Source organism: Hippoglossus stenolepis, chromosome 6, assembly GCF_022539355.2.
Source record: "Hippoglossus stenolepis isolate QCI-W04-F060 chromosome 6, HSTE1.2, whole genome shotgun sequence".
Taxonomy (NCBI): Eukaryota; Metazoa; Chordata; class Actinopteri; order Pleuronectiformes; family Pleuronectidae; genus Hippoglossus; species Hippoglossus stenolepis.
Window position 1 is genome coordinate 26,692,320 of NC_061488.1, and position 52,087 is coordinate 26,744,406.

Sequence of the window (52,087 nt, forward strand, 5' to 3'; positions counted from 1 at the left end):
AGGTTGGGCAGAGTTCCTGTCTCAGATCTCCGTCTCAGACCCCTGGTGTGCCTTTCTGGTGTGAGACAATCTGTCTCGAGATCCCCTATCTAGATCTACAACATCAAAGGACTCCAGTCCTGTATACAATGCAGAGTTCCCTCACCCATCTCTATCAGACACACTAAGTAACCCCTGCAGTGAAGCATTTGCTAAGACACACATGTGGGGGCCATAAACACTTATAGTCCCCTCTGCAACTTTTGTAAGTCACAGAAACACATTTGTTATCTACTTCTTCTAAATACATATCTGTTCTTCTATTAAACATTACACAAATGCAAATCTGCCATTACAGTACCATTTTAGAACATAGGACAAGATGGAGAATATTCCTTGTACGTTCAACTGCAGCAATTAATGCCTATTGCCAGTTGATGTTAGCGGATGTTAGTGACCACCAGCGGATGTTAGGGACATATCTTCAGTTGTGTACCTTAGCGTCATCAGGTGTTTAGGCCTTTTAATCACAAGACATCCTCTTTTAAGGCAGGCCCACCACAGGTTGATCAGACCTGGGTGCATGTCCCTAGCATATTGGGGCCCAGTTGGGATCTTTCCTCCTGATCCAGAGCCATTGGCTGCAGCGTTCTGCAGTGTGTGATGTTTCTTTTATGGTCCGGCGCAGGGCTTGTCGATGGATCTCCAGATCTTTGTGCAACCTAATGGTGCAGCCAACCTCCACAGGGCAAGCTATTGCTTTCCAGCCACATTGCTGTGCCTCAAATGCAAGGTCTGCATACCACAGCCTTTTCCTCTCATTTGCTTCATCAACATTATCCACCTAGGGTACTGTCAATTCTAAAAAGTAGACGATGCACAGGGTATTAGACCAGATTATCAGGTCAGGTCTTAGGGTGGTAGTGACAATATGTGATGGGACTGTAAGTCGCTGGCCCACATCCACCAGCATCTCCCAGTCTCGGACTTGCTCCAACTGACCACTACCGGCCAGTGGAGGAGGCCCTCTCTTCCCTGTTCCCTCTCGCGGATAAATGTTGTCTTTTAAACTGCATTCGATGTTTTGGATGGCAAGGCATTGGTAGCAGTTCACTTAGTTTCTAGTGTTGCTGCAAGGCATTATCTGGTTGTGTATCAACGTATACCTACCTTAGGAGATACTTATTTTACAACCAGTGAGGAGGTGCCTGACCCTAGCGTAATAATGTTAGTTAGTTGTCTCTATATGAATCCATTCATGACACAAAATGACTCGAGTGAAACTGATCTGACTTAAATGATCTGATTATTTTAAAACCGTAGACCATACAACAATTGACAGTCTGAAATAAAAGATATCAAACTGAACAAATTTAACGTTTAACATTCTTTAGTTTTCAACATGATTCTAAGCTGACTTCATGTTATCATTTGATGCAGTGTTAACCTTTAAACTCTGATGTTGGACAACATACTGCAAATGTGAAGAGGAAAAATCGGACATTAGCTTTAGAGAACAAACAAATTCAGATTAAATCCTGTAATTCCACAGGCAGACGCTGGTTATTTCGTTGATTTACATTCACGAAAAGAGCCAATGAAATACATCGTTTATTTACATGGAAACATAACATTTTATAATTTTTTGATCTTTTTCAGAAAGGCACTTGATCAAATTCTTGTTGCAATTTATCAACAAGATTAAGGAAAATTCTATTTGGTAAAAGGCACATAAAAAAAAAACACACGAGGAAAAGACATGGAGGGTGTAAACAAACACGAACAGACCATTTTCAAACTTTGAATCACAGACAAAATGGCAATCACGACTCTATCCCAACAGTGATGAAAAGTTGTATTTCTGATGATGGTTTAAGAACTTCAATGTAAAGTTAAAGGTGCGAGGAGTATTAAAGGGCCCTCGCTCCTTGGATAGATCAGCACATGTAGGTGAAACAATGGATTCTACTTCTAATCTACAAAACTTCTGCTTTGTAAATGCATTTTTACTTTGACGAACTTGTCCCAGGGCTTTCATCTGATCAACTTCAAATTGAGATGAGTGTCATCACAACAAGATGGAGATAAAAACTAACTCAAAGATCGATTTTTCATCACACGGTGTGACCGTGGCGTGGCATCAAAGTTTGATTACACGCCATCAAAACACGAGGTTCTGTACTTCGGACGTACAAGGTCCAATCGACTCCAAACTAGACATGTAAAACAAAAGTCCCGGCCTGATGACATCTACACAGAAATCTTGACTTAAAATCACAGCGCCCCCTGGTGGAAACAAGAAATGTCTTGTTTTTGGAACGTCTTACACTTGGAGGTATTCCTCCTCACCCACTGCTCGCAGCCATGTCAAACTGTATCAAATGGGTCTCAAGACATTGATAATGAAGGCATAACATTACTGTGACTTTTCGTCAAACGCCATAATAGTGGCGTGGCGTCAAAGTTCATCAACTCACCATGACACACGAAATTACTATAACTTCGGTGTTGGAGGTTCAACCTCCCTCAAACTACATTTGTGTAACAACAGCCCCCTGCAGACGTTCAGATGGTTTTAAGGAATGGGCGTGGCAAAATAACTGACTAGCGCCCCCTCGGTGCTTGCGAGGTTGCATTTAGGCCATGAATTGTCCTTTTTCCATTTTCCATTTTGCCGTGGAATATGGGCTGGAGTGGTGTATGCTGGAAGCCTGTCCACATCCTCCGCTGCAACAAGGTCGGAGTCTGGATAGAGGTTAGGGACGGCTGGAGCTGCTGCCTGCGCCCTCTGCAGCGGTAGCAGCTGAGTGTCCGACTGGTCATCAGGCTGCACCACTGCTGGCTGTGGTTGTTCTCTTGGTGGAGCTGAGTCCAGATCAGGGTGTAGTCGGAGACACTGAGACTTGGAGATTAGTTCAGTCCCTGATATTCACTTCAGTTAAACAACATTCATACGCTCCCCAATCCAGCACATTGCAGTTTAGTTTTGAGTTGCTATAACTGATTTAAACTCAGACTTCCCATGCTCGGAAAAACCACAGTCATCCTCTCTATTCTTAAACCTATTTTCTCAAATAAGTTGTCTCAGCAGTTGTGAACCCGACTCTTATTTTTTATCAATTTAAACTCTGGTAATGTAATTATTTTTCCATCTTTAAATCTAAATGTGGATGCTTAGGATACTGAATACCTGGCCAATAGAATATAGTAGAAAACCTTAAAGGTTTAGTGTGTAGAATGTACAGGCAGCATAATGTTCCCCATGTGTTCAGTGTGAACCTGCTCTTCAGCTTTTAGTTAGTTACTGGTTGGTACATATGCCACTACTGATATTTCTGTGAAGAGCTCGTATTGTTCAGGTTTTAACTTCTTGGCTTGTGCGATGCTGCGCTAAATCAACTTGCAACACAATCAGAATCAGATTTAGTGTCACTTCTATAATATTCACTCAGCATAAACAGGAATGATGAAGAAGAAAATGCCTTTCTCCACAGATCAGTCATACATAGTAAAAACTGACATTTTGAAAAAAGCAATAGAAAACAGGACTCAGAAGTCATTTGTATTTGGAGTTGACAAAGTGCTTTGTTAAATATATGCTTAATACAAACCATAAAACAAAATCGCAGATCTCAACTTTGGTGCTGACACAGATCAGACAGTGACATTCATCACTTCTCCAAATGAAAAATATGTGAATTTTATTCACAATTTATCTTAAGTCATTTGTTTTTCAACTGCAGAACAAATCCCTGACAATGCACAAAGTATTATACAATGGACATGAAGGGTAACATATTGCATAAGGAACTAAGTGAAGCAGTTTATTAGGTACACCAAGCTAAAACTAATACAATCCAACACCAACAGCCCTAAAACATGTCCTACCTTCATGAAATGTACAATATTTATATAATATATGGCATTTTGTATGGGACTGCATTAGTTCCACTCAGTGTACCTAGGCATTGGTTATTAAATTAGGCATTGCTGTATTTCAAATAAACACATTTTCAAGGTACAACTGGAATTGAAGATCTCTCACCTAAGATGGAGCACAAAAATAAGGGAGCATCAAAATTCTATGATTATATTTATATACATTTCCAAAGTTGGAGGGCCTTAAAATATGTTGGGAAAGGGACTTTGATCATGTGATCCCAGAAGATAACTGTAAAAAAACTTCTTTGTGTCATGGTATTGTCATAGATTAAACAGAGTATTTTGGACTGATTACCGCCATCTACTGAGTTGGTGCACCGTTCCTAGAGGTACTGCAATACAAGGTCGATCCAAGTGGATTCAAGATTCAAGAGTTTATTGTCAAATGCACAACAATTACATTAAGCAGTCGCTGGCAATGAAATGCTTGGGTCACAGGCTCTCTTATAGCAATGCTCCGAATATTACAAGCAAAAAAATATTGAATAAAACAGAATATCAAAAATTTAAAATAGAAAATAAAATATATATATCTAAATATATATATACACCTAAAGAAAAAAAACAATAGTGCAATTATGTGCAATAGTGCAAATATGCTAAGGTGCTGGTTTAGTGGAGTTATTGCAGATTGGAGGAGTTTAAAAGTCTTATGGCCTGGGGGATGAAACTGTCTCTGAGCCTGGTGGTGCGGGCCCGGATGCTGCGGTACCGTCGGCCAGACGGCAGCAGGCAAAACAGTTTATGGTTTCCTTTGATCTATTAGTCACATCATAGTCCTTTAACCCCCTTTGTTTGAATTTCTTAAACCTCCTTTGCTTCAATTCCTTTAACCCCCTTTGCTTCAATTCCTTTAAACTCCTTTGCTTCAATTCCCTTTCTATTCTTTAAAGATGCTCTTTATCTCAGAAAAATAAGAAGTGAAGAATCAGTCTGCACTAACCAGCGAATTGGTAGAACAAAGAAGATAAGAGATTTTTCATGAGAATTTGGAAAACACATCTTGAACAGCGAAAATAACAATTCGTAACACACATTGAAACAAACAACAGTCGCAATGGAGATCACTCGGAGAGTGAAACAAATGGATATAAAGGTAGAGACTGTCCGCCCGTACTTCGAGTCCTTTTTTACGAAGATCACTGCAGAGCAGTGGGAGCTGTTGAAGTCATGCAAACCGGATGAAGCTACAACATTTATGTTGGCAGATCTTCTGCTGAAGTTAATGACGACCGTTTCAAATGCCATTGCAAAGCGATGTCCCGATGCACCCTTGTCTGAGGAAGAAGTTCGGTCCATTCTGGGCGACACTCTCAACGACAGTCTTTCACCAGGCACAACAAAGTCTAAGAGTTTGGATAAGCTCACAGACTTGGTTGTAGAGGAGGTGACGAAGACTGTCAACTCCACCTTGTCTGCAAGCTCCACCTGTGTGAGCTCTGAGAAGCCTATACCAACCCGCCTCATTAACCCCGCTAAAGTCCAGAAGATGATCTGTTATGCCTGCGAGGCGTGACGTTAAAGGCAGATGCAAAAATCGAACTCTTGCTCAGTGTCAATCACACAGGCGAAGTCGGGCCATTTCCTCAGAGGAACAGGACGCTTCAGATGATCCCATTCGGATGTGTAGGACCTCTTCAAGCTCCCACTCTTCAGGAGTCAGCTCCAAGTCAGGTAGTTCCTCAGAGGGAGGTTCAACAACAAGCAGTATGGACAGTGGGAAGATGCTTGTCCAGGAAACAATCAACAATAGTTTGACTGACATCACAGACTTCTTTAATGAGTTCAATGACAGCCTCTTTCTCAATTCATCGTTTTCTCCAGAGATTGATATGGCTTTAGATGAAATTATTGAGTCAATCAATAAGGAAAGCAAAAATGGAAAGGAATCTCCACAGCCAAACCTCTCAATCAGTAAAGGAATGAGGACGATCAATAGTCTTTTCATAAAGACTTTTGCCACAGCAGGGACGCTTCAAATACTGACAGGGGTCGCGAAAAAATTCAAGGAGGAGACCAAAGTCAATAGGAGGCTGACGATACAGTCATTGATGGCTAGTATTGACGCTGTGCTTCTGGAGAAGGAGAAGCCGGGAGGTGGAAATGAAAGTTCTGCATTCCAAACACTGAAAAAGCCTCCATCTGAAAAGGTTCTTGTATTCACAGAACAGCTTTCAGATCTCATCTATGCGCACATCGCACCTGGAAGGAATTCAGACATTAGTTCAGGTCCAGTGAAAAAGGTGGCTGTTCCTGATGCACACAGGGGCATATATGCAGACATTCAGACCAGGGTGTTTTGTTTTCTGTCCTTGATAAGCTGGTGGCTGAACAACCAAGTTAACTGCCACACAAAAAGGGTGTCAGAGGCTTTCATGGCCATCGACTCACTGGAAACAAACAAGCAGTCATCATCATCAGAGGTCAGCAGCATTGAGGAGAAAACATCGAAGCAGTCAACATCATCAGAGGTCAGCAGCGGAGGGAAGAAAAGACCGAAGCAGTCAACATCATCAGAGTTCAACAGCATTGAGGAGAAAACATCGAAGCAGTCATCATCATCAGTGGTCAGCAGCAGTGGGAATAAAAGATCGAAGCAGTCAACACCAGCAGTGGTCAGCAGCATTGAGGAGAAAAGATCGAAGCAGACAACATCATCAGAGGTCAGCAAAGAAAAGGAGAACTCAGCATCATCAGACAGGAACTCCAGGGAGAAGATTGCAAAGATGCTGGCAGCAGACAGATGTAAAATGTATGTCAGTGTTCTCTTGGACCAGCTCATCACACGAAGCTATAATAAGGCAAAGGTGACCCGGACTGATGTCGACATAACAGACACAAGTCATCATCTGCTGGAGAGAATATGGGCCGAGGTCAAAGACATTGACTCAACTTTCAACCCCAACACAATCCTTGACGAGGTCATTTTCAAGGAGTTGTGTAAGAAGTGGCCTTGTCCAGAGATGCTATTGGTTTCCTTTCTTTTAAGAGATCCAGAACTTGAGATATCAATTAGCTCCTCTTTGAAAAGACGCCTGTGCAAAAAGCCTGGCGTCTTCTCCTCTTTCAGAGCAAGGTTCTCTTCCTTCTTCCGGAGATAAAAGGTGGATGATGTTATTCCGATAGCTTCACTTTCAAATTTAAATATGTTTTCTCCAGGTGCTCCTGTTATCCCCACATTTATAAGAATGAATAAAATGTATAAAATGGAATTATTTGCTCTCAGTATTTATTCCACTCAGACTTAAGTCTTGTTGTGGCTTTTCTCCAGGTGCTCCGGTTCCCTCCCATATTTAAAACAATTATTAAAAGATTCAAAATGGAATAATTTGTTCTCAGGATTTATTCCACTGAGACTAAAGTTTTGCTGTTTTACAAGCTGAAAATTCACTGTTTCACAGGTGCAAGTTTAGTTTCTTCCTTTAATTCATCAGCCATCAGCACCTTCACCTGAACTTAGCTCCAACAAGCTGTATAAGGCAGAGTAGAGTGACCTCATTATGGCTGGTGATCAAATAGCGATAGTAAGCATCTAACTGTCAGATATTTTCAGAATAAGACACAGTTGCTGCTGACTATCACCGTAAATCGATACAGTGTTACTTGATTGTGTTTGTCTTAATTTTGAAGGAAATTTGAGATCTCAACTAATTCAATTTTGGAGTTCAATTTCTGCAGGAAGATGGAAATATTACAACTGCAACATATTTTTTATATCTCACTTATGTAAAAAGCAACAAGAGTTTATATGATTTAATATATAGGATAAGATGTAGAATATCCCTTGTAAACAAACATGAACAGACCATTTTCAAACTTTGAATCACAGACAAAATGGCAATCACGACTCTATCCCAACACAGTGATGAAAAGTTGTATTTCTGATGATGGTTTAAGAACTTCAATGTAAAGTTAAAGGTGCGAGGAGTATTAAAGGGCCCTCGCTCCTTGGATAGATCAGCACATGTAGGTGAAACAATGGATTCTACTTCTAATCTACAAAACCTCTGCTTTGTAAATGCATTTTTACTTTGACGAACTTGTCCCAGGGCTTTCATCTGATCAACTTCAAATTGAGATGAGTGTCATCACAACAAGATGGAGATAAAAACTAACTCAAAGATCGATTTTTCATCACACGGTGTGACCGTGGCGTGGCCTCAAAGTATGATGACACACCATCAAAACATGAGGTTCTGTACTTCGGACGTACAAGGTCCAATCAAGTCCAAACTACACATCTAAGACAAGAATCCCGGCCTGATGACATCTACACAGAAATCATTTCTTAAAATCACAGCGCCACCTGCTGGCTACAGGAAGTGACATGTTTTATACTTTGATGCACTGCTCCTGGCTGCTTAACAATATACAGCTCAAATGAGCTGAGACAAGTCATTGGACCATGGTCAGAATTGTGACATTTCCTCAAACCGTGTAAACATTGAGGTGTGGCGAAGGATCATCCTTCGCCAAAGGAGACGATGTTGTCATAACTCCAGTGTGCATAGTCCTATCACTACCAAACTTCTGTCACATGATTAGAGTCCAAGCCTGAACAGCTCTGTGTCAATATTTCCTCAGTGTCATAGCGCCACCTACTGGCAACAGGAAGTAAGCTTTGTTTTACAACTATCATTCGATTTACATAAAATTTTCACAGTGTGATGTGCAATTGATAGCGTGGACCGTAATGAGCAATTAGCAGGCAAGGATCGACATCGCTCGACGGACGCAGGAAGTGAAGCGTTTGTCCTTGCCGCAGTGCGCAAAACACATGCAACGCGGAGACGTGCGCTTGGTCATTGATCGCTCTCTCCACTAACCGCAACAGGCTTCAAAATGCCTGTGCTCAGGCCCGTTAGTGCTACAACGTAGCCCTAGTTTTTATTGTCATTTTACCGCTTTTTCATTTCAAGTTTTAATTTACTTGTCTTGTTTTGTTTTCAAAGCACTTTGCAAACTCTTTTTTAAAAAATGCTATATAAATAAAGTTTATTATTATTATTATTAGAACAATACAGTGTTATGAGCTCTTTGGTATATGAAGGGACTTGATTGTTAAGGGCTTCGTGTGTGAGGAGCAGGATCTCTATTCTGAATTGTATAGGGAGCCAATGCAGAGAAGCTGCAGGAGTAATATGATCTGTCCTTCTAGGTCCTGTCAGCACTCGGGCTTCAGCATTTAGACTAAAAAAAGTAAAAAATAACTCAGGTCACAAGTAAGTTGGGAATCACTGATCTGGATGAATATCTGACTAGATAAACTTTAATGTCTGCCAGTGTATCTAATTTAAATAGAATCAAGTTTTTAAGAATCAAGAATTTAAAGTTTAAATGTCGTCTTTACATTTTATCCAAATGTATGTGGATGTGTTTGAAAATCCCATATTAGAACTCTTATTAACTTCATGATTCAAAGTCACAAACTATTTCTTATGGTGTAGAATTGAGTTAGATGATGGATCCTAGTGTCACCAAGCTTCAGCAGTTCATTCCCATAACAACTCATAAACTTCAGAAACCGTTCTGCAGTTAAAATTCTCTTGCTGTGGTCCTGACAGTTCTCATCTGTGAACTGAACATGCATAGACCAAGATAAAACCAACCATATAGCTACTTAACATTTGTTCAACACATTATTTCTCTGTATGAAGACAACTGCATGCATCAGCCACCCAGATCCACAGACGTACACACACACACACACACACACACACACACACACACACACACACACACACACACACACACACACACACACACACACACACACACACACACACACACACACACACACACACACACACACACACAAAAGACTTGAAAAGAAAAAAGTCACAAGATACATCAACATCTGTTTCAAAAAAAGTTAAGATACACGATATGCATAATCATTTTTAATTATTTTGAATACACCCTCAACATCTTTTGCATTTTGCATTTAGTATTTCATGAGAAAAATGGGATCTGATTGGTTTGGTTCAGGTTTCACCGAAGTATCATCATAGGTGGGCACAATTTTACCTCCTCTACTGGATACGTTCAGTTCTCTCAAAACGCACACACATATCTCTATGTTTTAGTGGGCGGCAAAGTCAGTTGTTCAGCTCAGTACTTTGGTACACACTGAAATGTCTCAACAACTATTGGATGAAGTGTCACAGAGTTTGATACAGACAATCATGGTTCCCAGAGGGGCAATCCTGCTCCATGACCTTTCCACTTGGACCACCAGAAATAGTAATTTTTACAGTTTTTATGAAATCTCACCCTGACTTAACCCTCACATACACTTTATGCATTAACCATCAGACAGGACTTAAAGTGTCTACTCATTATTTTCTGTACTTTTCTTTAATTGTATGCAGGATAAATGACACATTTACCTGAGAGTTGTTGTTAGTCCCAGCACACATACTTGTTAAATACAACTAATAGGACATCTATAAGTAAGTGTTATTGGTATGAGAAGGGCAATTTGTCTGTAAGTGATCTATTGGATTGCATGGGTAACCTTTGGGACCATATGGACTTTTTTAAATATAACTTAAATTGTACCCAAAGAGAGAAGAATAAGCTTTGTAAAGATATCCCCTTATCTTTATTCAGTTAATCCAAAACCATTTAATGCAATCTAATGTGAATTCTGGATTGCCAAATTTAGTGACTGATAAGTGTAACCTAAATGTTAAAAATGTAACAACACATTTACAAGGGCTGTCTTGAAATGCATCCTTTGTCATGATTTTAATCAAATTTGTCAAATGGGCGATTTACCCAAAGGTCAAGGAGACCCACTTTACACACAATACACAAGGTTTCTACCCTGCGGCAGAATTTCTTTAAAACATGTTTAATTTTGAGGTGGAGCCTTGCAATTGAGGTGGAGCCTTGCAATTAGACAGACGAAACATTAGAACACATGTTTTTTTAATCCCCTGTTTCTAACAAATTTCGGCCAAAGATTATCACTTAAGTCAATGACATTTCGACCTGTTAACATTTCCCTCTGACCGTCTACGTAAAGTGCCTTGAGATAATGTATATTATGATATATCGCTATACAAATAAAATTGAATTGATGTGAACCAAAGGTGGCCTGAAGTTGTTTTGTGCTATTTGGGCCATATTCACCATTTACCACATGGGCCATTTTAGGTTCACATCCAGATTACACCTGGACTAGAGCACGGCATGTTTGCCAAAAAGGCCCAGTTTAGTTTTGGAATGTTGGGGCCACATTTGCTATTTTACAAGTGGGCAACTTTAGGCTAACATCCAGAAGTGCATCATCATTGCCTGACGTGGCACATCTGTAGGCCATTTTTGGGTAAATATCATATTCATTGTAGTTTAAATAAATGATTAAAAATGTATTTATTTGTTATTCAAGAGTCCCTGTGTCTCCCTGGAACCGTAAGGTGTGTGTGTGTGTGTGTGTGTGTGTGTGTGTGTGTGTGTGTGTGTGTGCGTGTGTGTGTGTGCGCGTTGCTGTGTGTGTTTTCTTATATTTGTCCAAATATCCCCCTTTCATATACCTGTCATCTAGTCTACACCATGGGCTCTTTGTGATTGTTTGTGTGTATTTGAAGAAAAAGGGAAAAACATGTCCTCATTTCCGTATACAAGCCGCGGTGATCACGTGGCCAGGTCACAGGAAGTTGGCTTTTATGAACCAATGAGCGACGAGTTGATGAACAGGCCGTCAGGTATTGGTCAGTTTATATTTAAAAGCTAACGTTACATTCCTCCGCGCAGCTTCCAAGTCCGAGAACGCTCAGAGAAAGAAAACAGTGTCGGTAAGTTCCAACGCTTCTTCCATATTGAGTGAAACGTCACAAACTGAGGATTCAAGCTGAACTCTGATCAAATGACTGAATCGATACTGAACGTGTGAGAGTCTTTGGTTCATTTAACGACCTGACGCTTCTGAAGCAGCTCATGTTTAAGCTTAGCTAGCGTTAGCCATTCGCTTCCTCCATAACAGGAACCCAATGGAGACTACAGCTCACCCGGAGAAACTGTCTCCGGAGACATTCACTGACTGAACGTTCCGATCATTTATTCTTAAAGATAAACCAGGTTCTCTGTTATCTGTCCCGCTTCGGTCCTGTTCTTAACTCAGCTCAGACGGTTATCGTGTGTAAATTGGTGGTTAAACACATGTTGATGCGTTAAACTGACTTTGATGTCTCATGTTTTCTAAAGCTTTGTGTTGAATAATGGCGGAAAGCGACTGTGGCTCCGCTGACCGATACGAGTTCGATGCTCCGTCCCACGTCGTCGACTTGAAGGAGCTGGAGAATAACGACGGTGATGATCAGTGGTTCGGTGAGTCGCAGTGGGACTGCACTTTAACATTGACCTCCTCAGACGGTAGGAAACACTTGTTGGACCTTTGTTGACCAGCCGAACGCTGTTTTCCTCTGTGTCCAGTCCTGATGAGCAACCCTGGTTCTACATGTTGTTAAAATACAAACACTCTAAAGTTAATCTTAGTGCAGACAGTTTCTCTCTTGTTCCCATGCACCCAGGCTCTGAAACTGATGGTGCAAACAGTCTGTATGAAAGAATAACCAGTATGTAGGTTAAAACACCTGTTTGAGTTCACATCTACTTCCTCTGTGTCTCATGTGCAGAACAACAGGTCGGGGAGCAGATGGTCGCCTTACTACACCTTTAAGACCTGACTGGCCCTTTATGAGAAGCAATTCACCCAACCTGCCCAAAGCCATCGTGATTCCTCAAGTCAACACGGATGTAGACAGTGGTTAGTTAACTTTGCATCATAGCCAAGTACAAAGGATGCACTCCTTATTTTCTGTTAAGCTACTTTAAGGTGGTTTTAAAAGATTGCTTGGTCCTAGTGTGCGTTCCTCTGGTCTTCTGTAATTCAGTGTCCTCATGACTTGGTCAATGTAAATCCATGTGGACTGATCAATGTTCCAGGTCCTGGCACATCCACATCTCCACCTCCAAACCTTGTCACATCCTGGGGAGCTGAAACTGCGACTCGGGCTAATGGCCGACCAAAGAGGAGGACGGCGAATCAACCCCCTGCCCAGCCAAGCAGGTGCAGTTCTTGTGATGCTACACATGCACTACAGTGTGATGGAAGTGTGCTGCCACAAGCTGCACAGTACAACAAATGAAACTGCTGCTGAAGTCTGCAGCTTTATTCTTGCACGCTCTTGAGGCATCAGATAATACATTTGTATTAACATCAAATGGCAACACTGAATTAAACATGTGACAAAGTGCACAGAGGCCAAAGGTTTCATGTTCTGCTTGTTTGTGCTTTGTTTAAAGTTGCATTGACACTCAGTCCCATACAGAGGAAATAGTAAATGCACAATCAGGTGTTTGGGGAACTTGAGATTAAGTTGTTAGCATCTCTGTACTTTTGATGTAATTCAAATTTGAATCTTATTTTTTTCCTCTCATTTTAGGATTTCAAAACGTAAAGTGACAACAACCGGTTCAGCTCCAACACAGTCGGCTGCACCACCATCAAAGAAATCCAAACCGTAAGTGTCATGATTGTCCTTTCATCCCAAGACGTTTATAGATTCAGTACTTATAGTTCTTACATGTTTACAAATGATTGTGATGCCTTGTCGGCTCCCCCACTTTGTATCCCCTTTTTGGTTGTGTTTCATTCAAGTTTTCTACTGCGGCTGTTTGTTTTAGGAGTCCTGTTGCCACAGTAACAAGACTTATACTCAGAATATCTGTGCGACTATAAAGCATCCTGAAGGGACTGATGGGTCTGCTTGTGCTAGAACAGAATGTTAATCTGACTTGTCGCCTAATCACATTAGTAAAGTAAGTGTTAACTGTTGTGAACGGCCACATTCAAAGGCTGAGTGAAAAGCCAGCTGGGATCGGAGGGAGGTGAAAAATGCTGAGATATGAGGATTTAATTTATGACTTTCTGTTACTTCAGAGCCCTTTGAACATGGTGATTTGGTCTCATATGCTGTGTGCATGTTGAACTAAGAAATATTATAGTTTCTGGTGAGACCAGTCATCGGCTGGCTGCCTTTAACTACATGCAGAATCTGTCTGGATGGTTTTGTCTACTCCAAAACAGAAGTCTGTAGAAAACTATGAGATCAACTCCTCTCAATCTTAATTATCTTCATAGTATTGAATGTATAGAAGTGGAGATTCGACTTTAAATGAGACAGATGTTTGCTGATGTGTTAAACAGGCTGTGCAGCTCTGAAGAACAGGAGCTGGAGCGCATCAGGAACCTCCAGAAGGAAGTGGCTCTGCACCGCAGACAGAACGAGGCCAGCTACAAAGCTGCTCTGGCTGGCAGTGAGTGGATATTAGTGACTGACTTTGTGTGGCTGCAGTTAATTCAGTTCAATGTGCTGAACAACGAGCTGTTAGTTGGTACCATTTGAATATGACTGTTAAATGGGATCAAGGTTCACTTTGCTTCTTGAAGGAAATCTGTGTCACTGTTATTTCAGATCCACCCCCGAAGAAGGTGGCCCTGTCCATGACTGTGCCTAAAGAATTCAATTTCACCACAGACAACCGCATTAAGGCGACTACTTCATCCAGTACAGCAGATAAAGAAGTGGACTTCATCAGTCAGCTTCGCAAACATTCCTCCCCAGTAAGTTCTTCATCTGATCCACCTGATCCAAATTCTGAATATACTCTGATTGTGTTGCCTTAATTGTGTTCAGCTCATCCTGTCTCTATAGAAGTAGAGTTCAGTTCTTTATTGAGCAGTAATATGATGGTCTGAAAGCAAACAAATGAGACATAATAAAACACTTTACTTAAAAAAAATGTTATACATTTATTTTTTTTAAAGGTAAAGGCCATGAAAGGTGCCACTATACCCAAACCCTTCAACCTGTCGAGGGGCAACAAGAGAAAGGTGGAGGGGTCAGGAGCCTATGTGCCCATGGCTCAGCAGATTGAGCAGTACCAAAAACGAACCCCTGACCGCTACCATCTGCGTAGTCGCCAGAGTCAAGAGAGAGGGCCACATCCAGTGAAGGGCGACCAGCTGAAGCTCACCCAACCTCATACCCCACACCTGATGACCCGCCAGAGGAGCCGGCCCACCACTGTGAAGAGCAGTGCTGAGCTGGAGGCTGAAGAGGTGGACCAACTTCACAAGTAAGAGCCTGTTCTTCAGCACACCATCACGTCTTTGTCACTTTCTTAAACTGGTGGTTAGACCTGCTTACTGTCGCATTACGTATGTGGGAAGTCGCGCTAGGAAAAGTGGGGACCTGCACAAGCATTTTTTTTAAAAATGGAGGAAACTGTTTTTAGAGTCATTTATTTATATGGATCAACACGCTTCCTACAACATCCAGTCAATATAGTTGGCTTATAGCAACCAAGTCATTTGCTTGGTGTTAATTTGACTCTTATGTGACGACAATGATCGTCACTGCCTGCTCTCGCTACGTTTCTGTTGTACCATGTCTTTTCCTCTACTCACTCTGGCTCGGTGAGTATTGAAACACTGAGAACCATTTATCTGACATATATTAAGCAGGGCTCCAGAGTGAGACCATTTTAGTCGCACAGTGCGACCTATATTTGTTTGGTTCATCCATTTATTTGAGTTTTTCAAGCACTTTAAGTTTGTTATCAGAATTTTGTTGAGTGCTCTGTGATTAAAATTAAATTCTACACCTTTGCTCCTGTTTACAATAATTTACATAATTAGATATGGATTTACCTATGTCTATGGGAAGCTACGCTGAAAATTAAATATTGGGTGCAACTAAAATATGTGGTGGTGCATGAAAAAGTTAGGCACACCAGTGCAGCCAAGGAAAAAGTTAGTCTGGAGCCCTGTTAAGGGGATATGGATTCAAGGTGCAACTCAACTGGCAAACTGCCCACATTTACTACTCTTGTCACTTTGTCAGTTAAAGTGCTGCCACACTTGACACTGCTGCTGAGACAATGACCATACATGCTGAACCCTAGCTTGGATCAAAATGGGGAAAGGGCATCATTGAGTTTCATGGGCCATTAATTAATCAATCTTATGTTCTAATCCCAGGTTTAAATTCAAGGCTCTGGAGCTAAACAGGAAACTACTGGAAGGTGCAGAGCATTTGAAGAAGCCAGCCGTGAAGGAACCCACAGTACCTGAAGGCTTTGAGCTGCAGATTGAAAAAAGGCTCCAGGAGAGACAGATTTCCAAGAAGTCTGAGGAAGAAGAGAGGCCACATACCTTTAAATCCCAGCCTCTGCCCAAAAGGATCCTGGAAGGAGTCGTGGTGAGTTTGAAACTTGCTGCTGACACTTCAATGTCAGATACAGGCTTCACATTAAACTTGCTGGTTTCTTGTACTGACAACATGAATCTTTTAAGGTTCTTCCCATAAATAAACGTAGTAAAGTCGATTTCCTTCTGTCAACAGGGAGTGCCAGAAAAGAAAGTTCGGCATCCAACTGTTCCAGAGTCTCCAGCTTTTGCTCTGAAGAAGAGGGTTCGTGTGGATCGCAAGGTCGAGGAAGTAAGGACACATTTGTTTGTCTTGTATGGAAAGCAACTTTAAAGGGGACATAGCATGCCCATTTTACCACAAGTTGATATGGTTCCTTGGGGTCTTAATGAAATACAATAACAAGGATCATTTAAAACAGCACCCTTTTTACCCTGTATAAAACAGCCCTCCACAGAGTGACCTGTTTTGAGTGCCTGTTCCTTTAAATGCTCCCCCCCCCTCTCCCCCATGATTTTAAACGATATAAATTACATATTTATATGATATAAATTATCAAATATGCATCCCATACTTTGTATTCCCCTTCTGTTGTCCTGGAGTTTTAATTTTCCCAATCACATAATTAAATGTCCCCCTCTGCCCATCCACTACAAGCACACAAGCAGAGAGAAAGAGAGAGGGGGTGGGGGGGCTATGAAGACTATCATTTACCCCCGAACCCCGACATTCAACGGGTACAACAACAAGCGGAGAAAGCAGAATCGTGGGCTGACCAGCGCGGAGAAATGCACGTCCCGTGTGAACAGCCAGGCGGCTGCGCGCTTGAGAGCTGCGCTGCCTCGCAGCGGCGCGTCCGGTGTTAACCTGGCGTAACGAGTGGGGGGGGCTCTGTGTGTGCCAGTGTTACAGTAGTGCTGAACACTGCGGAAGTCTTCCACACTGCTGCTGTGTGGCGCTGACACAAATTCCAGCTCACGCACGGGAGAGCGAGCGGTCGCTCCCGAGCAACTGCTGCAGCCTCCCAGTCCCAACGATCCAGACAAATGCCACATGTGAGTGAATCGCGGGCTGACCAGCGGAGAAATGCTCGTCCCGTGTGAACAGCCAGGTGGCTGCGTGCTTGGGAACAGCGCCTCGCTGCCTCCGGTGTAAACCCGGCGTAACGAGTGTGGGTGGAGGTGGGGGGTGGGCCAAGGCCATGTAGGGAGACTTCCAGTGCCTTGTTACGACACAAAACCCAGGAAGCGCAATCGAGTCGCTCAAGCATGACGTTTCTGACTTAGAGGAACTATAACAAAACGCGTGAGTGTTTTTTCCCCAGAGTTTTTGGGTTGGTAGACATGCCAGATACCCACATTAACGTGTAGAAGCACTAACAAAGTGGAATTTGCATGCTATGTCCCCTTTAACATTTATTCGCTTTACTGGATATTCACCAAGAATATTTCACATGTCCACAATAACCAGGTCAAATATTGTGCATGTGTGTTGGGCAGGAAATAACAACTTTCTTGTGTGGTCCTGATGTTTATGTAAAGGATTTATCGACATAATAGTCATGTGTTCGAAGAATGTTCAAGTCAATGAAGCTTCATTGGCAGACATGACATAAGGTTGTACGAACTTGTATACAAACAGACAAAAAATATGATAATGGTAAAAATGATGCTCAAATATAATTTAGACCGATTTTAAATAAAACTGTTTTCAACGTGAACTCCGGAGACTGATTCAGAATTGGGTGAGGACATTCTCCAGAGTTTGCCTTTCACACATTAACGCAGCAGCAGGAGATTCTCAACTCGGACGCGTTCCCAACACAAATCCCCACAGCGTTCAGATGAGGGGTGGGGCAGCAGGCGGAGGCAGGTGTTTTGGATGCAGCTCTTTCCATAAGCACATGAAAAGTACATATCCACAGCCTTGGACTGTTTTTAGAAGTGTTTCTTCTGTCCCATGAACAGACAGCTGTGGGTTCCCCATTTACAAGCAGGTGGAATAAGAATAATATGAAGCTGGTACTATGATGGATGGCTTGACAAAGGTACCGAAGAGCTGGCAGGACACTTCACATCTCTATGCAAGAAGCACAGAGTGCACATTGATGAGGAAGAAAAAGTGGGCAATAGCCTTGGCAGATGGCCAAGAGCAGAGGCTGGGGATTGAGTTCTATGCAAGAGGAGCAATTACAGATGATCAAGCTTGATGAGAGGACTAATTCAGAAAGAGAAGGTGGAGTTGGCAGACCTAGATCACTTATATTTCCCATAGTTTGCTTGAATAGTAAAAACTGAATAGTTTGGTATTTTGAACTTACTTATTACACCATCTATAAAATATTTGTTGACCTAAACTGGCTTGTCCGTGGAAGTCTCATTATAAAAAAAAATCATTCAACATTTTAATTCTTTAGTTTAGAATTGAGTTTTCAATTGTGCTGGAATGATGATCTGTAAATCCTAGGAAAATTTTGTTTTGATTCCAGTGAATTCTCTAACTGCTTTTTGTCTTGTGTTGTCTAAAATTGAACTAAATTGACATTGAAACTGGTAGAACAAAACGCCCTCACTGTCTGCTCTCGGTTATTTTATATGGATATGTTCACAGTTTTTGTTCTTGATGGATGTAGACTGCTCTAGAAAATAACAATGTGGTTTCTGTACTCCGATCACAAGTGCACAGCTGAGTTTGTGCGTTTACACCTGGCATTAAAATGTGTCCCCACATGCGTCTCATGATCGGATCTCACTTCCCTGCTCTATACAAACAAACAAACAAACGCATAAGTCTTTACTGTTCATTAAGACCAAGTTGTTTTTAACCTAGTCTGAATACACAAGCCTGTCAGATATCACTGTCTGCATGAGCGAAAGGTAGCGATACGAGTCAGGAGTCTTAATGACGCGCTGTGAAAGATTTGACCAATTTTAGTAAAGTATCGACCATTATGTGGTGGTCCGTGTTGACATTGTGGTGGTGGTCACAAAAAAGCATCAAGAAGAGAAATGTTTGAGTCGTGAAACTGTAGTGGGTCAGAGGACGTCAACTGAGGTCCTTCACATGTGGACCAGGACTGATTCGTGTTCACACTGCTAAACGACTGTGGACACGTGGCCCAGATCACCTTCCCATGTGGTCTGGCATGATCGGATTGCTATCCGATCTGAGTGCATTCACACCTGTATTTAGTGCTGCCCACTTGAGTTTGGATCACAAAAACCAGGTTAATACCAGGTGTGTACAGAGTTGGAGTAATTGAAGATCATTAGTGACCACACCAACTGTGACAAACTCCTCCCCCTGCTCAGACCCCTGGAAATGACCTAAACCTGCTTTTGTGTCTTGTAGGTAAAACAGCCATCACCAATCAAGCCCCCCCCAGTGCCTCACTTTGGCCTCCCCTTCCAGCCGCGGCTCCCAGAGCACCACCATGTGGAGGTCTGTCCTTTCTCCTTTGACGAGAGGGAGCGAGAGAGGAGGGCAATGAAAGAAAAGAGGCTGGAGGAGAAGAGGAATGAAGAGGTGAGTCTCACTTCCTCAGCCGCTGTGTCTTTATGCTGGATGTCTTAGAGCCAGTTTTCAATCACTGTCCTCTGAACGTTTCAGGTCCCTCAGTTCAAGGCCCAGCCGCTGCCAGACTTTGAGTCTGTGCTTCTCCCTGAAAAGAAGAAGCTGGAGGCCACAAAGCCGGAGCCCTTCAGACTTCTCCTGGATGAACGTGGTTCTGTGAAGAACAGTCGCTGGGAGCAGATGGTATGATGGATCTGCCTCTGAACGCACACAAGCACCTTTTATTCTTCACAACATTCACACACGATCTCTGTGCCTTGTAGGTGAAAGAAGAGCAGAAGCAACAGGAGGAAGCAGCAACATTCAAAGCCAGACCCAACACCGTCACTCATAAAGAACCTTTCCTGCCCAAAAAGCCAGAGCGAGCTGCAGCAGGTAGGACTGACATTTCATTTTCTCCTCTTCACCAGGAGCCTGATGAAGCTACATGTAGAGTTTCCACTGGACTCTGTTCCCATCAGGTGGAGTGATGGTCTCACAGGAGCTGAGTCAGTTCTTTACTGAAGACACAACCTGTTTTTACTCCAACTGATCTGTGTGAGTTTTATTATCTGATCAGTGGAAACATTGTAGTTCAAACGAAATTGGAAGTTTTTAACAGTTTGTATCAGTATTGGAAAATATTGTTGATCGCAGCTTCATGCTTAAGGCCTGATTATAATTTGATCACATGATCAGGTATTGAACATTGTCTCACGGTGAAGCAGCTGCAGCCTTCTGCTCCGAGTCTCCTTCACTATTGTGAACTCACTGTGCTCCTGTCGTCTTGACGATATCACTGCTGTCACTGCTCTCTTAAAGGGGACATAGCATGCCCATTTTACCACAAGTTGATATGGTTCCTTGGGGTCTTAATGAAATGTCTGTAACATACTTTGGTCAAAATACCACAAGGATCATTTCAAACAGCATATGTATAAAACAGCCATCCACAGAGTGACCTGTTTTGAGTGCCTGTTCCTTTAAATGCTAATGAGCCGTGCCCCTCTATGATTTTAAACGATATAAATTACATATTTGATATGATATAAATGATCAAATATGCATCCATACTTTGTGCCCCTCTGTTGTCCTGGAGTTTTAATTTTCCCAATCACATAATTAAATGTCTCTGCCCATCCACTACAAGCACACAAGCAGACAGACAGAGAGAGAAAGAGAGGTGGGGCTATGAGACATATTTACCCTAACCCCGACATTCAACGGGTACAACAACAAGTGAGAAATCAGAATGCGGGCTGACCTTATATGTACAGTCTATGGGGCTGACCAGCGGAGAAATGCTCTGGAACACAGGCGGCTGCGTGTTTGAGAACGGCGCTGCGCCTGTCGTGTGTAAAGCGAACGAGTGGGGGGGCTCTGTGTTTGTGCCAGTGTTACAGTAGAGCTGAACACTGCGGAAGTCCTCCACACTGCTGGCTGTGTGGCGTTGATAAATTCCAGCTCACACGTGAGAGCGAGCGGTCGCCGATTAGCTGCTGCACTCCAGTCCCAACGATCCAGACAAATGCCACATATGAGTGAATCGCTGGGCTGACCAGCGGAGAAATGCTCGTCTCCTGTGAACAGCCAGGCGGCTGCGTGCTTGGGAACGGCGCCTCCCCGCAGCTCGTCCGGTGTAAACCCGGCGTAACGAGTGTGGGGGACGGGGAGGGGATGAGGTGGGGGTGCCAAGACCATGTAGGAGACTTCCAGTGCCTTGTTACGACACAAAACCCAGGAAGCTCAATCGAGTCACTCAAGCATGACGTTTCTGACTTAGAGGAACCATAACAAAACGCGCAAGTGTTTTTTCCCCAGAGTTTTTGGGTTGGTAGACATGCCAGATACCCACATTAACCTGTAGAAGCACTAACAAAGTGGAATTTGCATGCTATGTCCCCTTTAAGTCACTCACTCTTCCACAGCTGTGGAGAACTTTGAGCTGTCGACGGAGCGACGCGCCCGGGAGCGCCAGGAGTACGAGCGACTGGTCAGCGAGAAGGAGGCTCTCAGGGAGCTCATGGAGGAGGAGCAGAGACAAGAGGAGGAACAGCAACAAAAAGAGGAGATCACCAGGCTGCGGCAAGAACAGGTCACTTTCAAACACAACACCGTTCATTGAGAGGAGATGAGGGGAAATACTATGAGACAACAGTGTAGCTGTATATTTAACCTGTAATGAAAATTATGATATATTATATACATAATGTTAAAAGAGCAGTTGAGAATCCATTGTTATCTTACCAATGTGCAACTAATTTGTTAATAGATTCAACATGTTTTTAAAATCAGTTGCATGGACGAGCCTCAGCATTAAAACCAATTAGCAGTTTGAATGTTGTGTTTTTACAAAATGACTTCTATGGGCTGTATCAGATGGTCTGTGTGTGTGACACTCTTCCTCTGCATCTCCTCTGCAGGTTCACAAGGCTCAGCCCGTCAAACACTACAAACCTGTTCTGGTTAAGAAGAGTGACGTTCCTCTCACGGTCCCTCACACTCCAAAGTTCTCTGATCGTTTCCGCCTGTGATCAAGTGTCTTTTATTTTTTTTTTTTTTTTCTCTTCAGACTTCATGGCCTGGTCCAGGCTGCATCTCAGATTTATTTGTATTTTTCTCTATTTACCTTTGCACAGCTTGTGATCTTCAGGCGAGGTTCTACTGTGACTTCCTGAATCTGGACTTCAGGAAGTCAGGGGCAGAGTGTTGTACATCAGGGCCTCAAGGCTCTGGACTGAATTGGTGCCAGCTATTATTGGTGTTATCTATTTATGTACATCAGTATTTTAACTATTTGTTTCTGTTGTAAGTTATTATTAAAAGGTCTGTGTACATTTTAGTGACATCTAGTGGTGAAGTTACATGTTGCAGCTGAATACCCCTCACCTCACCCTTCCCTTTCTAAAAATGAAGGAGAACCTGTAAAAAACATGGCGATCTCCGCAGAGAGGACCCGCTCTTGATAAAGTATTAAATATAAAGGTCCTATTCTAGGGTAAAGAAAACAACTGTACAATTTAGGTGAAACACACTAATGAAAACATCACTAAAATTATTTTATATTCAATTTCTGCCAATATATCTTACACACTGAACCTTTTAAGGGAAAAGGATGTCAGACAGCAGCAGGATGTGAAGCAGTTTAACATTCAATTGAAATCATCTCCAGTGTTTTCTGGTTCACAGCAAACACTGACCTCAGTGCTGTTATGATGACATCACAGTGAAAGTGACCTCAGTCTGCATGAAGCCACTTTTTTGAAGAGTTTTTAAAGTGAACCATCACATTTGAGTTGATCCCTATAACAGATACATGATGCTACCACATCACCTGCTGCCTGTGTATCTACTGTTTGATGTGAAGCTGCTCTGAGCAGAGAAAGCATGTCTGTTTTCTTATCACATCTGTGAGAAGCTTCAGTCAGGGACAGAACCGTTTGATCACAGCTCAGAACCACTTCAGTTTGGTAAACTGTTTTATTCAAGTTGTGTTTAAAGCACAGTGAGTGTGAATGTTACTCAGACCAGAAACTCAGCTGACTGACCTCAGTGAAAGCAGAGGAATACAGAATCTGTCAAACAGCAGTGAGAATGCAAATACACAAAATAGTGGAGTGGGTTTTATCAAATAAAAATAAATTAAGAGGCATACCAGGTTTTGGAGTATTTCACTTCAATAAAAAATCTAAAGAACAGATCTGAGTATAAAAAGGCACTTTATGTAACTTATGGAAGTAAATTCAACAACACAAGGTTTTTACAAAAGCATGTTTAAAAAGTCTGAGCTGAACTGGTGATTTCCTGAGAAACGTGGAGCTAGAGGCAAAGCAGGCTCCAGACCAGTCTTTAGATCGATGAAAAAAAAGAAAGAAAACAGTTGTATTTTAATGACCTACATGTTCTTGTTCCAATGGGTGTCATTACATTATAGATCTCTGAAACTCCACTGCTGATAAAGGTTGATGAGAGTCATAAGTTGTGTATGATTCTATAAGAAAGAAATGGTCATGTTGGACTTTAAAAGAAAAAAAACCACCACTCCAAACCAGACGATACAGAGCAGCTGTGATTGAGCGTTTGTCCCCTTTGGTCTGGACTAGCTGGTGGGGTGTCGTCATCTTCAGGGATCCACAAAGGAGACTGCAATGTAGCGGACGCCGGCGGTGGTTGGCAAGCCTTCGTGGTAGTGGGTGAGGCGGCCCGGGTGCATGAGGGCCCAGCCTTTACGAGGAGCATCTACGGCGCAGTCGTAGCGGAGGAACCTGCATCCACCACCCTGCAGTCAGAGCATGACACACGTTAACGTCTGACAGCGGAACAAGGCTCAAGTGCTGGTTGTGCTTGTTCCAGCCATTTTCCAGCTATTGTATAGATATGATACAATTGTATAGAAGGGTTGAAAGTGAATATTCTGGTTTAAGTTTAGTCTTTTCAGTGGTTTTGCTTCGATTTGCATTCGGACTTCTAATACTGAGAGCAACAGAAGCGGAGTTACCATTTTTTCTTTGTGCCAAATAGTACTCCACACTCACTACATACCCCTGGGGTAGAAGTACCCCTGGTTGGGAGTCACTGGTGTTGTTTCTATGGTTACCTGCCACTAAATAGAACCATCAGGGTCCTGTTCACCATTAAATGTGGTTAGTAACACTCCATACTGTTCCACTTTCATAGGATTCACCTCACTGACCACTTACACATTTTTACTAACTTCCTGGCAGCAGATTGTTTCCTTAATAAAATGAATGGAGACATAAAAAAGTGTTCCACACAGGTGACCTCTCTGACCACATGAAAATGATGCTAGTCACCAGATCTCAATCCAACTGGACGCCTACGCCAAAGCTCTTCACCATCATTACACCACCTGTGGAACTGTTCTTCACCTGTCGCACAACCTGGAAAGTGTATGACAAGCAGCACTGAGGCTGTTCCGGTTTGTGGTGGAGCGAACACACTCACGCATGTTGGAGTTTACCATCATTTGTAATCATCTCTCACAGATCCTCAATTTTTAATATGCAACACAACAAAAACACTCCATGTTTACTGTGTCAGTTGTCATGTCAGATTCAAAACCTATTTTAACACTCAACCTCCTGCACACTTTCCTTCTCTTGTGAAAACCCTGCATTACATGTTGACTAATGCTGCTTTCAGACATGCACTGAACTCTGGATAATCTCCGATCGAGTGGGGTTGATGACGTTTCTAACTCGCAAAAAAACAACAAAGATGTCAAGAGCTTTTGTTATTGGGCCGATGCCGATGTACTGTAAACAAAACACGTGATCTCCACAGTGAAATGTATACGTTACAACTTGTCCATGTCTGAAAACGGCTTTCATGAAAGAGAGTGAGAAAACAGCAAAGTGGAAGTGACTACAAATCATTTGTAATCATTTATAATAGTATATACAAAATAATCAGTTTTTAGCAGTGTAGTGTTGTGCATGACACGTTGCTGTGGAAATGAATTTAATCTACCTGTATTTCCTTGTGCTGCCCTGACAGTAATACCTGCTTTTTAAGCTACATGTGTACATATAATACCTCTAATATGTATGATTAATGATATAGGACTTCATACTCCATAATGTAACATCAGCTGAGCTTCACAAAAGACAGTGAGTGTTGAGCAGTTTTTGCTTCTCAGTTCAAATCCATGTACGATGATGTGATAACACTGTGGATTCATGGCTTCAGTCTATTGAAGATGCAGGGAAACAACATGGATGCAACAATTAACACAAGGATCCAGCTTCAGCTGTATGTGTCATGCAAAGAAGACAGACTCACAAACAGGAGTGATGCACAGGGAAAGTTTGAAACACCAGGATGTCGATGAACATGCCAGAACAATGAGGGCATTCCATTTTCAATGATATGACTCTGATTTCAGCGTCATGCTTCTTCAGACCTTCTGAGCTCTTCCAAGTTGATATTCACCTAAAACAGGGAACAGTAACTCCTTCTATACTGTGTATGTATTATTTACTGATTAGTTTGTGGTCATTTTATGAAGAGATGTAGACTTTATGCTCATCAACGTTGTTCTGATAATAATCTATATTGATTTCCTCTGTATTATTTTTCCACACAACACAAGGATCCATCTGACTAGACTTGATAATGGACGTGGTTCAATCCCTCGGCCACACCCCATAAACACCAGCCCCTTGAACATTGGTCACGTGTATCATGCCCAGATGTACAAAAAGCCTGAGCCCAACAAGAAGTTGGTCATTTTTGCTTCCCAACCACAGTACATGAATGAAGTCCTCCAATATAATTAAACAGAGTGACTTGACAGTGTGTATAACCTAGAGACCTCCACCATGTAAAGGTATTAAAAGATTGAATTTTCAATGGAGGGCGTGTCCGAGGCGTGGCGTACAAATTTGATGTTTTGAAAAGAGTCACAGCCTTAAGGCAACTACATGAAATATTCAGTCATAGTCCACAGCTCCACCTATTGGACAATTATATGGTCTATACTTTTATGTCCTCCTCATGTCTGGGGTCAAACGAGGGCCTGGTCATAGCTGCTTGCAGCATTAATTTAATTCTGTTCATACAAGGTTTATTTACTAATTCTCTACATTTCTGATGTTTTCTTGGACATTTCCTCAAAAGAGAACAATAAAGGCTGGTGTGATTCAAACTTATTGCTAGTGAAACGTAGACAGAGGTCAGCTGAAAGTGCAAAACATGTTCAATCTGCACACATCCTATATGAAGCAAAACGTTTTGGATGATGAATAAATACTGAATAAATAACTACTCAGACTCTTCATTGGGTCTGTTTTCTCCACTAGTTAGTACCAAATGAGATAATGCTTCACTCTGTGATGTCAAGCAAGTCATCGGATTTACAGCAACATATTATGTGGTTTTGAAGGAAAACTCCACCTTGAAATAGAATTCAATATATTTCTATGACATTCTGCATCATTTATTTTCAATTTGTGGATTTAAGTTTCACAAACACAACAGGACACAAGCACCACATGATGTAACATAGCTACACATGGTGAATTTAAATGACCAATTGGTCTGACATCATTGTGTGTGGATCATGTGATTATATGTTGAGTAAATAACATTTGGTGCTATGCTACCATTGTCTGAACAAACTCACCTGGTAATCAAGGCCCACTTGATTGAGTGCAAGGTTAATAGTGAATGTGGAGGCATCGTGGTGTGGCTTCAAAGAGGGCTGCTCATCTGGTTTATATCTAACTACAAAGGCCAAGTCAAACTGAGCCTGCAAACACACAGACGGAGAGGAGTCATGCAAAGCATTCGCATAGAAACTGCTCATGTGGCCAGACCCAGAGCGTGTACACGACGTACACCCCTCACAGCTCCTGCTCAGTAAAGACAAGCATCAGCTCGGCTCCTAATCAAGCATTCACTTCCAGAGGTGGAGCAGAGAAGCAGAGCGAGAGGAGCAGATCACCTGCATCATCATGTCCTGTAGCTTCTATTACCTGCCCGCTCCTCCTCATTTACCTGGTAGTCAATGCCTTTGCTGTTGAGAGCTATGTTAATAGTGAATGTGGAGGCGTCATGGTGAGGGACAAGCAGCGGCTGCTCGTCAGGTTTGTACCTCACCACAAAGTTCAAGGGAGTGGCACACTGATGAGAGAAGACATATTGGTCAGCAGAACAAACAGCAGCAGCTCAGGAGCCACTGAAAAGACACATTATACCAGACACTGGATATAAAGATGGATGACATGACAGCTCCCAAACATCTGGACGAAATGAAGTCATCAAGCCTGCCCCCTCCATGTTAGCAGATGGAACATGGTCACGTCAAGAGGATTTTTGTCACTTTAGGTAGTTCCTACTGAGAGTCCATTTATCAAATAAGTTTGGTTGTGATTGGTGGGGTGGGTGTATCCATTCTATGTGCAGACTCTGGCTCCTCATGAAATCAGCAGCACCTGTATCTAGGAAACGCTCCGTTTTCATACACTGGGAGGGAGTGGGGGCGCATGGTCCATCTTTACATCCAGTTGTTGGCCTACACATGATCCTCTGCATTGTTCAGTAACTCAATAAAACGTCAAAGATAAAGACTAACATCAGTGTCTTCTGATCAATGAATCATTAGCATTGTTCTATTGATAAATGATTAATCACTAATCAAAACATCTGACATCTGATCAATGGAATCATTTCAGCACCCTGATGAGGAATCACACACATAACCCAGTTCTGCTCATATGTATAAAAAACAAACCAGTACAACAGTAAAACAAGTTGATGATGAGAGCATTTCTTGTCTGGTGGTAAAAATACATCTGATACAACCACTATAAAATCACATCAGTAAGGATAGAGGGTTGCACATTTTCCTCCATCACCATGAACGTACACTGTAGTTTATAATGACTCAGCCTGATGTGGATGAATCCGCTGCGAGAAATAGTCCCATACAAAAGCACCTTTTTTTTGACAGCTTTTGACTACTATTGATTATAAAGTGGCAAAGTGGGAGTAAGCAGAGGTTACAATGTTTGAACATTTTTGACAACATGAAAGGACGGGTTCACAAGTGTCTCATAACAACAGGTGTCCGTGTGAACACTGAAGCAGCTTCTACTTTTGGGCTCATCAGGTTGGAAGGCTTCAGCACTTCCACATATCAAGTGGGAGTCGTCTGAAGTTAATAGGACATTTCATGCAGCCTGTTCAAAGCTGGAATGTTGCCCAGGTGTGAACATGGTTGTTCATGTCTCACCTCTAACTTAATGCAATCTAATCTACACCCACATTAATATGTTTTTGTTTTAAAATAAAAACCTTATCTCACCTAATCTTAATAATGACATAATCAAGTGGAATATCTGCTCTGCTGTTTGTTGCTTGACTGCAGAAAACACTACGGACAATAAACAATGATGGTGAAAAGAAAGAGGAGGGATTTCTTTTTTCTCTGAGCAAAGTCTCCAAAAGTTTACAAAAATGGGATCAGCAGTGTTTCTAAAGTCTCTGTTTGAGGGGCTGGAAAGTTCCAGAGTGGTGTGGATGCCAGCTGTAAACAAAAGTGATGTGTGTTTAAAACTAAAGGGTGTTGGTGTGGACAAAGTGTAAAATTGCACTGGCGATAATATGGCAGCTGGTTTGGTTTAGAGTAAACAAGCAAAGTAGCCTTCTTCACAGAAAAAGCAATGTGTGTATAAAAGGGGCGATTGTCTTATTTAGCAACTGGCTCAGTTTTCACCTAAGTTGCACTCTGCTCAATGGACCCAGGAGCAGCCAGACACCTGACATTGTTTATGAAGAAAATAAACTAAACTTTTCCTGCAACAAAGCTGGAGACAAGTCAGCTTATATCAACACTTCAGGAAGTAAACTGACTCTCTCATCTAACAGTTTGGAATTTAGGAGAGGTCAATTCATTTATTGTCAGCTCAGACTTATTCTCATCTCGTGGGACAGTTGTGTGACCATGAAGTCTTACCTTGGTGTAGTAACCAGGATACATTTTCTCTGTTATCGGTGCTATATACTCCAGTAAGAATTTTTGCCATTCCTTTTCAAAGTTGATTTGATTCAAGTGGATATCAATGGTGGGGACATTCTCATAGCCACCTTGGATTCTGGTGTCCTGAAAACACAAAAATCAACCTGTTTAGAAAACAATGGAATTCCATCAAATAATTCGGTCATATAAATGACAAATACAAATTATTTTGGCATTGAAATCAGAGCTGCCATCTGATGCATTTCCAAATATGTATATCTTTTATGTATAATTCTCTAATATATTCTGATAACATCATGTATAGTCACTCTTTTATATATTTCCTTGTATTAAGATTTGTTTACCTAATTATTAATTTTCTACTGATGTTTCTATATTTACTATCCTCTTTAAAATGTGCTATGACAATACATTAACATTTACCTTTATTTTATCCATATCATCTATGTTCATCTATTATCTCATTTGATCGTTTCTTTTCTTAAAACACCCAATGATTTATCTTCACAATCACATTACAAATGAAAGAAGATGAAAAACGCACTGCTACACACACACACTGCTACACAAACACACACACTGATATGATAACATACCACATTGGCTCCTCCAGACCACTTCCCAAAGTTTTCCAATTCCTCAACAAGGTGGCTACAAGCTATGTCAGAGAAAACTGGGAACCAGTACACATCAGGACAAGGCTGGTGGACAGGAGACACAACACATTTTAACCAGTGACATCATTTATACAACATACAACCACACTGTTACACACTCATGCAAATATACTGTTAATAGTGTTTTTTCTTTGAAAATATTTTTCTTTTACAACTGAAGAAATTTCTTCCCAGTGTCGGGCAACTCACAGTTTCAATCAGCTTATCTTTCATGATGTGTGTGTAGTTCTCATGAATGTAGCGCTCCTGCCAGTCCTGAAACCAAAACACACCACAGACACTGTTCAGTACAATCACGCAGCACGTCGACCATGTTACCAATGTTAAATGTTCAAAGAATGGGGGAATCTCTGTGGTTTGTGTCGATAGCTGTGGCCCTGTCATGAACATTCCCAGATCAGCCTCACTACACAGTTTTGTTTCCCGTCCATGCGACCGCCTCCAGCATCATCTGACCCAACACACCACCAGGTGGTGATTGGTTCACAGCTCTGCTACTCTCTAGTGTCCAGGACATATGAGCGCAGATCAGGTAACACGAGGTCTGGCCTATGGAATCAAGGTCTGAGGCCTAACGTGTTCTGGTATCATGTACACTCATGAACCACCTTATGATTGAATATGGTACTTATTTACCATCTGTCTGGTGCGATTTGGACACGCAATACATTCACTATTAATCAAAACTGAATAAACAGGTAAACAGTGGGCCAGATCATTTTCATAATGCACAGAACATGTACATATTTGTGAAAAAAAGGACAAAAAGAAGAAAACACTTTTTTCAACAACGTTTTCTAGCTTCACTCTGCACCATAGACAGTAAATAAAAAGCTCAGCACACAAACAATAACAAGTGACAGTATATTGTAGAACTGTTTGAGGAGGACTCACTAATGACAAGGAATAATTCTGAAGTAGCTCCAGAGCATCAACACAGGACAAGAGAACAGGCACTGCAGTAGTATACTTTATGAACTATAAAAATTAAACATGTATGTGTTATTTTGAAGATAAGATAATACTTTATTAGTCACACAATGGGGACATTTGCTGTTTTTTTATATTATAAAATATATCTGAAGTCAAAGGTTATACAAAACATTTACTGCAACTGCACTAACCAAAAAGCACACTGATGTTATCATTAGTAATATGAACATGCAAATACATCTGATACATCAGCAGCTATTTAATCGGACGGTCTCACCTCCGGGTTTTCAAAGATCTGCCACAGATCATTATGAAGATGGTTGGTCTGATAGTTCTCTGTTGACAGGATACGACCGAAACTGTGCACGTTGGTTACATACATGAAGATTCCCTGGAGGAAGATTAACAACAGGTCCAATATTATTATGGACGATTTTACATTTACAACTAAGAACATTTATTTTTCATTAGATCTTAGGTCCCTTCCAGATAAAAAAAGTGATGGGTCAAAACTAACTGAAACTATAATTTCCATGCTGTTATGATTGTGTTCATTGTTCATATACAGTCCATTCATGTAAAGAGGCTAATGAAATTTGATACCTCTCTTTCTCTGTTACCCACCTTGTTGCGTACGTTGTGGCAGTAAGCCATGTCTGGGTCTAAGATGTGCGAGTTGAACAGTTTCTGGTCTGTGAGCTCTGATCGGAGGATGCTGGCCTTCACCAGGTACACATTGGACACATACGGGACATTCCACACACCCCTAACAACCAGAACAATCTTAGACCATTTACACACCAACACAAGGATCTAATATCACAAACAGACTCTGTTAAAATACTGTAAACAGCCCCTATTATCCACACATTGTTCCTTCCCCTGTTCAATAAGAATATTTCATTATATTTATGTAAGAAGCGTCCATGTTTTCTGACCTGATCTGATTTTCATTTCATCACTTCCTTACCTTGTTCAATTCAGTTTTAATTCTTTCAGTACAACAACAATCGTCAGACAATGAACACTTTCTCTCTTTTAATAGATACACATTTGTGAGGCATTTCTAATTCAATTCAGAGAATTTACTCTAGGTGCTAAGTTTCCTCTTTTACTGGTGCCCACTAAAAAGAACCACATGAAAGGATTCCACTTGGAAACCTATGATGTTATAGATATTTCCTACATAAATCTCACCACTGTCTAATGATCAGTGTGCAGGGCTCTGTTTAAGTGTCTAGACTGCAGTTTCAGTGTTGTCAACAAAGGTCTTATGTTGCTAAACACGCGTCTCAAGTCTTTAAAGAACAATGTCGGAGCAACTTACACTCTGCGTCCTTGAACTATGTCCACGTAGTCCTCTGACCTGGCGTAGTAGCCATCTGCACTGACAGCTCCCCAGAAGTTGCTCCACAGTCGACCAGGTCGAGTTATCATCGGTGCTACAATAGGACTGAAACACCATAAAAGGAGCATAAGTGTATTTCTTCATCTTGCCAAAGGATGTGATTAAGGATCGAGTCATGTTAACAAATTAGTGTAATAAAGAGATTTACTTTGTGTGGTTGTGACTAGAGCAGTCCCAAGACATCAGCTAGCACCACATTGTTATTAATATTTCAGTATTGATAAATATACTTGCAGGTTTTGTTCAATGAGAATTTTGAGTGTGTTCTCATTCTTTAAGACCACTTCAATGTCCAGGCTGAAGAAGTAGTCACAGTCCTTGTCCTTCCGGCACATATCACTGAAAGGAGGGAAAGACACTGTGTGTAACACTGGAACACACTCCACATGAACAATCGTTAAACACCACATGTGATGACAGCTACCCCAACACTGCCACCTTAATGTTCAGTAGCTGTATGACAATGTCAAACAACATGTGCTACTATTTTAATAGCAGTCAAACTGATTCATAGAAGTCAAACTGATTTTTACTCAGAAATTTAAATATACAGCATCCCTCTAGCATTTGCTTTCCTTTCTTAACTCTTTTTGTCAAAATTGTGAGAACCAAAGCAGTTTTAAATTATATTTTTTCAAACCATGTCAGGACTTTAGTTTATTTGGTGGAATAATCTGAAGTAAGTACATTGTGTTACTATGTTGTTGATGTTATTACCCAGATGCAGAGTATGTAGGAGCTGTCATTATTATCATTATATAATGATAATAATTATATACTGAAACAATTATTTAAGACTCACAAGCCCAGGTTACGGGAGGCAGCTCGGTCCATGTCCCCCTCATGCCCGAAGAGCCGGACGTCCTTATAAAGGCTTCCATGATCCTGCAGGAAAGCGCTGATCTGACCTTCGTGATGAGCTTTCTGGAGGAGGAGCAGAAATAAACAAATAGAAAAAGAATGACATTTATATATGTCTATAAGAGGTGTGAATTACTATTGGCACATAGAGCAGCACATGCCTCCAATTGGTTGGGAAAGATGCTCTCTGAGCAGCTTCTAGTTCTATTTAGGGCAAAACTGTTCTGAGTGTTTGCACTGCTATCATGATATCATGGAGTCAATCAGTTGTTTTTTTTTAGCCTTTACTTTGTTTATGATGAACCTGCACCAATAAAAGTCAAGTTGCATTAGCTGCTAGTAAGTTAGCAGTTCCTATTAGCACTGAAATCAAGTCATTCAGCCATCAGTCCCGAGTGTTGATGAACGGTATGTGTTCAGATTAACAGAGCAGCGTCTTCTAAAAAGAGGCAGAGTGAGTTTTAAATTGAAAAGAATCAATTGGGTTCAAATAAACTGATCTATTTTATGCTAATTTTTTTATTTCATCACAAAATTCTACAGTAAGTTAAACTAAACACTGAAATGTTTTTTTGCACAGCTCATCTGAAGCCTTTATTTTATTTTGGTGTCTCGTTGATATGTGACTTATATTATCATATCCTTATCACTGAATTTTGATATCAGTGTCCTGTTAAATATACTGGTGTCATATTCTTTTTACAGGGTCTTGATTTCAGATGAAGTTATTTTGCTGCAACAGTTGCAACAAAAACACTCAACAGGGTCGTTAGAGTGATGTAAATGTATGAACTCTCCTCCTGTTACCTGGCTGTGAATGAAGAGCTTGAGCCTGTTCTTGGGGTACTGCAGCTTCAGTAGGCGTTCAAAAAACACTGCGACAAAGGGGGTGGGCTGCTGAATAAAGATGCCGATCATCACCAGTGGATACTCACTCTCCTGTGGGACAAAAACATGCATCAGTGTACCAGGAGAAAAGACCCATTACTTCTACTTTTCGCCAAACATTGATGGGGAAAACTCCCAAAACCTGAATCGTAAATATTTGAACGATTGAGAAGAGCCTGTGAACAGACCGTAAGAGCTGTGAGAGGGTGGAGATCTTCATGACACACTGTGCATCCAGTCTCAAATGTCCAAGTGTTGGGGATGTAGTTACCCAGGTAGTTGATCTGGAGCTGTAAAACAAATGCCTGTTATCACAGCTCAATCTAATATATAAGAAGAGAATGACAGACTAAAAATATTCAATATCTTTACAAATACTTTGTTAAGACTGAGTTTGTGAACTAAACACATCTTAAAGCTCCAAGAGGTGTTCCCTCACTGTGGGTGAGTTGGTGTACATGTTCGATTGACAACTGAGCTGGCAGAGGCACCACCACACTAAGTAACAGACCTGTGGTGTTTAGTTGGCAGTGGTGTAAAGGAATGAACACAGCACTGAACATCTAAACTGACAAATGATGACATTTGGAGGGAAACTTTTTTAGTTGTTCATTGTGCTCCACAGCTAAAAAACTAATAAGCTCTTAAGGTTGTTAGCTCACTCATAAGGCAAACTAAGGTGTAGCACAAAAGTCAGCCCCATGTTTAGAGATAATAAGAAGACACAGCAGGCTGTAAACAGCCATCCAGTCAACCAATCAGCCAGCCACCAGTCAACCAGCCAGCCAGCCAACCAACCAGCCAACCAGCCAGTCAGCCAACCAGCCAGCCAGCCAGCCAGCCAACCAACCAGCCAGTCAGCCAACCAACCAACCAGCCAGCCAGCCAACCAGCCAGTCAGCCAGCCAGCCAACCAACCAGCCAACCAACCAGCCAACCAGCCAGCCAGCCAGCCAACCAGCCAACCAGCCAACCAACCAGCCAGTCAGCCAGCCAACCAACCAGCCAGCCAGCCAGCCAACCAACCAGCCAACCAACCAGCCAACCAACCAGTCAGCCAGCCAACCAACCAGCCAGCCAGCCAGCCAGCCAGCCAACCAACAAGCTGGCCAGCCAACTAACCAGCCAGTGAACCAGCCAGTCAACCAACCGACTTGTGGCTTCATGATGATTTGACCTAGTGTTGCAGTAATCTAATAGAGTACCATTGTCCAGCAAAGATGGAGATCTTACTTCAACACAGCCAATCAGATATTTCAGGAACATCATTGTGATATCATAGGTAAAGCAGATGGTCACACTAAGCCAGACAGAAGCTGCTGCATAACAAAAGAGCCACAGATGTAACAACACATGAACTTTCCTGGTAAAACACTGATGGTCTGTTTAAATGCTGTAAATTCTGTGTTTTTTGAAATCCTCGATCTGAGATGCTGCTCAACGATTGATCAATAATTGAGAATGTCTTTTCTCATGACACATGAGGAAAATGTATCCGGCTGATGTGATTAGCATGTGATGAGACAGTGTGGTTTGACAGGTCAATACTTTGGTTTGTCCATTCCCATGGATGATGACAGGCAGGGTATCATACAGCACATTTCTGGCTCGTACACGACCATCCTCAAACTTCAGTACCACCTCATCTGCGTGAGACACACACACACAAACACGCACAATTCAATTCAATTTTAATTGCATAGCGCCAAATGACAACATACATTATCTCAAGGCATTTTACATAGTAAGGTTGAGACTTGAGACCTTAGAATATTATAGAGAAACCCAACTGTTCCCACAATGAGCAAGCACCTGGTGACTGTGGAACCAGATTCAACGTGGGCGGCCATCTGTCTTAACCAGCTAGGGTGAGCATCTGGATTATTGCAACCCATTTTTTACATGCCTTAGTCAAACCTTAGTAACTCGTTTGTAGCTTGTTCAAAATGCTGCTGCTCATATTTTAACTAAAACAAACAATAGGTCTTATATCACGCCAATCCTTAATAACTTTCAAAGCTTAACATGGGTTGGCCCCCACTTAAATTTCGCAGCTCTTGACTCCCTACATCTAGTCACAACCTGAGATCGGCCTGCCTGTCCTTGTTAGCTGTCCCTAGGTCAAGGCTGGCTACTCAGAGTAACCAGGCTTTCTCCGTCATGGCCCCGAGGCTCTGAAACTTCCTGCCTGACGAGATTAGGCCTGCCAACTTACTTCCTGTCTTTAAATAACTTGAAAATTATAGGAAACAAATTTTAACATGTGATTTGTCCTTTTTTTACTTATTTGAGCAAACACACCGTTGAAAATCATTGGAACTACAAAATAGTTTTAAATTACATCTGTGATGATTCAGAATTAAGTAATTCAAACAGGCCACAGATATACACCAATCAGCCACAACAATTAAACCAGTTACAGGTTTTAACATTGTTGGCTGTATGTAAAATATATGTTAAAAAGAAAACAGAGGTTGGTAGATGAGCTCACAGTGAAGGACTGTGGTACGAGGATTTCCTAGGGGACACTATTCATGCCATGGACTCTCAATGTTATCTCTGTGAGCTTTGGCACATCCGTCTCACAGAGAACTCTCAAATTCCTTTCTCAGGGAAAAAATGTCCTGCATAGATTTCAGCTCATGTTTAAACGTGCAGCCTGAAAATGCCACAACTGTAAAACCTTTCAGGTTAAACATCACTCCGTCCACTGTGATGGTGTAGCAGGGCTTCAGTGATCAACTGATACTGATTCTAAGAGGGCTGTAACTCATGGAATTTGTTATAACTGCAAGAGGGGTGGAGCAAATTTGAGGGAAAGTACAGGACTGTGTAGCTACTAGTTCACGAATGTCTGTTGTTGCTTCAGTTTAGCAGTTTTGCAGACACAGTGACTGGTTCATATTTACAGAAGCATAATGACAAATATGTATCTTTATTCAAATAGTTTTTCTTATGAATTCAACTAAAATCAGTCTGAGGAATAATCAGCACTGTGGTCGAAACAGACTTCAGCTAAATTCCATAGGAAAAAAATCCTGTTACTGTAACAACCCTATGTGCTTCATATCAGTACTGTACTTTGGGTTATACTGTGACTGTAGTGTAGCATCTGTTGCTCTGCTTCCCTGTAACATGGAATTTTGTAAAGATAGATATCTGATCATCACTAAAGTATAAGCACACAGTGAAAGAGTTCATCTACTCACCATAGCTGAATAACTGTCACATTTAAAGCAAACCACCAATTGTAGCTGTAACTATAACCAAAAACAGAAGGTAACGCTTGATAACGCTTACAAATTCAGTAACACATTTTACTGTTCAGTGGCCGACATAGTGTGCACTCCCGAAAGTGATTGCAGGAGAGGAGGCTGGTCATTTTAACAAGTCATACAAGATGCTTATCATCCAGACGTTTCATTCTGGATGAAAAGAAACATACAATTTCTCAAACGTGTTATTGGAGGTGTGCACTTAGCATTTCTAACATAACAGGAGAGACTCTGCATCCAGTTAACTACACACAATGTGTTGCAGGATATTTCAGCTCATGCAATGACTCCTCCATGTACACAAAAGTTAACCATGGAGTTCCAAAAGGTTCTGAACTTGGACCTTTTCGCACATAAAAGCTCATAGCACTGTATTGTCCCGATAGATCACTTCACTTCCTAAACACAGGCTCACTTGGTTCCTAAAGGTTGTAAGAGTAGAATTAGAGGTAGAGCCTTCAGCTACCAGGCTCCTCTCCTGTGGAACCAGCTCCCACTCTGGGTTCGGGAGGCAGACACCATCTCTACATTTAAAGTTAGACTTAAAATGTTCCTTTTTTATAAAGTTTATAGTGGGTTCTGATCAGGTGAGTCCTGAGAGATTCAGATACAAAAGCACACACACCCAAACTTGATAAACACTAGGTGCTGGACAGAGGTGACAAAAACCAGATGACAAAAAATGTCTCCTGGTGTTCCCCCAAACTTTTTAATTTTGCCGACCAATAGGTAACGTTTCAGAAACAGGCCCTTCCATCTTTCTTAGTTATGCTGCTTTAGGCCTCGACTGCTGGGGGAACTCCCATCATGCACTGAGCACTTATCTCTCTCGCTATGTCTCTGTGCCCCCCATTTATTTTACTACATGTCACTAACTTTTTTCTCTCTCTCTGTCCTCATTCTACAGGTATCTGATCGGACACTATTCTACTATATATCTCTCTTCTCTCCCCTCTTTTCCTCTCTTCCCCAATTTTTTCTGCACACCCCAACCGGGGCGAGGCAGATGGCCGCCCACATTGAGTCTGGTTCTGTCAGAGCTTTCTTCCAGTTAACGAGGGAGTTTTTTTCTTTCAACTGTAGCCAAAGTGCTGCTTGTTGTGTGAACTGTTAGGTTTTTCAATAATGTAATAAGGTTTGTAGCTTGTTCCTTCAAAATTTTCAATTCAAATTAAATGTTATTTAAGTGAATTGAAATGTTCTGTCAGCTTAACAATCTGCATTGGCTGCACTTAGAAATTAGAGGCACTCACCGAGGGCTCCATGAAGGTTCTGGAACAATCTGCATTTGTTATCCAGTGTGATATTTATGGAATTCTGAAACATGAAAATACACAGTTTCACTTTATATGTAATTATCATATCTAATGGCATAAATTATCATATAAAAGACTGATGATATTTGAGAAAAAGACCCTTAACATTAAAGCAGAACAGGGAGATGAAATGACTTGTGAAGCTCACACGGTGCATCAGAATTCATCAGAATGAAAAGAGAATCATGTCACACTCCACACTCTTCTCTTTTAACATAATACTGCTTTCACCCAGAAATTGATTCAAGTTGTCTACTCTGCTGTTTTTTTGTTTATCCTAAAACTACTTTCATTAAAACTTTGCACTTCCTGCAGATGTTTCTAATTAAAATCCCACCATTAACAGGAGAGATTATGCTGAGCTGCTGGTAGATTTTAATGTGAAACATCTGTGCAGAAAGTACAGAGAGTCTCACTGACAGCATCTTAGCACCGCTCCAAAAACTGCAAAATGGAAGTGACAGAAAATAAGTGACTAAAAATATATTTCCTGTTAGAATTAGTAAAACATGACGAAACATTCTATAGCAAAAGGGAAATAAGATTCCTGCCGTTCTGACATTATGATCTGGTTTTCTCTAAAATTAAAGCCAGTATTTGAGGATTTTATAGCACATAATGAGATATCATTATGTGCCACAATATTACAGTATGTAACACATTTAAAACTGTGATACATTAGCAGTTCTATTCTAATACATATTATTATCAAACTGCATATCCATAAGGTGAACACCACAGTGAAACAACTCCTACTTTTTTTGCTGGATCAATGTAAATCTTGGTGAAGAACAGCTGGTCACTCTCATCGTCTTCACCTGTCCAGTCAGAAAGCAGTTCTCTGATGTTGGGGAGGTAGCCAATGAAACCTGAGGACAGAGCGAACCCAGAGCAAACACAAGATCCAAGTTAAAAGTTTGACTCTGTCACATTCAGTCCGCTCTTTCAAATTACCAGGACCCATGACTACTGCCAGCTTGTTTTTATGACTGCTGACTGCAGACTACAGACCTGCTCTTTCTTTGCTATAAAAAGAAATGGCCAAACTCCTTCCTAAAAAACAAGACCAAGGGTCTGGAACCATACCAGTGGCCTGGGAGCATAAAGCTATCAAGAGTTTCACATTATGTGAAAATGGTGTAAGCAGAAAGGTCACATATGAGCTTTATGTAGCTCAAATGTTGTAAAAGATTAAGGGGCCTGAACTTCAGGCTTGAATTCACTAAATATGTTATATGTGTAGGGTCATTTCTACTTAATCTTAACATCATCAGTGTTTTCATCAATGCAAAGAAATTCCAGGTATCCTAAAGCTAGAGTTACAACTGTGAAGCTGATGGGAGCACTCACTCTGCAGTTTTTAACTCTTTAAATAAATAAAAAGATGTGACTGTAGCATGGATTTCTAATAGCACAATTACAAGTGACTGCAGCTTTACATTTAAGGTGCTCTGTTCTTGTCTTTATTTGATTATGAATGTTATGCAGGATCTCCAGCTTACTCGCACACACCAGAAACAGATCAGTCAAATTGCTGCTTTCAAACACAGACAGGGTACTAGCCAGTACTAGTTAGTTTTTTTGGTTAAATAAATTGTTTGCACACATACATTATTTGTCCCCCTCAATTTTCATTGCAATGACGTCAATTCATGACAAAATGAGGCCTCATCCGGAATTGGTTTTGAAGCAAGACATGGACAATAAAAACAAGACATCAAATTAAATACATACAATTGTTGTTGAATAAATGCAATAAAAAAACTAGATTAATAAATACTAAAGGAGATACAAAAATATCATAAAAAATAACAAGAATGCCATCACCAGTGGGAATAAATGAGTGTCTGAATCTGTTGCTTTTTACAGGGGGCCACTAAATCTGGAGCCAGAAGGTAAAAACTGGAAATCAAAGTAAGGGGGTTAGAAGTGACTGTTGGAATAAATTTGGCTTTCCTCACAATCTGTTTCTTGTACAAGTCGGTGAGGTTAGCTAGTTTACTATTTTTAAAAGGTCTTTTTGGATTTGAAACTCAGATTTCCTAACCAACAGTTTGCAGAAGAGTCATGAGGGCAGGGCTCCAGAGTTTTCCTTGGTCGCACGGGTGCCCTAAACATTAGCTGGTCTGTCTGTCTGTATTTGATCAAGACGTATCGCCTCTCTCTCATCTCCTCTGCGGAGTTTACACACAAAGGCCAGCGCCCCACTCACTCACACACTGACAAATGGACAGTGAAGTAGATATAAGAGAGGCGAGTTCAGCAACATGAACGTGTATATTTCAAACACCTTAATTATGTGCTGGTGCACCTAAATGAAAAAGTTAGGCGCACCGGTGCAACTGTGGGCGTTGAGGTGGCCCAGAGAGAACCTCCAGCTGCACCATGGGAGTAATCGGTGCTGTTAGCTGATTACTCCTCAGGTTTAAAAAGGCAGCAGAGAAAGCTGCCACAGAGAGAGAGACAACTGAAGAGAAGACACACACACAGAGACTGAGGAGACAAAGGCTGCAAACGGTTTTGTTTCGTACAATTTCAGTTTGGTGAATTTATGTTTCTTCTTCCGACTTAAATAAAATGATAAGTGGTAACTGCTTGTTGTCTGGTTGTGTTTGGGAGACCCCAGTGGCAACGTCGCTTGCCACAGCAACCAATGTGAAGTTCATCTGGAGCCCTGGAGGGTAGAGTTGTGGAGATTTGATTCTAAGATGCATCGGGATGCGGACGTTGGCGACTCAGCATCGATGCAGTGACAGAACATAATCGATTCATGTTTTCCGCTACGTTAATTGTTTTAGCGGTTTTCCACCACTGAATAATTATAACCACCGCGGCTTCAGGATCAGGACTGATGCACATTAAAGGTTCGGTTGTCCGGTATGTGTCGGACTCTCCTCTGTTTCCTCCTCACTCCCCCGCTGACCTGCGCTCACTTAACACTTTAACATTAAACACCATCACTGATCACAAGTTATTAGGACATGTACAGGACTGACGTTTACTTTGTGTTTGATTCACTCTAGAGTTTATGAGACACACGTTTAAACCTGCTACACAACACGAGACACACAGTCAGGACATGGGTTAAAGTGACCAGAACGATCTGGATTCATGATCCGGGATCATTGATTAATGTTAATCAGTTGTGTGAAGAGGGACAGAGTCAAGCACACACACACACATACTCCTGCAGATTATGATGCAACACAGTGTTTTAACTTCATTGTTGCAGAAGAAGTTTATCCAGGAACATTAATATGAATTCAGCAGGTTTTTATAAAGATCAGTTGTAAGTGTGATGAAAAGAAAACAGAGTCACTTGTTGACCAGTGTAGTAATGCGCCTCAGTGCAGTGGTGCTGCTGAGGGGGCCTGGGCGGGGCCACCTTGATACAGTAAAGGCTGTAATCACAGTTTGTCCTTTTTAAGCCTTAGGTGCAGTTCTAGTCCAAACTGAATGAATACCAAATCAGTGTGGAGAGCACTGACCACTGTCTTAGACTTACTCTTGTAGTCTGATTTTGAATTGGAAACCATATTTTGTAAATTTCGGTAACAGTAATAATAACATATAATATAACCGTAACAGTCTATAATACCTTTTGAAGCACTTTCTAAATAAAACAGAGTTCATGTTTATCTGACTGATTGTATTCATTGATGAAAAAGCAGCCACGTAAAGTACTATAGAAAATTGTGGATATGATACATCGAATGGATCCATGGAACTCGCAGGATTAAGTGTTTTAAATGTCTGGTTTAATTGATTTGGACATTTGCGTTCACACATACAGCTCCTCTAAGAGAGGTCTAGTAGAGTCCAGGGTTTCAGCGCATGTGTGAAAGCACCTTATGTCTCTGGGGTTATGTTTGTTAAAAGGTTAACTGCAGGAACCAGGCCAGATCAAAATCCAACCTCACATCACAGAATCAATTTTCTGACAAACGTTGTTTTCATGTGTTCAGGGGTCTGAATTAGGACTTGCTTTCAGGCTTATATGGCTCCTAATAAAATTCATCATTGCAAACCATTTCTAACCATCTCTCTAATCTGAGTCATCCCTGACATAAAACCACAAATGATTTGGCCTGCAGAGCGTTTTAGAAGCACTACACAGACAAAGTGTAAGAATTTCCTAATGGCACAAATTAAGGGGGAAAAAGTAAGATCAGAGAAGATTAATTTCATCACAGTGTGAAAGTTATGTGTCCTGCCCCGACTGTGAGTCGGACAGGACTGATGGACCTACCTCCTGAGCCCAGGAACCTGTTGCCCTCCCTGACGTGAGGATGTTTGTCCTCCAGGTGTCTGTCGGGCCAGATCAGGCTCTCAGAGGAGAACACCACCTTGTGTCTGGCCTGCTGGAACTTCTTGAGCAGCTCTTTAGGACCCGAGGCAAAAACCACATCATGGCTGTATCAAACAGGGAGGGAAAATAGAAAACTTTATTGCACTGTGCGGCTCAGCTGTGTGTGTGTGAAGCCAATGACATAATTAAAGTAAATTGAGGGGTTGCCTTCATAAGAAGACAGCATTCTTTACTTGGACAGTTAAATTGCCAGTGGTTGTGTTTAGTCGCATAAAATGAACTCTCTTGATTTCATGATGAATACAATTGTAAGTAGAATAACCAGTTATATAACCATATACACAATTATGTATGGCGCCTAATCAGCGCCATACATAATTGTGTAAACCACAGTAAAACTGCTCACTTACTTGGAAGTTAATGTTAATGTTGAGTGTGAAAAGGTACACAAGTATTAATTGACAACAAATGTTGGATTTTATTGAACAAAATGATTGATATCAATAAACTAATTCGTAAATTCCACCTATAGATTATGGATGTCAGTCTCAATGGGAATTATACAAAACACTGAACTATTCCTTTAACTGATTTTTTCAGACACAGAGACAACAACACCAACTCAAAAAACACTGGTTTACTGACAGCTGATGCAAAACTGCATGTAAAATCAGATATGACACATTTCAGACACAGCTTTCTTCCCTACAGTGATGTTGTAGTGGAAATAAATGTAAACAATGGCTGCCTGAAGGATAGATTGAAAACCATGAAACCTCTAGTCCGGTATGGTTTGGAGAATGTTCAGCAAAATCTTCTTTAAGTAACTGGGTGTTACTCAGGCCATCACATCTGTGAGGTCCAGTACAATGTAAAAGTGAGTCAGTGAGCCCACTCTACCTGTCAATGAAAAGGATGATTCTGTCCTCATTCTTCATTTCCTCCACAGCTGCTTTGAAAAGTCGCACTTTTTGGCCTCCTCCTGGAGCGGATGTGTAGTTGCCTCCTTTCCATTTCTGACCCCGACCAAGAACCTTAAAACATTCATATAAATATTCACTGAGATTTGGAAAAAAGAAAATATACTGTATTTATCATTAATTTATCTTCTTTTCTGCTACTAAAAAAAATACCTTACATTTCTTAATAATTTAGACTCAGTATAAAACTATGTCGATCCCAAACTAATATGTTCCCTTTTAAAGCATAGAGAGGGGCTTTCATGTCTAGACAGCAGGAGAGGAACTCGCTGTAGGGGTTCCTACCTGAACAGTGTAGTTGAAGTGTTTAGCCGACCTCAAGAAACGCCTGAAGCCATCTGTCTCTTTGGTTGCAACTGTCACGACAAGAAGTTTCTCTGGAATACATAATAGCATGCAGCATCCATGTTAAAATCCAACAAGGAAACCTTTGTTGCATCTCTCTGTATTTTCTTCTTTCACAGCCTTTAAGAAACATATAACTTTACAAATCTTTTGACATGATACCATTGTTACTGCTGCCGGTGGTAACGGTGAATCACTCTCAGCTCTCTCAGTATATGGACTGCTTTTAACCCATAACAATCTGAAACCTCTGAACAGCCATTCGCCACACAACTTTTATAGTTGTGGAAAAATATATGCAGACGATTCTGATCTGTTAATTCAGCAAACAAATCATAATATTAATAACTTTTTATTTACCTTTCAAGGAACCCAAGGATGCTTTAAATAATAAGAAACATGCTGTAGCAGTGACAGTCGTTTTTCCATCTCTGTACAATCTGCCGTGGAAACGTACAAAGCCAGCAACTCAACTTCCACTTTAAGTGATGCGGTGATCAACACAATTTGTCTGCGGTTATCTGGAGATATGAACTGGTGGGACAAATTATATTAAACACTATATTGGGTCAGTTTGATGGTAACCTCCTAGCACAGCTCCCCTACCATCACCTCAAAGGAAACACTGGCGCTAACGTGGTTTGTGTATCTGCAGATTTTCTTGGTTACACTTATTCACCATTAACTAGTTACTTATTAGCATGCATATTTGGAGTAAAATGGCTCCTTATTTTCCACAACAAAGCACTTATCACATACTCTGCCCTAAGTGTGAACAGGATTGTGAATTAATAAGAGCCCAACTATTGACTTCACTTTAAAGTGAGTAGCATACACAGAGTTAAAACTGATGTGGAGTTATTTGGAACTTTGTAACAGTTGTAGTTCACTGTTTAGTTACATAAGAATATACCATTTTAATTAGGTGTTATTAGGGTAGATGGACATGCACAGCTTAGGGCTGAAGTTGCCTGACTAAGCTGTCCCTCAGGAGACAAACGTGTCATTGTGGTTGAATTAATAGAAGTAGCCCAATCGTTCTTTAAATTTGATAGCATAGTTCGTATAATCCAGTCATAAAAGATTTGTTAAAAAAGATGCAGAGTCATATCCTATCCACGTTTTCATGTGACACTGTCCAAACTGGTGCTTACATTGTGACTGGGTGACTGAGTCTGAATTAGCAAAATCTACTTTTTGAATTTTTGCTTTAAATGATGTACACAATGTCAACCCATAATGATCTAATTTCATATATTAAGAGTTTATTTCCAAAGTTTGAAAGTTGTGGTTTGCAATCAGATGACAGTGTTAAGCCCGAGACGTAAAATCACATCGCTGCTTAAACTAGTTTACAGGAAACAATAGCCTATCTGACTAAAGTGTTAACTTACACTTGCATGGAGGGTGGGGGACGGTGTTGCTCTTTTTTTCAGGTTAAAGCAATGGCCCCCCTTAAAGTCTGTGCACGTCCCTGGTCCTTACCCACTATCAATGAGCGGTTCTTAGGAGGTAATCACGGAAAACCCTTAGTTTAAGTCCTGGTGGTTGTAGAAGATTGACATGAAGAATCCTGTCATTACTGAGTGCTTTATAACGGCTGATAAAGAACAATATCCTCCTAATATGCAAGGAACTAGTTAGTGGTACTCAGTCATTGTTCCATCCATGAAGAAACTACAAGATTAAGGAATGGACAGTCAAACCATGCGTCTCTGAAGAAACTCAGAACATTTCACTGAATGACTCCCGACTCAAATCGTTTGATTAAATGTTTCCTCAACTTGACTCTATTGTTTACCTAACAACTGGAGTGTGGCTGTAGGAGAGTCCGGAGGGAGACTGGCCTGATCAACTTCTCCTCAGGACCTGGTCAGCTGTTCAAATAAACTCTTCACACTCGGTCCATAACAAACTGCTGCCAATCTCACACATGTTCATGTAGAATGGCTAGTCTAGCCCGGAGCTAACCTTAGCGTTAATGTCTTTAGCAGAGCTGACAGCCCCCCGGCTGCACCGACACCAGCCCCGTCCACGTCAGCGGCATGGAGGCATGGAGGCATGGAGCTCCTCCTCAGCCCCCTGTACAGCACCACATATCTGTACAGCACCATGTTCGACTCCATTCACTTCTGCACTCGTTTACATGGGAAACACACAAGTTCAAAGATCGCAGCTCAGGACTTTTATAAACTAAATTAGCATTAGCACTACACGGTCCGAGCGCGCGGGGCGGGGGGCTGACAACTGAATCTCAGCCTTTCCCTCCAGGCTACTGTTGTTTAGGCCAACGGTGAAAACTGTCTCATATACTGTGCATTACTTAACAACTCTGCTGGGATCTTCTAGCGGACATGTTTGTCATTTCAGAGGGAGAGCGTTTCCTTCCACATGAGCCGGGGAGTCAGCCCCGGTTCACACATGCTGGGTGCTGCTGGGTGCTGCTGACCTACCTTCAGGGATCCGCTGCTCCTCACACTGTGTCAGAGGGAGAAGAGCACAGATGATAACTCCTGGAAACAACAGCAACGACCAGAGTGTCATTTCTGCCGAGTGAAAGCTGGAGTCCCGGTGAGGAGAAGCACTTTTCCTTCTGCTCCAGTCTGAGGAGGTGAACTCTACAGAAGTGTGGTCCGCCGGCACCGCCTTCTGTGTCCGTCTGTCTCTCCCTCCCCCTCTCTGTCGTACAGCTGTTCAAACAAACTACAGCTTCAGTAAAACAACACTAGTATAAAACTGTGGTTTGACTTCTTCTATATGTTGTGGTTGTTATCATTAGCTTATTTGTAATGCCGAAGGCCCGAAGGCAAGGGCTGTATACATTCCCAACGCCCACTGCCCAGATGGAAAAACCCTGCTCTGTTACAGACAGATGATCCAGCTGTTCTGTGAACATGAGCACTTGCACGTAGCCTGTAGCCTGTAGTCTGCCCCCTCCACCACACTGCCCTGCTCTCATACTCCTCTCCAATATGACATGTTACTACAGCACAGCACGTTGTTTAAAGGTCCAGTGTGTACGATTTAGGGATCTATTGGCCGACATTGAATACAAAATAATTCTAGTGATGTTTTCACTAGTGGGTTTCATCTAAATTGTATGAATTGTTGTTTTATTTATCATAGAATGAGCCCTTTATGCTTACATCAGTAGCAGGTCCTCTATGGAGGCCGCCTCGTTTTTATTTTACAGTAGCCCAGACTGAACAAACTAAACACCTTTTGAGTTTTTATGACAACTGAAGGCTACCAGAGGTTCTCTTTCATGTTTAGAAAGGGGAGGGTGAGGTGAGGGGTATTCAGCTGCAACATACAACTTCACCACTAGTTGCACCACACATTTATTCAACAAGTCAATTCAAAGTGCTTTACATAAGATATGAAAGCCAAATTGTAAAACAAACATATGCCATTACAAAACTTTTGAAGTTAGTTAGTGACAGGGAGTCAGTTTAAAGATCTTAGAACTTAAGTGATATGTTTCACTTTCTCTGTGTTAGTGAGGACTCCAGCAGCAGCATTTTGAATCACATTCATTTACATCTGTACGCGAAAGACAATGACATAAGGCAATACCCCCTTAAGTGATATCTTTTAATGTACAACATGAACATGTGCAGGTGAATGACACTCATGCATGCATCAACTACTCACCTATTAAAGGATTGACTGGGGATTTATGTATGAAAAACTACAGCTCACAATTAGAGACTAATAGTGAGGGGTTGAATAATAAAGAACAGTGTGTAAACATGGGGGAATTCCGCTGTACCACCCTACTAGATGCTCACCTCCTGATTTTGTAGACTGAATCTTTGAATCATGTCCCAGCTTGCTCCCTGCAGGCTATATGTCAGGATTATCTTGTCTTAGAGCTCTGGCTGAGATGACAGCATCATTTCTTCAGAGAGGACAGGGCCACAGCATTCCTTCTTTCCTTTTGATCAGGGCCAGACTAACCAATTACTGATAACCCCTGATATTTTACTATTGGGCTCCTTTTATGTGTTTGGTTCTGTATACACCATCACTGCCCTTTAAAACTAAATTTGACACAGTGTCCCTCTGCAAGACAAAGCCATACATTTAGCTAATAATGGAAGACCTGCTTAAAATTGGTGTACTTATGTGGCACGAATCCAAACCAACTTTGCAATTAGTTAAATTGGCAGTGAAATATATAAGCAGGTGAAATATGGTGTTGGGGTTCCATGGGACTCCTGGAGCTTTTGCTCATTTTACTCCAGTCTTGCATCTGGTCATTTCATAAGATAGGATCAGATAAGATAAAAAAAAAGATAGGATAAGGGGCTACTGCTGGTGCAAGACGTCGCATGTAGGGGATATGAGAAGTGGTGCATTAACCCTTGTGTTGTCCCTGCTTCCCCCTTGTGTTGTCCCTGCTTCCACCGGCTGTTGGCCCCCTCACATAGCCCACCACATATTAGGACGCACACGTAGGGCAATAGACAAGTGAGCAGCCCTTGCATATGTATTTGTTACACCCGCGGCACATGGTGTGAGTTTTACAGTCCTTTTTCCTGGGGCATATCTGACACCTCTTCCTCTTACTCGCCCCGAGCGGGGCTGCTGCTAGGGCTATGGAGGAGGCCGGACGCTCGGGTCGAGCGTTCGTAGTCAACAGCTCTCTGTGCGGCGGCGGCTTTTACAGCCTTCACAACCGAGGCGGACGCTTCCATGCGGGGGATGCTCTCCCTTCGTGCGATGAACGGAGTCACGAGAGCCTTTCCCAGCTGCTCTAGGAACACCCTCCGCTTGTTCCGCTTGCCTGGCATCCAGTCGGGGTTGATCTCTCTCCATATCACGAAGGCGTTGTAGGAAGAGACGTCGAGAATGTTGTGAAAGATGACCAGGGGCCAGCGCGCGGTCATCCTCCTGCAGCTGTACATTCCTATCACCTTGTCTAGGTTGTCCACGCCTCCTTTGTTGCGGTTGTAGTCCAGGACGATGACCGGTTTCCCGTCCTTGCGGTCGCTGATGTCGGCCTCAGGGTGCCGTGTGCTCAGGAGCACCACTTCCTGTTTTTCTTTGGGATGTAGGACACCAGAGTGGCGGTGGGCGTGAATGCGAACTTGGATGAGAACACCTCTCTTCCCTTGACCGCGAGCAGCCCGGTCGGGAGCTCGGGCTTGTTCTTCCGAACCGTGCCGACCACGGTGAGCTTCCTCTCGAGTTCGTAGGACGTTAAGTAATTGTCGCACGTGACGTTACGACCGTGCAGTCCCTCCGTTACATCGAGCACTACCCGCAACCCTTGGTTCCGTTCTGGGCGTCCGCCGCTCGGCTTTCCGGTGTACACTTGCATCTTCCAAGCGTAGCTGGATTTTGCATCGCAGGCCACCCACGACTTGATCCCGTATTTCGCCGGCTTGCTGGGCATGTACTGACGGAACGGACACCGGCCTAGGGAGAAGAAGAGGAGGAGAAGAGATGAGAGGAGAGGAGAGGAGATCAGAACAAGGACTAGCAGCCGCTATCTAGCTATAGCTACATAACATCATAATAATATTAACAAAAACGAAAAAAAGACTAACCTCTGAACGGAAACAGTTGCTCGTCCACGATCACTTCGGGCCCCGGGTTGTAGAGGCGCGCCACCCACGCGTCCCAGACCTCTCGCACGGCCACCAATTTGTCCATGGCTCGTCTCGTGTGTCTCGTCTCGCGGTCGTTGAAGCGCAGCAGTCTGGAGTACGTGTGGAAGAGTTTTAGGGGCATCGTGGCACGAAATATCGCCCGGCCGCTCTCGGCGTCCCACAGGCTGGCGGCGGCCTCGCCCCGGGACCTGTACACGCCCGCTAAGATCATGGTGGTGGTGCCGTGGTCTTGTCCTTCTTCTTCTTCTTCCAAGGATGACGAATCTGCAGAAGCATCACCCACTGGGTCATAGTCTTCGTCGCCTTCGTGGCCGTCATCGTCGTCTTTGTCGTCTCTGTCTTCTTCTCCATCTGCTTGTCCGTCCGCTTCTCGGTCTGGCTCTTTCGCGTCCTCTTCGGGTTCAGAGGATGGTTGCTGGGAGAATAGCTGTTGGAGAACCTGTTCTCTGGTGAAACGCGCCTGACGTGACATCGTGACATGGTCAGGGAGGGTGGCGCATGGAGAATGGCACACCAGCTTCTCTGTGGGTCTAATAAACCCCCCGAGATTACAATTGGAATCAGGTGTGGGTCTAAATGACCCCACAGAGCACCACAGCGCCCTCTCTGGGGGTAAATGACCCCCCAGGAGAATCGAGAATGACAATCCATTGGTCTCAATGACCCCAGGAGAATTGGATAATGACAATCCTTGGGTCACCCTAACCCTAACCCTGACCGGCCAGGGCTTGCGGATGATCACACGCACACTCACACACACACACTCTGGGTCAATCCGACCCAGGAACAACACAAGGGTTAAGGAGCAAAGCTCGGCCATCACCCCTCTCTCCTACCACCTCCTCTGTATCCAGGGGGAATCCAAGAACAGACCCCACCCTTTTGACCACTTTTTTCGGTCTTTCATTGTGGCCCCATGCAGGCACAGGGAGAACATGCAAACTCCCCACACAAAAGCCTTGGTTAGCCATCACGTGCAAAACCAGACGCCCTCTTGCTGTGCGGTGACAGTGCTACCCACTTCACTGTGTGGATTAGTCTCCAATACTTCTCAGCAGCTATATGGCTGAGTATGGCGTTGAATGTCCACTGCATTGCGTATCATCAATCAAATCAATCAAATTTTATTTGTATAGCCCATATTCACAAATCACAGTTTGTCTCATAGGGCTTTAACAAGGTGTGACATCCTCTGCCCTTAACCCTCAACAAGAGTAAGGAAAAACTACTAAAGAACCCTTTTAACAGGGTAAAAAGAACGTAGAAACCTCAGAGAGAGCCACATGTGAGGGATCCCTCTCCCAGGACGGACAGAAGTGCAATAGATGTCAAGTGTAAAGGAAAACATCAGCAAGATAAAGGTTTTAGCAGCATTGATAAGGGTAAACATTTTGAAGCATAACTGAAGGTCAATGAATTTACGAATTATTGTCAGTAATGGTCGAGTATCTGATGAGAAATACTATATATCAGGCAGTCCTGTTGCAATCATAGTCTATGGTCAGCTGCCACCACGATCATGATCCACCATCAAGATCGGATGCCACTATAGTCCACAGTCATTGTCCACTGCCGCCATTAGGATCCATCATCAGCTGCCACCTCGATCGTGGTCCACCACCATTATCAGATGCCAACACGATAAAGGATCCGCCATTATTATCACGATCAGCCAGCACGATACAGAATCCGCCATACTGGATCCACCATTACGATCTCATATGCCCTGATATGGTTCCCTGGAGACTCCCCTCACATTGTTCTGCTGCGGCTGATCATTGTTCTGCTGCGGCTGATCTTTCATCTTTTCACCCTATTCTTCTCTGCACACTCTGCAGCTCTTCCTCATTCCATATCCTAAGCATGTGTGTTCTGTTCATAAGGGCGATATGGCGACGCACCACCAAAGGGGAAGAAGGAGGGAATTTTTTCTATCATATTCTACCACAGTGTTACACTAGTAGTGACTGCTCTAGACCATTTGACCTTCCTCCATATGTCATTGTTCAATTAGTGTAAGGTTGTCCTCCATGGAGTAGTGCTCCATGGAATAGCGCCCCTTTTGGGCGATTTCAGTCAGGGTGAAAATCGCCCAGATTGCTCTAAAAGACTCTAAATCCGATTTTTGCTCCACATGGCTAGTTTTCAGAGTAACTTCGTCACGTCTCTAAGAGAAGTTCCTTTCAGTCATCGTAGTAACGAAGATAAATTGACAACAAAACAATTAGGACCCCCCCAGACCAAATTTGAACATGAAACACGTTTCTACCAAAGGGGGGAA

At 42.1% G+C, this 52,087-nt stretch overlaps 2 protein-coding genes across 7 annotated transcripts; one reads left to right on the top strand and one right to left on the bottom strand.

Moving 5' to 3' along the window:
* Positions 1-11,613: 11,613 nt before the first annotated feature.
* Positions 11,614-22,536, top strand: LOC118110589 (targeting protein for Xklp2-B). 4 transcript variants are annotated; one of them, XM_035158493.2, is made up of 15 exons: positions 11,614-11,723; positions 12,133-12,255; positions 12,564-12,694; positions 12,874-12,997; positions 13,374-13,451; positions 14,138-14,247; positions 14,406-14,554; positions 14,759-15,069; positions 15,974-16,193; positions 16,338-16,433; positions 19,494-19,667; positions 19,752-19,898; positions 19,979-20,090; positions 21,605-21,789; positions 22,118-22,536. In XM_035158493.2, the coding sequence occupies exons 3-15, from the start codon at positions 12,625-12,627 to the stop codon at positions 22,226-22,228; spliced, it is 1,887 nt and encodes a 628-aa protein (XP_035014384.2). In that variant the 5' UTR covers positions 11,614-11,723; positions 12,133-12,255; positions 12,564-12,624; the 3' UTR covers positions 22,229-22,536. The 4 variants fall into 4 exon arrangements, with proteins under 4 accessions (XP_035014384.2, XP_035014391.2, XP_035014385.2 ...); XM_035158500.2 differs by having other exon boundaries at positions 21,623-21,789; XM_035158494.2 differs by lacking the exon at positions 11,614-11,723 and adding an exon at positions 11,728-11,817.
* Positions 22,537-23,160: 624 nt separating this feature from the next.
* plod1a (procollagen-lysine, 2-oxoglutarate 5-dioxygenase 1a) lies at positions 23,161-47,087 on the bottom strand. 3 transcript variants are annotated; one of them, XM_035158490.2, is made up of 20 exons: positions 46,642-47,087; positions 44,129-44,220; positions 43,764-43,897; positions 42,804-42,967; positions 39,311-39,423; positions 38,492-38,555; positions 35,512-35,609; positions 34,152-34,253; positions 33,883-34,014; positions 33,017-33,138; positions 32,449-32,553; positions 32,134-32,259; positions 31,431-31,572; positions 31,084-31,197; positions 30,063-30,128; positions 29,793-29,897; positions 29,173-29,319; positions 27,213-27,338; positions 26,839-26,964; positions 23,161-23,973 (listed from the first exon to the last, which is right to left on the bottom strand). In XM_035158490.2, the coding sequence occupies exons 1-20, from the start codon at positions 46,730-46,732 to the stop codon at positions 23,818-23,820; spliced, it is 2,325 nt and encodes a 774-aa protein (XP_035014381.1). In that variant the 5' UTR covers positions 46,733-47,087; the 3' UTR covers positions 23,161-23,817. The 3 variants fall into 3 exon arrangements, with proteins under 3 accessions (XP_035014381.1, XP_035014383.1, XP_035014382.1); XM_035158492.2 differs by lacking the exon at positions 26,839-26,964; XM_035158491.2 differs by lacking the exon at positions 27,213-27,338 and having other exon boundaries at positions 46,642-47,084.
* Positions 47,088-52,087: the final 5,000 nt, after the last annotated feature.

Bases quoted from the DNA above. Each gene is read 5' to 3' on its own strand.
- LOC118110589 (XM_047340199.1), top strand. From the start codon at position 12,147: ATGGCGGAAAGCGACTGTGGCTCCGCTGACCGATACGAGTTCGATGCT. The intron at 16,194-16,337 runs GTGAGTTTGAAA...TTCTGTCAACAG, and splicing joins GGATCCTGGAAGGAGTCGTG to GGAGTGCCAGAAAAGAAAGT. The intron at 16,434-19,493 runs GTAAGGACACAT...TGTGTCTTGTAG, and splicing joins TGGATCGCAAGGTCGAGGAA to GTAAAACAGCCATCACCAAT.
- plod1a (XM_035158490.2), bottom strand. From the start codon at position 46,732: ATGACACTCTGGTCGTTGCTGTTGTTTCCAGGAGTTATCATCTGTGCT. The intron at 30,129-31,083 runs GTGAGACCGTCC...TTTTGGTTTCAG, and splicing joins AGATCTTTGAAAACCCGGAG to GACTGGCAGGAGCGCTACAT. The intron at 27,339-29,172 runs GTAAGACTTCAT...TTCTCTCATCAG, and splicing joins ATCCTGGTTACTACACCAAG to TGTGCCACTCCCTTGAACTT.